The 72,089-nt window shown below is 48.1% G+C and overlaps 2 protein-coding genes across 2 annotated transcripts; both read right to left on the bottom strand.

Annotated features, from left to right (window-relative positions):
* Nucleotides 1-25,038: 25,038 nt before the first annotated feature.
* On the bottom strand, nt 25,039-26,031 carry LOC119105465 (uncharacterized; the record flags this gene model as incomplete). The annotated part of the gene is made up of 2 exons (XM_037228929.1): nt 26,015-26,031; nt 25,039-25,348 (listed from the first exon to the last, which is right to left on the bottom strand). Coding segments are annotated over exons 1-2 (327 nt in total), but the record flags the coding sequence as incomplete, so codon positions are not given.
* Nucleotides 26,032-45,699: 19,668 nt separating this feature from the next.
* On the bottom strand, nt 45,700-57,066 carry LOC119105464 (peroxidase-like). Its single transcript, XM_037228928.1, has 3 exons — nt 56,921-57,066; nt 45,946-48,247; nt 45,700-45,887 (listed from the first exon to the last, which is right to left on the bottom strand). Exons 1-3 carry the CDS (start codon nt 56,942-56,944, stop codon nt 45,700-45,702), a joined length of 2,514 nt encoding a protein of 837 aa, XP_037084823.1. The 5' UTR covers nt 56,945-57,066.
* Between the last annotated feature and the right edge of the window lie 15,023 nt (nt 57,067-72,089).

Genomic DNA, 72,089 nt, shown 5'->3' with positions numbered 1-72,089 from the left:
TTAATACAGAGCTTAGCCGCGAACAGCAGTGTATTGTTCTGAACACGGCCTCGGGATTGGTGTTAGTTTTTCGTTGTTGGCAGGTCTAAGGTCGAATTATTCACAAAACCGTACTTTGCAGCTTTACATTATGTCTACGAGACCATGCCCTGCGGCAATACCTAACTTAAACTGGCATGTGTCTTGCTCAATTCTGAGTCCATTCTGTAGTACCATCCTGTTGCCACCCGCCGCCCGAGCCAGCCGTAGATCGCCGTGGATTGTTCATCACAAACGGCCGCTGCTCCAAAGCCAGAAAATCCAGGACACGCTTTGGTGTCAAAGCACCTACCATAATTGCCGCCTATCATGACTAGGGTTAAACGTCACGTTATTGTTACGTCAGGTAGCGGCAACAATTTGTCGTGAAAAGATAATATTCAGTTTGTTAATGACTGAAGCCATAGCAGGCAATGCAGGCAACACAATGTTTGCAGCTTTCCATAGTTGCTTGCTTCTGTCTTGACTTCACGCTGAGCCCGTCCTCTAAGAGCAACCGGCTCACATGCTGTGACCTGTCCACAGGCTGGTGCTGAAAGGCTGCGATGCTTGAGAAACTTTCCCCGTCCGAACAACTAAAATATATTCATTGACGCGCCAGGCTGTTCGCATGCGCTTGGCGACAGGCAGGTTGGCGCGAATGGAAACGGCGCGAACGATAAGATTATCGACCAAGGCTACCGATCGCTGTTACCGCGCAAAGCAAACTGCAGTGAGCGCATAAGACTGGGGGAAATATGTACAATACGAGGGTATGTGATTGGATGTGATCAAAATAGTTTTGAATATGCTCAGCTCCTTTCATCGTTTCGCTAAGTCTTAACACGCGCTCGGGTGGGGGTCAAATTGACCCCCCGAAAGTTTTTCCAGAATGGTTTCCAAACGGCGCCGCATAACCGCGCCAAATTTTGTAAAGCTGTAGATAACTGAATAGCGGAAATAGCTCATTAAAACGTTCGCTAGCTTAGGTTCGTCAGATCACTCACTCACTCTTTTCAGCGCATTACATTAGTAAATCGAACTGCGTGTACGTTTTTTCAAACCTCAAAAACAATATGGAATGTCACACCTGTTTTACTTCATGTTCCCAAATGGTAGTCTTAGTGGCTTCTTATCTGTATGGCTGGAGAAATATAAATTCCAAGGACACATACTCTCCAGTAGTCTTAGTGACAGTAAATATACGCGTAGAGTGAAACGTTCCCTGTATTTCTGTGTACATATGCTATGAGCTCGAGTTAGTTTTGCAAAAAGTAACATTTTAATACAACTGTTCAAGCAAGTTGAGCTGACATGCATGGTTGTGAACTATGGGACACTCTGAGTGGAAAGAACGCTTTCTAAGAGCTTTGTATTGGTTCCCACACATGCATAACGAAGTTGGTAAGGGTGCCACGCTGCACAAGGAACCATGCCCGCTGTAAAGAGCTTGAGCTTCTTCCATGTCCCATGCTAGCAACTAGCCGGCAGCTGACGTTCAATCAAAGACTAATGCCCAGTGTAAGCAGCATTGTCAAGACATTGCATGCCAGCGAAGTAGGGGTTAGTGGCATCATTGCCAGGACATCTGTGCATATCCGACATGAGTGCGATCTCAACGCGTTTGGCCTTGCAATCAGCAAGTCAGATGTTTGGAACATATTCATCGCCCACCTGTGTCGGTTTGTCCGTGATTGCCACCAAACGCGTGAACTGGTTTGTCGCCCCGGATAACGTCCACTGACCTGTCAAGCAAGCACTGCGTTTGCTCTTTGCAGTTTGCAGCAAAAAGCACCTGCTGTTTTGCTCTTTGCTTGTGTGTGTTGTGTTCTTATTCCTGTATGTATCAAGATATCTACCAACCTAGTGGTAGGAAATGAAATGCATCCCCACGGCACCGGGTACGGTTTTTGAAAATCGACGTTTGGTTTCTGATTTAACACGCGCTCGGATGGTGGTCAAATTGACCCCCCCCCCCGAAGGTTTTTCCGCAACGGTTTCCGAACGGCGCGGGGTAGCCACGCCAAGTTTTGCATAGCTGTAGACAGTTGAATAGGGGACCGTTTTACACACACATTTAGATGCAACTTGTAAGGTTGCTGACCTATGACAGGTCAAAGTTATGCCATGGTTTCAACAAAGGCAATTTCTAGGGAATCGTTCAATCTGATAAAACGACAGAGTGTTTGACAAAGCCAAACATCTCTGAGATGCTTTCTTAGGCACCACAAATATTGAATGAGCAAATTAAGTTGACCTAAGGTTAGGTATGAAGGTCAGACCGAGGTCAAAACAAACCTGATTTATTACTCTTGGGCTTGCTGTATGGTATAGTTTCTGGTGCCCATTTCAAATTTATTGACACCAGAAATCATATCAAACATCTTCCATTGACTTCTTAGAGGTCACAGCAGGTCATTAACCTAAGATGACCTGGGTGGACATTTTGTTTTAGGAGCATACTACCTTGCATAATCTTTGTTGCTTATTCAAATGCAAAACTCAAAGCGACCTTGTATGATTTTGGTCACCTCAACCTTCAAAAGGGCAAACAAGGTCACAGACTTTAAATGAGAATGTGACCTTTTGCTTAGAAATGGTTAGCTACGTTTTGGGGGCACTTTGCAGACTAACCTGGAATTTTTCCTTGTTTGACTTTATTTGGCCTGAAGGTCTTCACCTAGGAAGCTCAAACTTTGGCCTAAGCGAGTTTACGTACATTTCAAGACACCCTGTAAATTTGGTGTTCCTAGCTTTCTTAGTTCCCGAGATCTCAGGTGGGTCAAATTGACCCCCACCCGAGCGAGGGGTATCTAGTCGGCTACCCGGGCGCGTGTTAAGCTCCAAATCGATGTCGCCCCACCGTAGAATCCCACATCGGCGTAACCCCTAGAAAATACGCCCCGGAAATGAATGCAACAAGGAGACCATTTTTTTTTCGCGTGATGTTACCTTGATTTCATCGCCAATCGCAAGCTGGGCCAGAATCTCTTTCGGTTTTATACAAAGAAACTGCGTTTCGCTGCTGGATACAGCGCCGTGTCTGCCCATTGCCAATATTGACATCGGGTGGTGCCGCGTCAGATACGTAAGCGCCATCTGCAGACCACAAATAACCAACAACATCGCGTCTGTGGGTAGTCACAAATCGGTCTGCGCGACTCCGAACAAGCGGAGGAATATCGTTGGCGCACAGCCTAATCAAGGCGTTCATAATCTCGATCTGGTCCGATCGCTCGCCAATCAGTATGTCATCTGAATCTGCTGACAGCTTTCTTTCGGTGCGAACACAAAGGCAGGGCAAAAACAAAGGAGGTATGCACAAAGGCTTCCTGAGCCGTATCTTAATCTGTCTCAGCACGTCAGAGCAATTCAACACAATGTGTTGACCTTTTAAAAGAATTCTATCCAGATTTACTGTCATGAGGTAGGTCTTAAACAACAGTGAAAAAATTGTCCACCGTCGTCGCTCGCAGCCATCCCAATGGGCAGACTGCACGTACCGAGAGCTTTCAGCGGATATCCCGAAAGAAAAATCAATGCAGTGCTCGGGTCAAGTTTTGTCTGGGGGACTATGATGGTGACATGGTGAGCACCCGGCCGTCTACGATACCTTTCTACCAGAATCTAGCAGGTTACCATTGACTGTGTAGGTCTGGCAACTGGCAAAGAGACCAGCCCTACTTTGTGCGCCTGATCGCGAACTCATTTGGGCATTGGCGTTTCACGTGACACACCCCTCCATCTGACCAGCAGCGGGTAAGACCTGATGGTCGTCGCTCAGTTCAGCCCTCCAGATAAGGCGAGGTGCCCCCGCGCCATGGCCCGTTCGCTGCTCATCCGGCCACGTGATCCGATGCGAGACCTCCCTGCTGTCAGATGAGTCTAACGAGTCGTCTCAGCCGCGGCCGCCAGGTGATGCGTCGCACCTGCTGGCCCCAGAGCGGTCGTCTCGGAGCGACGGTGCGCACCTGCGGCCACCGCTGGTCGACGGCACCTCCCGGCCACCCCGCGGCCAAACAGATCGGACCGGCCGCTCCACTGATCCCGCGGTCCCCCGCCTGGACTGGCCCTGCCAGCGACAGTCGCCGAGGACACTCTGCACTTTTCTAACCTGCTTAGGAGGACGCCGCAATCCACGCTGGCCAAGGCCCTGCTAAGGTCAATCGTCCTTATCGACATGAGACGACCGTTGGCCATTGGATAGCGTCGATCACGACGTCCTCGGTTGAGTGACATGGACGGTGTGGCATGTTGCGATGGCGTCAGTACATGGTTGTCAAGTAGGAAGTGAGCTGGGTGCAGACGTGTAAAGAGTGAGAAGTGAGCTGGGTGCGGACGACCAGGAGTGCAGCTCCGGGCCCATTAGAAGCATTATCCTCAACATGCTTGGATTGCATCTTAAGGACACAATCGACATCTTGCTTCTTGGACCTGCATCGTACAATAGGTTGTTGGTGCGTGACAAGTTACAGGCGTTCCACAATCGAACGTATAATTCAGACAACTTGGGAGACGAAATTTTACAGTAAAACATTCTGAAAGTCAACGCCACTGCCGCAAAAGAAGCAGACAATGGTGATCAGCCTTAGCATTTCATTCAGACTTAGGTCAGCACCGAAGAGATTGCTCCATATTTTCACCATTGCAGTGCTAGCTTTCCTTATATTGTGCTGTCATCCGTTTCCTGTTTCCTCCTCACCTGGTTGCAATTATCGATAACATAAGAATTGTCTTTTCACGAAACATCAGCGCCGATATTTAATGCAGCAATATCATGGTGGGTAAGACACGGCGATAGTAAACATTTACATGCGACAAGACATGCCCAAGGGTCATCAGCATCAACTACATATTTCTGCGCGTTACGGTATATAAGATTTCACATTCACGCTCTTATCCTGGGCTGCACATATCTCCTGTTGTATAACTCCGTTTACAACTCGGCTAAATCTGGGCTGCACATATCTCCTGTTATATAACTCTATTCACTACTCGGCAAGGCGTTGCGGAGCCTAGAAAAACATGAGAGGAAACACAATGCACAGCAAGCTGTTATCTTAACTGGGACATGCATCACAGAAAGCTTGCCACTGCGTAAAATGAAGGAAAAATTAAATAAAGTGCCAGAACCTCCTGCCATCTTGCTGCCTACCAGTCACATATCCATTAAATACCGACAATAAAGTGGTGCTCTGGCATTTGTCGCGGTGCCGCTATATGCAATCGGCTTCTAGTTGCTTAACGCCTACGCAATGGCATCTGCCGTTTCAGGAGCATTTGTAACTTGCTCCACACGCTGGGCATGTCGGAAGGGCATTGTGTGCTCCTGCATCCATTACTTAACACACGCCCGGGTGGCCGGCTAGGTACCCTTCGCTCGGGTGGGGGGGAGGGCGGAGGGGGGCAATTTGACCCCCTGAGATCTCGGTAACTAAGAAAGCTAGAGACACCACATTTACAGGGTGTGTTACCTGTACGTGAACTCACTTAGGTCAAAGTTTCAGGTTCCTAGGTCATGACCCTTGGGTTAAAAAGGTCAAACAAGGTCAAGTTCTAGGTTGGTTTCCAAAGTGCCCCCAGAACGTAGATAGCCGTTTCTAAGCAAAAGGTCACATTCTCATTTAAGGTCAGTGACCTTGTTTGACCTTTTGAACTTCAAGGTTACCAAAATCATACAAGATTGCTTTGAGTTTTGCATTTGACTAAGCGACAAAGATTACGCTAGGCAGTATGCTTCTAAAACAAAACGTTCGCCTAGGTTATTTTTGGACAGTGACGTATTCTGACCTCTAGGAAGTTAATGGAAGATGTAAAGTACGGTTCCTGCTATCAATAAACTCAAAATGAGCACCAGAAATTATCCCATACAGCAAACCCTAGAGTAATAAAACGGGTTGGTTTTGACCTTGGTGTGACCTTCATACCTGTCCTTTGGTCAATTTAATTTGCTCATTCAATATTTGTGTTGCCTAAGAAAGCATCTCAGATATGTATGACTTCGTCTAACACTCCGTTGTTGGATCAGGCTAAACGATTCCCTTGAAATTGCGTTCGCTGAGACTTGCCTTCCTGAGTTTGGCCTCCCATAGGTCAGTGACTTTACAAGGTACATCTAAATGTTTGATGCCAAACGCTCCGCTATTCAATTATCTACAGCTTTACAAAATTTGGCGCGGTTATGCGGCGCCGTTTGGAAACCATTCTGGAAAAACTTTCGGGGGGTCAATTTGACCCCCACCCGAGCGCGTGTTAAGACTTAGCGAAACGATGAAAGGAGCTGAGCATATTCAAAACTATTTTGATCACATCCAATCACATACCCTCGTATTGTACATATTTCCCCCAGTCTTATGCGCTCACTGCAGTTTGCTTTGCGCGGTAACAGCGATCGGTAGCCTTGGTCGATAATCTTATCGTTCGCGCCGTTTCCATTCGCGCCAACCTGCCTGTCGCCAAGCGCATGCGAACAGCCTGGCGCGTCAATGAATATATTTTAGTTGTTCGGACGGGGAAAGTTTCTCAAGCATCGCAGCCTTTCAGCACCAGCCTGTGGACAGGTCACAGCATGTGAGCCGGTTGCTCTTAGAGGACGGGCTCAGCGTGAAGTCAAGACAGAAGCAAGCAACTATGGAAAGCTGCAAACATTGTGTTGCCTGCATTGCCTGCTATGGCTTCAGTCATTAACAAACTGAATATTATCTTTTCACGACAAATTGTTGCCGCTACCTGACGTAACAATAACGTGACGTTTAACCCTAGTCATGATAGGCGGCAATTATGGTAGGTGCTTTGACACCAAAGCGTGTCCTGGATTTTCTGGCTTTGGAGCAGCGGCCGTTTGTGATGAACAATCCACGGCGATCTACGGCTGGCTCGGGCGGCGGGTGGCAACAGGATGGTACTACAGAATGGACTCAGAATTGAGCAAGACACATGCCAGTTTAAGTTAGGTATTGCCGCAGGGCATGGTCTCGTAGACATAATGTAAAGCTGCAAAGTACGGTTTTGTGAATAATTCGACCTTAGACCTGCCAACAACGAAAAACTAACACCAATCCCGAGGCCGTGTTCAGAACAATACACTGCTGTTCGCGGCTAAGCTCTGTATTAATTAGTTTGGAAACGCCAGAGCAGGATCGCATTACTGTCTCTCCCCCTATCAGTCTCAGTTGTGAAAAACGGCGAATCGGGGCGAGGGTTAAGGCACAATGAGCATAGGTGGTTAAAGGCACATACAACACACATGTAGAAGGGATATTTCTATCAACCACATATTTCCTGGGCATAACATTACATAAATCCACACTTTTGCACTCTGATCTGTGAGTGCCAAAGCTCTCCCCTTATATTGCCCCGGCCATGACATGACCAGATATTGCGGAAGCTAAAAAAAAAATTCACAAGAAACAGACAATTGCACGAAATGCTTCATCTTTACCAAAACATAATCTAAATAACTTCACCAACAATCACGAAAATATCTGTAATACCTGTAAGCATTGGGTGTAGCAGTGTTTTCGTTACACTATTATTTTTTAAGATGCATTCGTATCGCCCTGCCATGAGGCTGTTGTAGGTGACCGTGGTCACACACCGAACTTAGTTTTCTTTGCTGTAGCGAATCGGATCTACTTAAGCCACAATGCCCCTCTGCCATGTGGTGTCCGGACCATTGCTTGGCGCAAAATCTGATACACAACTTAGCCACATGCCAACTAATAACCAAATGCGCTTATATGTATATATATATATATATATATATATATATATTTAAGCGCATTTTGCTAATTAGTTGGCATGTGGCTAAGTTGTGCATCAGATTTTGCGCCGAGCAGTGGTCCGGACACCACATGGCAGAGGGGCATTGTGGCTAAGGTAGTATATATATATATATATATATATATATATATATATATATATATATATATATATATATATATTTAAACAATTGAAAAGCGTGTTATTCTTCACACGCGTTTTGTTAAAAATCACAGCAGACTCAGCATCGATAATGTTTTCGAGTGTTTTCTCAATAAATCTGATGACAGCTTTCGCATCTTCTTGCTCTTCGTTTTACATGATCTCACAGCTCATGATACAAAGGAGATATAGATCGCCTAATTGCATGGTCTGATATGAATTATATTTCTCAATGTTTCATCTCTCATTGGTTATGTTATGGGATGACGGTTTTAGACAAATTCGATATCATAATACGTAAACTTGAAACTCTGGTGCCTGGCCTCATTATGAACCTCATACCCACATACATCAGTTTTTGTAATACCGGTTAGCACAAACATGCTACACACATATTACAACGCAGACATAAGGATTTACGCATCACAGACACCCATCATGGACAAAAAGCTGCGTTCATCCGCGACACTCAAAACGCTCACTGTTCCGGTGTTCTCCGCCCTTGCCAATACACAGCCCACTGGTAAGTGCACTGGCCCCCTCCAACGAAATGCCTTTCATTGTTTCAGCATCCCGACCAATGTCACGTGCTCGGTCTTGTCCCTGCTTGGAAAAACGGCCAGCAGGCCCAAACCAACGCAGAGCCGACGGCTCGATTCTGGTGGTGCCTGATCGACGTAGAGGCCCTCATCGACTCCGGAGGTCCGTGATCGGCGCAAAGCGCCCTCTGACAGGCACTGAGGGCCCGGGCCGCAGGGCCAGGATCCATAATACGAACTCTGCCGAGCTCTTCAGGCCTTTCGAAGCCACAAATTGGGTATTTGATCGTTTGCCCCCCGAGCCCCAAGGCGGGGGGGGGGGGGGAGGGCGGAGCACGTGCCCCTGTACATCTCCTGTGTGCGTCATTGAAGGTATCTGAGCGGTGAATGCGACCCCCGAGCGACCAAACAGTAATTGAGTAGTTTCTCGGTTCCCTTAGTGCCCATAGTGGGAGGGATCACAGAGATCTAACAAGCTGTAACGGCCCTTATATACCAGTGTAACCCCGGCGGCCAGGAAGTCCCGACTGAGCGGCCAGAGGGGTCCACGAGTTTACCAGATGAGGCTTCTTAGGCTGGCAGACACTGCTACAGTGTTGTCTGAACTTCTATTCGACAACATTTTTTTTGCTCTTCTCATGTGGTATGGTCATTTTTCGGACTTCTTATAATATATGCTCAAATATATAGCTCCGGTAAGTAGCAATGTCAGCCCGCGCCCTCCGCGGCATCGTCAGTTGCCGCCCGCGCCGGCCGTAAATCGCTGTGCAGTGTTCCTAAAATATTGCCACTGCTCCGAAATCATAAGCGATAGGGGCACGTCTTTGCCGCCGAAACACGTGCAATGGATGCCGCATAGGCTAATGAAATCTATTATTTCATACAATAATTCGATTCGTGAAAAAGTCAGCTGCAGCCATTCTGGCTAAATGTGATGAGCGAGCTGCCACCAAACCGTCTTGCAAATTGCGATCAAAATGCACATCTAGGCAAACTTTTAAACTGCCACAATGTCCTGGCTGAAGCCATCAATCAAAGCGGTGGCTGTTGTATTGAACAAAATCGTTCTGATCGACTGAGGCCACCCAAGTGCGTTCCGAGCTGGAACCAGTGTGTCAAGCTGAAGCATGAGCTGGCTCGCAGGATATTTTTTTGGGGGGGGGGACAACATGTCCATTAATCACTCGATGCATTTCAGCCAGGTGATCTCGCCACCTGATGATGCTGATGATGATGATGATGTTTTCCTGTTCACATGCATGGTTAACCACTCGAGTTTGTAAGATGGACTGGCATATCCGCTGTTTGTCCACGGATGAAAGACGGAAGTGGTGTATCTGATGACAACTTAAACTATGAGGCGATCACTTAACACTCTGCTGAAAGTATTGAAACTCCTTCTCGTTGAGAGGCTTGAGCCTTTTCTGCAAAAAATACGATGCCCAGTTTGGCGGACACTCGGCCATTCACGCAGCTTGCGTGAATGCCCTCAAGGAAATACTCAACTCTTACGTTAAAGGGGGAAGTCGTGTCTATGCATGTTTTCTTAATGTGATAAAGTACATTTTTCCAAGCTCACCTATATCCTCTCAGGCCGTGGTGTTTTTCGGCATAATTTAAAGCTCCGTCTAAGGTGGTGTAGAAGCCAAAAGATGGGAGATAAGTGGTCAGTGAAGTCGATCGTTGCTTTGCACAGAATGGTGTGCGTCAAGGAGGGAACCTCTCAACATGGCTGTTCAATGTTTATGTACAGATAAACTTCTTTGCGATTAGCAAATGCTACCTATTGGCTGCCATGTGGGGAAATGTGCAGTGAATGTGCTAAAATGTGATGATGATATCGTGCTTCTATCCTGCACAGCGAGAGGCTTAAGGTGTTGGCTGGGAAGGGTGAAGCATCTGCCATGGCCGGGAATATTCAATTCAGTGTAAATCGAACCGCGTGTATGTTTTTTCAATCCTTAAAAGCCATATGCAGTGTCACACCTGTTTTACTTCATGTTCCCAAATGGTTCTTAGTGGCTTCTTATTTGTATGGCTGGAGGAGTATAAATTTCAAGGACATGTACTGGCCAGTAGTCTTAGTGGCAGTAAATATATGCGTAGGGTGAAACGTTCCCTGTATTTCCGTGTAAATATGCTATGAGCTAGGGTTAGTTTGGCAAAAAGTAACATTTCAATACAACTGTTCAATCAAAATGTGCTGACATGCATGGTAGTGAACTGTGGGACACTGTGAGTGGAAAGAAAGCATTCAAGGAGCTTTGTATGGGCTTCCACTCATGTATAAAGAAGTTGGTAAGGGTGCCACGCTGCACAAGGAACCATGCCCGCTGTAAAGAGCTTGAGCTTCTTCCATGTCCCATGCTAGCAACTAGCCGGCAGCTGACGTTCAATCAAAGACTAATGTCCAGTGTAAGCAGCATTGTTAAGACACTGCATGCCAGCGAAGTAGGGGTTAGTGGCATCATTGCCAGGACATCTGTGCATATCCGAAATAAGTATGATCTCATCGCGTTTGACCTGGCAGTCAGTAAGTCAGATGTTTGGAATATATTCATCGCCCACCTGGGTCGGTTTGTCCGTGATTGCCACCAAATTCGTGAACTGGTTTGTCGCCCCGGATAACGTCCACTGGCCTGTCAAGCAAGCACTGCGTGCTGCCTGCTGTTTTGCTCTTTGCTTGCGTGTGTTGTGTTCTTATTCCTGTATGTACCAATATATCTACCAACCTAGTGGTAGGAAATGAAATGCATCATTATTGTCATTATTATTATTTACATGAAATTCGTAACTGAAATTACAATGCTGAAAATTATTTGGTACAGTTCACAGCCAAGCCCTTCTTAAGACCTAAATCCCATAGTTTCTTAGCTACACGCCCGCAAAGATGTACAGACTACTTCGGAGAGACTATTTCGAGGTCGCCCAGGTATCCATGGCGCCATAATAACGCCCCTCAGCTCCCGTAATTCCATCAGCCATGCGGCGATCAAGGCCAAAAAATATCAGTGTCGAACTGTCTATATCTGGTGTTTGTGCACATGATTTCAAGATATAACGGCTGGCAACCAGCTACCAATCAATATTGTGCAAGGTACGATGACGCAATCAAATAATGACGTCGCTGGGAACATATTTGCTTAACAGAGAATTGTGCTGTGTAGAGGAGCCTTCTCCACTTAAAATTATACCAATAGTTATAAGTGAGCTCATCTCACCCATCTCATGTTTTTTTTCAACATCTTCAAAAATGCAACAGTCCCTTTAAGTTGAAATCCAGCAAGAACCAATGCTGTCCAACTACTCCAGCCTGCTAATTAACCAATCTGGTATTTTGCCAAAGTATGTAGCAAGAACCCGAATCTTACCTAAGAGTCTTGTCAGACTTGATTTTCTAGGTCTGGCAAGGTGTTTCTCTAGCGCGCATTTTTTTTTCTTTTGTTGCAAATAGTATCGGAGGCGGAGCAGGAAAATGGCTCGAGCTACTCTTACGTTTTCTTGGAGTTTGCTTGGCTGAAGCCACCCAACAGCATAAAACTACACTTCTGGTGTTCGTTAAACGTGATAGAAATGAACGGAAACAATGTACACTAAACATCTCAAAAAGCTGTCACGGACTTCGTCTGTTTTGAGCATCTCTTCCACAATGACATCTTGCAATCATCTGCCACACTTTACAGACTAGAATATTTGGAATGAGCTCTTGTGAATGGGCCATTTCATATTTCTGTACATATGCGATAATTTATTCATGGGTCCCACGTTCAACTTTGGAACTTTCAGATTAATCTTTCCTCTATTGCTGTTGGTGAAATGTCTGCAGACATGGACAATGCCACAATAACAATGCTTCACCACAATAACCTCGAATTCGCTGAAACCATAGTTTCTTTTCTTCACGACGGGCCTGCCAATAAGTCCATTCTTCCCGGTGACAGTCATGCAAGCTCATTTCCATCCCAATAAGCGGACAGCAACTCTAAACCAGCTGACCGCAGCTTTCATGACGTCATCTTAGCAAAAAGACTAGAAAGTACCTACCTTAAAGGGAAACTAACTGCGGCGCTTGGCTCAATATCGAACTAATTGATCTTTTCCTCATGCATTCGTCTCGGCCGAGATAATAGAAACTGGGCAGCGCCGAACCTTAACAGTAGTGCGGACCATACTGGATGACCGTGGCCACCTGGTGTTTTTCGGACAACTGTTTTGAAAACAACCAGTCTCGAGATAGTGATGTTAATGAAAAAGCACTTTTGCCAGTGTTCATGGGTATGATATAGTATCAAGTATGATGGCCTGCAAAGGAAATCAGCTTGCCATTTTTGACAGCTGCTCGGGGGCTGTAGCTTCGTGGACAGTAATGGATGGAGGAACAATGTTCAGCTGATCGATCCACGTCAGTGACACTACTCTGGCTCTGTCAGTATCTTATTTCTGGCCTATACTTTGTCCATCTCATCTGTGATACAGCCTTTATATCTGGCCCAGTTGGGAAGCTGTCTCGAAAATGTGGAATTGATATATCTTGTTAAAGATAGCAACAAAAAGTGCACCACTTGACAAGAACTTGCAGGTGTAACAAGCGCGAAGAACGTGGACACAGCATGGACAGATTATCATAGCAATTCTCTCCGTATTGACATTAGACGACAGAGACAGAGAACGTTCACTCATTTCGAGTCAATTTGAGTCCTATCGAAACGTCCAACATTGAGTTTTTCAGAATTCAGAGGTTTTAGCCCGTTCTGCCCCCCCCCCCCTCCCCCTTCTAGCTTTATCCCTGTCAGACGGAAAATAAAATTTTTAAAGAAAACAAATAAACTTGCGCCAAGAGGCTTGTCGACAGGACCAGTGTGACTCAGGATCGAGTTTTGTTTTGCCAAAGGTATCAGTGGTAACCAGGAGCCAAAATTGGGAACCAAGCGCATGTTTGCGCCCTGTGTACTACATGCTCTATTCGAGACGTGCACCTGGTATTCCCGACGTCCAAGTCGGGGCTTTTTCGAGCGGCGTCGGCTCGCTACACCTGCCGCGCTTTCGATTAACCCCCACTCAGCGGCAGTTTCTAAACACAAGCTCTGGTGGGGTCAGTTTGACACCGCAGGTTTTCTCAAAATAACCCCCGAGCAGTATTCAGCTCTTCGGGGCCACCAGCACGAAAACCTGGATCCGTCTTTTGCTGGGGCAGGGTGACCGGCGTAGCCGGAACAGGTTGCCCACATCACCGGGGAAACGGGGCGGCAGCGGTTCAGTGGTTTATATTTCAGTTCGACCGCCTTAGTCTCGAGAGGCGCAAAGTGGTCACTCAGTGCAGAGTTCAGCCCACTCACATGCACTCCCATTCTGTGCAGCGTCAGACACACCCCCAGCTACAGCGGGGAGCGCCGAGTTTTTGAACGACTCTCCTCATACATCAAGGTATAAAGCTGAAAAACTAACAAGCCTCGATACGGTTCGTGCATGACGGTACCAAGCGCTTTTACCGCATTCCGCTGTGTCCGATGCGCATGACAAATATCAGTGCACGACATAGTATTACATTTAAGGTTGCAGTCACCTCACCACGTCTCGTCAGCCATCAAGAACATGGCTGGTGTCCCAGTCGCACCCGCGCCATCGGCACGTGGGTACCCAGGGAGGACGATTAGGTTGCACGCGAGGTCGCCCACTGATAGCTACGTCGGCCGACATGTGCTCTGCCGTCAAGGCCGCAAAAGGGGGTCCGGACACAGAGCACCTGGTGCTGAAGGCCTTGTCGAACCGATGGTGACCTCCTTCGGGCGCTGTCGCTGGTGGCGCAGCGGTGCCTCGACGGTGGCGAGGTCGTGAACTCTGCAGACACAGACCAAGGCTTAAACCGTGTCGATGTTGTCGGTGATGCGATCACCATCGCCGTCGATTGATGGCGTAGTCCAGCAGGACGCCCGACTCGAAGTGAATCTGATTCGGCACTGTGTGCTTTCAGGCCGTGGTCGCCCAGGAGCTGCCGCTGATCCGCTACTGTCCGCCTTCAGGTTGAGGTCGCTCATGAGTTGCTGGTACGGCTGAACACCAGTTATGTCCGTGGACCGATATGTGCCTACACCGCCAAAGAAAAACAGTGGTCGTTAAAGTCCATCTGGTTCTGGTCCTCTCATTCTGGTCCCACCACCTGATCCCGCAGGTCATTCAAAGTCCGCGAGATGGCGCCACTGGGCAGCTGACACACCACTCCGACAATAAACGTGACGTCACCGTGCACGCTCACCACGATGTCTCCAGGACCGTGTCGCCAGATGGGGCGGCTCAAGGCTCCAGAATGATCGCCATTACACCGCCTCTGCGCTGGCATCGGTTAGTCACCGATTGGTCCCGCCTTCTACCATTGGTCCTCGGTGACTCCTACTGCATCACCTTCTATCTGGGCAAAACAGCGAATCTGTTGCGGACCGATTCTTGATAACGATGCATCACTCAAGCATAAAATCTCCGGGTTGTTTGTGTCAGCTGCCTCGATCACGTGATCCGGCGGTGGCATCGGTAACCAAACGTTTGGATGCCCGATGCGCAGTTGGCCGTCGTCCGTCGGTTGGCCGCTTTGTGCCCCCCCCCCCCCCCCCTTCACCTCCCCTCACCATGTTGGGGCTTCAGCTGTCTGGCCCCTGTGGCAGCAGCAGCAGTGTCAGCGAACAGGGCTGCAGTCTGCTGCGAGGCGAGACGCTGCGCTCGGTCGGGGTTCGCGCATCATGGCCTGGTCATGTCTCCACCTCTGGCGTTGCCGTGGCGTGTCTAGGCTGTTGAGCTGACCCAATACAATGGAGATTCTGGCGCGGCCCGTGCGGTGTCGCCCGTATTGCAGGTTACGTTCTCCTCCAAAGCCACGGCGTCGTGTCCGACGTTTATTGGCATCGATATTTTGGCATTCATAATGTCAATATCATGTCAATATCATGTCAATATCATGCAAAAATCGTGTTCGCCAAGAAAAGCAAGAATCACATGCGAACTGGTTTGCATCCTATGTCCAAGGTTACCTGTCATTTAAGGAAAAAAATGTTCCAGGTTGCTGGGTTCATTTACCCCGCTGCACACTCCCTGGCAACGCCAATACGAGAGGCCCAAAAAAGATAGGAGTTCTTTCAACACTAACTTTTATCTCCTATTTTGTAATATTCCAGCCAAACATGTTAGGGCCCCAAGCCAATTTTTGGAGTGAAGATACCTCGATGCCGTAGAGACGTTCGAGGAGTCCGTGAGCGGAGGGAGGAGGGTAACTCAATGACCGTGGGGACGTGTGCTGCCGGACAACTTCTGATAGCTAATTGATGATACTCAAGGGATGTAGTTTTACTTCGTCCGTACTTCGCTGGTCATAGTGTTCTATAACCCAACTGCAGGAAAAAGTTTATTAACTCTCGCCCTGTTTCGCCGTTTTTTTATAACGCGGACTGGCGGGGAGAGATTGATGCGGCCCTCACACGCTTCTAAACGAATAAAGATAGAGCTTAGCAAAAGACACCAATGGAATGGTCTCAAGAGGATCTCACGATTGGCTCCAGTTCGGTTGCTCTTAGGTCAATACATCACCCCATTATGAATGATCAAATTCGAGTTTTCCAGGAAATCGCACTTTTTCAGTTTTACATCATGCCTACGAGACCATACCTTGTCATGACACGGAGCTTAAAAAGGAGTTTTTCGTGTTCATTTCTAATTACAATGGTATATATTGTTATGTTATTTGAGTATAAGGGTATGATATGCACCAATATAACTCCGTTAATGTAACAATGTAGGCCCGACGCGCGCGTTCCGCGGCATTGTTGGTCGCCTCCACCCGCGCCGACCGCAGAACGCCATGCAGTGTTGCTTAAAAACGCTGCTGCTCGGAAACAAAACAAGGTAGAAATACGCTGTTGCTGTCGAAAACGTGCCATAGAGGTCCCACAGACTACTGAAAGTTTGGTCGCCACCGCATAACATGCCAAGAAAGTTTTATCAAAAATATCTTCGCGGGACTGCATCAATTCTCACTCTTTATCAGGGCGAGGATTAAAATTTAAACATTATATGATGGTATATGATGTATGCATATGATGATGTAGTATATGATACAGTACATGACGTTGACATAACCGCATCTGGAAAAAAATCTCACCTTTTTCCAACCATGTTCCCTTATCTACCCGCACCCTGATTTGGCCCAAAAGTTGTATCGGACCCGTACATTTATCCGTTCATTATCAGCCGGCTTATTGTCGTTCATTTCCTCGGCTATTTTACATTTACTCTCGCGGGCTTGCCGGGCCCATCAAGGCATCCAACGCCTCAAACGTGATTTGCACGCCCGCTGCATCCCGCGTTTGTCGCGTGCTCCTTACCGTCCAAAGAAGATTGCTTCGCATGGCGATTCGGCACTTGGCCTGATCTGACCGGAGAGAGGGCGGAGAGAGGGCTGTCTGGTCTCGCGCCAGGGCTCCACCGGCCCGTCCTCACCGCCGCTGGCGGGGCGCCGCGGCGCGGGCGGCAGTGGCTACGCGTTCACACTGCGTTGAAGTCCGACTCTGGGTCGGCCGCTTTATATCCCTCGCCATGGGCCGGGCCGCGTGTCCGCCGGCCGGGACTGGCCAATGGCCGAGCCCGCCGCGTCCGGGATTGGGGAAGGTTCAGCTCTGCTGAGGACACGGAAAGTGGTGTGACAGACCTTGGCATTCAGTTACTTGAGATGTTCGATTCAGTATCAGTAATAGCACGAGTAGCGGGAACCTCACGGTGTTCTCGCGGCAGACGGCTCGGGCTTGGCCCCGTGCGGTGCACGCCGTGGGACTCGGGCGAAATCGTCCGGCTGGTGACCCCTCCCGTGCACGCATCATTGCAATTGCACGTGGTTGGTCTGAATGTAAGAATGTTGACCATTCCAGCAAGGGATGCCCAACCAAGGTGCAATTACTGGTCCGTGTTATGCGAGGCATGTGGTGCGTTTAGGTGCCAGCGGCGATTCAGGAAAATAAATGATCAAGGTCTACAGAACCGGTACGGCAAATATGGCTCATTCAGAAGCATCGGTCGGCCGGCAGCTTGGGTTAACACGCACTGCGAATAACCGGACGCTGTCGGATGTGAAGGGGAGAAAGGGAGGGGGTGGTAGGGGTGGCTATGTGACTTACCCTGGGGTTAAAAACAAAACTAAATGAGTTATGAACATCGTATTCACAGGCCAAGCAGCTCTCTTTGTGAAATCATTGGTGTTCATTTTGAGGTTGTTAAATCTCTATCTTTGGGTAAGATAAGATCAGAAGTCCAAATCGAGTTCGGTGTTCGTAGTTCCCTAAGGCCTACTCGCAACCAGCTTTAACCAAGATGCCTGCCTTTTCTTAGCAAACAGTGACTCCTGTACAAATTGATTCATTGACCTTATTTGACTTTCAGATGGTCAAAATGACCAAAGGACCATCTTATCAGTTTAATCTTAATTTGATGTGCTAATTTACAATCATCGTCAATAGCTAACACGGAGGCATCACCCACAAACAAAAACGAAAAGACAAATACAAAGACTGGAATAAGTGGTTGAGGTCATTTTAGGCCAGAGACCTCTCCTGACCTTCATAAAGTCAGAAAATGGCGTCCTTGTGATAAAAAATCAATTATTTGCTCAACCCACCTGCTTTGACTAATGAGAACTTCTTGCATTGGAATCTGCTTTGCATTAGAGTCCTCTTCGTGAACTTGCTAATAGTGCTAATAGATCGGATGGTAGCTCAGGCGTGAAAAAGTTACCGATTTGTAAGATATGATTGGTGACAATATGAACACTTTCACGACCCTTTTTGGTGGCAGGAATGCGAATATGAAACACATTTCAACCGACCATCCCATTAGGCAATCCGACGCAGCTTAAAACTTAGTATTGGTGTGTTCTCGTGAAAGCTTGCAGCATGAGCTCGTGTAGAGCACATGTCGAAACATTGACGTTTCGCTGTATGCGTAAGTCGAGCCACAAAATGCCTCTAAACATAGTAGCTCTAGTCACGATAGTTTGTAGCAGGGTGACAGAAATACGTCACAAACTATACTGTATTCGTGTTGACGCCACAGATCCGAGGTGACAAGGTGCTTTTCCAATAACCCTCATATTGGTGTCCGTCATAGTTTTTAGCCAAGGTTCACATCACATATTAAACAGCATAAAGTACCAAACAACTAGCCCACGCTGATACCAGCCAATAAACTAACCCGGTTTCTCACCAGTCGTAAGAGACTTGGCTGGCCTTAGCACCTTGCGACGAACGTGATTAGTCTGCTACGCGGCTATCAAGTTGCCGTGCCATTTGATACCGATGGCTTTGAATGCCCGCCACGCGGCTGCGATTTGGGTTCAGTGCAAGGCTGGCTGCCTGTATGCTTCCAGCCGCACCGTAGATTTAGCAAACTGACCGGTTGACAGGTGTGAACTAAAACGCTTTTTTATTGTCATTATATTGAGTATAGAGCCCAATGAAGGTAATACAGGCTTTCAAAAATGTATTTCATGTCTTCTGATCCCAAAATTAGAATGAATTGCTCACTAGATTGCGTTGATTGAAACCTGTCAACCAGTCAGTTCTGCTAGATCCGCAGATTCAGTTAGAAGCTGCGGTGCGGCAGGCGGCCGTGATTGAAGTAACGACTTATTGGAGCGATTTGTAAGGAGAGTGTCTACGATGTCTTACGATCTGTACACCCTTGCTTCGACATACCATGCCTTATTTTTCAAAACTTTTGCATGATAATTAGGCGGCTGAACGACATTAGAAACACGCCATACATCTTCTCACTGGGCATCGCCGTGGCCGCACCATGCACCACTATGCGAAATGACAGTGTAGGAGTTGTTTTATTGAATACCCCAACAGCAAACGAAGTCACTGACCAATTAAGGCCGACAGTTTTCCTTGACTTTACCTTACCTTAACACGCGCTTGGGTGGGGGTCAAATTGACCGCCCTCCCCCCCGAAGGTTTTTCCAAAATGGTTTCCGAACGGAGCGGTGTAGCTGCGCCCAATTTTGCACAACTGTAGACAATTGAATTGCAGATTGTTTGACATAACAAATTTAGATTTACCTTGTAAGGTCGCTGACCTACAGCTGGTTAAAGTCAGGCCATGGTTTCAGCGAAGGCACTTACTAGGGGATCGTCTAATCTCGTACAATAATGGAGTTTTTGACGAAGCCCTACATATCTGAGATACTTACTTAGGCACCACAAACATTGAATGAGCGAATTACGTTGATCTAAGGTCAGGTGTGAAGGTTAGACCAAGGTCACAACCAACCTGATTTATTACTCTAGGGCACGCTGTATGGAATCGTTTGTAGTGCTCATTTCGAATTTATTGACAGCAGGAACCGCATTATGCATCTTTCATTGACTTCGTAGAGGTCAGAAAAGATCATTGACCTAAGATGATCCCCGTTCGACATTGTGTTTAGGAACATACCGCCTGGCGTAAACTTGGTTGCTTACTCAAAAAGGCAAAACTCAAAGCAGTCTTGTATGATTTTGGTCACCATGACCTTCAAAAGGTTAAACAATGTCACTGACCTCAACTGGGCCTTTGAACTTTTGCTTAGAAACAGTTACCTAGGTTCTGGGGGCACTTTGGAGACCAACCTGAAATTTAAGCTTGTTTGACCTAACTGACCTGAAGGTCATGACCCAGGAAGCTCAAACGTTGACCTAGTGAGTTCGCTTGCAGGATAAGATATCCTGAAAATTTGGTGTGTCTACCTTTTTTATTTCGCGAGATCTCAGGGGGGTTAAATTGACACCCTCCCCCACCCGATCGCAGGGCCTCTAGCCGGCCACCCGGGTGCGTGTTAACTAACGTAACACAACGTAATGTAACCTAACTTAGCTTAAATTAACGTAACGTAACGGAACCTACCGTAATTTAACGTAACCTAGGCTAACCTAACCTAACCTGACCTAACCTAACCTATCCTAACCTAACCTAACTTAACCTAACCTAACCTAACCTAACCTAACCTAACCTAACCTAACCTAACCTAACCTAACCTAACCTAACCTAACCTAACCTAACCTAACCTAACCTAACCTAACCTAACCTAACCTAACCTAACCTAACCTAACCTAACCTAACCCGACCTAACCTCACCCAACCTAACCTAACCTAATCTAATCTAACCTAACCTAACCTAACCTAACCTTACTAAACCTAGCTCACCTAATCTTCCTTACATTTTTATCTTGCTACCGCAACGGGAGGCCTTGCTCCATGCCCAGCTGATTCGTCTGCCAATCATCGGTCAGCGTTACGTTTTGACACTGTGGCATACTGTGATCGCTGTCATCAGTATGAAATCATGGTTATTCTATTTGTCAAGGGTACGATGATGCAACTTTGCTGTTCTTCGATACCGCTGTTTTTCGATGATATATTGTGGTCTAAAGAAGTCATATATGGATAGATATGTTCTGAAAGAACGGTGCGCGTCTCATTTCATGCCCGTGTGTGCGAGGCTTATGCCTACTATGAGCTGAAATACCTGATCTTACTTTAGTTCGAATGACTGTTACTCTAAGGTGCTTGCCGGAATCTGTTAATTGATAGAGTTGCAGCTACAGGGATGCAGTTTTGCAAAATGCGGTGGAGTAGAGAGAGAGAGAAGTGATGACTCAGGAAGAAAGAAATTGGTGAGCCGGCCTCAAAATACATTTTAAACCATTTTCTCCTCAGGTCTGTCCCACTGTCTTTTCAGAGATGGGAACAGCGGCGCATTTTTACCAAACAAGCTGGGTGGGGGTGGGGGGGGGGGGGGTAGTCCTTAAAGATGATGTCATTGGGCATGCACGAGTAAAAATCTTAACTGCATGATGAGCATGCTAATCATGATCTTTGGTCATGGCTCATACATTAGCTCCTCTCCCTGATTTCGTCGTTTTTCATAACGCAAAGTGATCGGGGGATCGATGTGACCCTTCCCCATGGCGTTTCGAAGCTAAGGAAGATAAAGTCTCGCAAGAAAAAGGAAAAGTATATTAGTCTCAACTAGATCTTACGGTTGGTAACAAGGCTTATTTGCTGAAATAAAAAGGTCAAGAGTCATATTTTCCTGGCGATATAGTTATTTCAGATTTACATACTGATATATACGAGACTTTACCCAGCAGCGACACAAATCTATAAAAACGTGCTCCTTGTTTCATTTTAAATGCAATGGTGAATAGTTTTATATGTTTTGATTATAGATTTATCATGTTAGGCTCCGTAAAAGGGAGTATTCCACCTTTATGTGGGTCTTGAACTGAAAATAGGCGTCTTGACGATTCACATGTTCACAACCCTGCCCTTCTTATGGCCTAGCCCGTCTAGTTTGTGAGCTGCACGCCCGCGAAAATGGGAAAGGTATATCGAGAAAGAGTATTTAAAATTACATTGGCACGCATGACGTCATAAACCGTCATTCAAATCCTCCACTCTATTAAAGCCATTCAGCGATCAAGGCCAAGAAAAATATAGTAGTATGCGTCGTTCATATCAGGCGCTCATATCATAAGTGTCATTTCCAGAGATAATGGCAGTCAATTGGTTCCCAACCAATGCTTGTGTAAGATACCATGACGTAATCAAACCGTGACGCATTGATGAGCCTATGCACTAACCGGAGAACGGCGCTGTCTAGATTATTATTTTCCACTAAAAAGCATGCCAATAGTGTGGTGTGATTGTGCGGGGTGCACGCTCTCGCCCTCGCTGCCTTCCGAGCTCTGTATCTGACTGGGTGCCTGGGGGCGTCACGTGAACGCGGGTCCTCCGATTCGCCGGGGTCAAGGGTCGGCCACTGAGGCGGCGGCAGGGACCCGACGCTCGCAGGTGCCAGTCGCTTTTTGGGCGAGTCCAGGCGGATGCACGCTGCGTGCTTTTACAAATAGTTATAAGTGAGCTTGTTTCATCATATCTGATGTTTGCTTCAGTATTTTCAAGTGTGAAACATTCCCGTTCGTTGGAACGGTGTCGGCCTGCCAGCCGCGCTGTCCGCTGATCACTGTGCAGTGTCCCTAACAAACATTGCTTCTCAGAAACCAGGAAAAGTAGGGGCAGGATTTTGGTGCCAAAACCCGCACAATGGCTGATTCAGCGGCTACCAAAAATTGGGCGTGATGGCACGGCATGCGGGAAAGGTATACCCAGAAAATCTTAGGAGAGGCGTATGATTCTATCAGGGCGAGGGTTAAGCTGGTATTTTATAGGGTGAGTGCCGCTCCAGTAAAATACTATATGAGAGGTTAAAATAGTTTCTCTTTTGTACCTGATTCTTTGCTGCATTGGTTCCAGCGTAACGTAGTGGGTGAGTGGTACAAACATAAATGGCTGTGCATATCTGGGTTAAAGAGTTTTTGTTAAGTGTGCTGCCGCTACCCTTCCGTGGTCAGAACAAGTCGTCGCAATTCCATATCTAGGTTTCTGAGATAATTTTTCGGCCAGTTGCATGAGATGGTCTATGTCCAGACAAAGGATCGGACTCAATATGCCAACATTTTCAAATTTAAGCCATCCACTGCCGAGAAACAATGCGGAACCCCAGAGCCCCATTTTAGCAGAATGGATAGGTATTTGGCGGGAAGGCGCGTCTGCACCAGCTGCTGACCTGATTTTAGGTCATCATTGAGGCGGGTCTGGAGAATACGCCTGAGATTCGAGCCGGTAGACTGTACAACCTCCAGCGTTTTCAAATTAAGATCAGCTTGGCCCGCAACCCTCGCGAGGTTTTCGGAGGACATCTCTTCAGCATGGCGTGCAATCGCGCCCGAACTTTCAGGCACCTTCTGATGCGTGCATTCGACTTGTCTTGACATAAACACGTTACCCTAGCAGTTCTGATTTCTGAAAAGCTACCATCTTATTTATATATTTACATACCATCAACTATTTATAATGACTTCGTAATATGTGGTCGTTGCGTCGTAGGTCCATGGCTGGAGCATATGTGTTGTACGTAAAATGTCCATAACAGGCTAGCGGACAAATGCTTTGAGAGGCTACGATGCGTAGGCTACTCAAATACCACCCAAAAGTGTCGCGATTTAGGTTCGTGAGTAGCGCTGAAATCTGAAGTGCGCTAAACAGCAAAACAAGTTCGTCACATAACGGAATAGCTGAAACCCCCGAAATTCGAAATATACAACCAATCTCGCTCAGCACAGCTTGTTACGCGGACATGAGCCCACCATTCACGCCATGATATGGGTTATCCAGTGTTGTATTTCTGGTTGTTGATTCTGGACTGAAGAGAACAGCTCTCCCATGCATGTGATGTAAATGCTATAAATCTGAATTTGGGGGATTGTTGAGAACTATGAAATTTAATTTTAGACACTGTCGTTAGAGACGCAGTCCCATACCTGTGATTCTGAGACAGCATGGCAATTTCCAAGTTAAACAAATACAGATTGTAACATCAAAAAGAGTGTCCAACTGATAGCAGTGATAGAGTGAATCGTTACGGATGGATTAAACCAGGCAAAAGCTTTCTTTAACACCAGCATTGCTCCAGTATGTAGTGAGATAGTGCATGGGTTTTGTTTCGTGCCCTTTGTGATTACATACACCGGCTGACCAAACACATGTCCGCCTTTCTCCGTGTCTGCAACGTGTTCGGTTTGTGCCGGACCGATGTGCTCACCAGCCTTGAGTGGCCCGCTGCGTCGGCCACTCATGTACTCGACATGCACATGCGCATGCACATGCACTGGCCTACGCACTACCTGACATGACTTTTGGCATGGCCAGCAAATGACACTTACGTGCAAATTAAACTTCCGAAACATTAATCCCTGAATGTAGCTAACCTTGCTAGCGGATGACAACAACTCCGTTGTTCTCCACGTAGCATGGGCGGATGCGAAGCACCCACCCTATTGATCGTTGGACTGACCATCTGGCTCTACTCTTACGGCTCTTGGCACTCTCCCGGACCCACTATTCGCTCCATCTGGCTGGAGCTGCACACATGGACGCGGACATGTGACGCCGAGAGGATCTTGACACTGCTAGGATTCGACACGGCACTGCTGCACCTTCCTTGGGATTAACGCTTCTTGGTAGCATGAGTCCTGCACTTTACCGCTGAGCTTATCGGAAAAGACCCGGAAGATCTTCTAAGGATTTGATGACACCTGAAAACGGCATGACGATGAAGTGACCCAAGCATTGCGTACAAATTACCGTACCAAAGGAGGAAAGCGTGAGCAATCAGTACATCCGTGATACTAACACCTCGTCTCAACCAACCTTATGTCCGGCCTGAACACCTCCCTGCGGATCGAGACGACCCGAATGACCGGAGCCTGACACCGCAGCAGTTCTGGGTCCTCTTCAGGCATCATCCGAGTGGCCATTCTTGCCCACGACCGAGCAGCCATCCGAACGGCGCTGATACGGTTTCAAGCGGCCTCTGGCGTCGGCGTGAGTGAGCGGCACTGCTGATGGTGATGGCCGTTGGGTGAGCGACGCTGCTGGTGGTGATGGCCGCCGGGTGACCGGCGCTGCTGGTGGTGATGGCCGCCGGGTGACCGGCGCTGCTGGTGGTGATGGCCGCCGGGTGACCGGCGCTGCTGGTGGTGATGGCCGCCGGGTGAGCGACGCTGCTGGTGGTGGTGGCCGCCGGGTGACCGGCGCTGCTGGTGGTGATGGCCGCCGGGTGACCGGCGCTGCTGGTGGTGATGGCCGCCGGGTGACCGGCGCTGCTGGTGGTGATGGCCGCCGGGTGACCGGCGCTGCTGGTGGTGATGGCCGCTGGGTGAGCGACGCTGCTGGTAGTGATGGCCGCCGGGTGACCGGCGCTGCTGGTGGTGATGGCCGCTGGGTGACCGGCGCTGCTGATGGTGATGGCCACTGGTCCACCGCTTGCGGCTCGTTCGTGGCGGCGTGTGTGTGTGTGAGGGTCCTTGCTCGGGTGCGTGCGCTGCGCAGCGGCCCGGCTGCCGCTCTCGTTGTGCGTCGCCGCCTGCCGCCGTCACGCCTCCTCAAAAGAGCAAATTTATCTTGAGGAGCCCATTGGTCAGCATACGAGCCACATGACGCGCACGATTCGGCACGTTATGACTCGGGTACATCCAACGGCAACACACACGCCGAGCCGCAGGGCTAGGAGGAAGTGGATAATCGGTGTATTGGCGGGATGGTAGGTCCGATCAGGCGCCATGAATGGCTGCCTACCCGTACATGGATGTGCACCCTCAAGCACAACATCCCACCTCTACCGTTTGGCAGGTGATAAAATTTAGACGGGGCAACAGCGGAACCAGATGCATCGAGTAAATTGCCCATTCTGAAACCTATGCTGGGTCAGCTTGCTCAGGAGCTCTTTATATTCGTATCGGGCTCTTTCCACTTGCTTGGAGACCCTGTGCTGTTGCTGAGACCCTTAGGAGGTAACGCACTGAGCCGCTCGATGCTCAGGGGCCCTCTTGATTGATTTATGACTTTTCCCTTTGAGCTGTTTTGCTAAGGACGTTTCACTTATCGGAGTCCTCGGTGCTTACCTGCCCGGTAGCTCCATCACGCATGGGCATTAATTAATGTACACTGGTCTCGGGTTATTGCCCTTTGCTCAGCGGATCCTGTGCTCTGGCTGGACCCTGCATGTTAGGCTGCCGGGTACTCCCGATCAATCAGAGGTCCCAACATATTGGTGTTAGGTTTTTCTCTCTTGTTATGAGGACCCTACACTGTTGACGGTAACCTCTTGGTTAACCTGCCGCCGCAGCTTCGATCGTTCAGGTGCCGTCGCTATTGGTCTCGGGTTTTTTCCCACATTATGGGAGGGCCTGGGCCGTTTACGGGAATCTAAATCTTAATAATTACGATTGGGGATTTGCGTTCTACCGACTGGGGAGTTAATTTGCGCCTGTGCCGATTCTGCCGATGAATTTGTATTTGTATCTGTCGAACATACTTTTACGCACTGTCAATGTCGTGCATATTCCCGTTGGTTATTGAGTTTGTGACAGTTATTATGCTTGTACATTCCGTTTTTAATACATTTGAGGGTCAGGATACTTTTTTATTCTTTTCAACAGAGAAGGCAAAAGCTCCGATGTCCCGAAATGAAGGATGCTGGTTAGAAGGTTAGGGTGATGATAATGTAGTTGTTAAAACGCGTCTGCGTTCACTACCGCGCTTCTGGGAAACTGGAGACACGGGGTTCGATTCTCCTTGGTGCCCGCCCTTCTTGCAAGGGTGAGAGACAGGCGACGCCATAGAAGCTCAGCAGCTAAATGCGTCTTAAAGCCTCAATGACAACAAAGGCTGTTGGTGCCTGTTTCCCTGAACAGGGTGCTCCTTCCCTGAACGGTCTGTTCCAGATTTTTTCAGAATGAAAGGCACACTGATTGTAATGTCCCTGGATTTTGGTACCCTTTTTAAGTTATAGTTTTGGGGTTCGTAAATATCCCGCCTTGGTCCATTGCCTCTTGAAAATAAGGATGATGCCACCCTGCACAGAAGGTTTTGTGGCTCCTCGCCCAGGGGTCCGATCTAGGATTTTATCAGGGCGGAAAGCTCAAGTAGTTATGCCCCTGGAGTTCATGGCTTTTTTCAGAATGAAGGGTCGTGCCTTTTCTGGTACTCTCTAGGATTGAATGCTTCTTGAAAATAAAGGTTGTAATGCTCCGACATCAAGGCTTTGGTGCTGCATCACCGAATGCACCGATGCAGGATTTCGTCAAGGGGCACGACACGAAGGTCATCGTGCTCCTGAAATTTGGTGTCTCATAAAAGTACAGATTGTGTAATTCCCAAACGAACTGATTGTTGTCCCTTCACGATGAGATTTGGTCTCGCTTCGGGGCATCAAAACCTCATGGGCTTCAAGTGGGAAGGGCATGACCCTATGGCCACTCCCCCTCTGGACCAGCCCCTGCTTTTTGGTGCCCCAGGAAACGTGTGACTTTGGAAAATAAAAGCTGTGATGCCTGGCAATAAAGTTTTTGGTGCTTCCTCGTGAAACAGGCCGATCCAGAGTTTTGTCATGGTGAAAGCCATAAATACTGCGGTGTCCGTGGATATTGGTCCCTCTCCAAAATCAAAGTTGCGGGACATTGGAACGACCCTCTTAGATGAAAGGTGTTTTTTTCAATACAGGTCATGGTGCCCTGAAGTGAAAGTTATGGTGCTCCAAACTGACTGGCCTAGTGCCCCATAGCCCAAGGGTCCAATCTAGGATCTGCTCAGGGTGGGAGACACAACATTGCTGCACCCCTGAAATTCAGTGCCCTTGGAGAATGAAGGTTTGGGGCCGGTTATGGTGTCCCAGGATGTTGGTGTATATCGAAAATAAATATTAGTGGTGATTTGTTTTGCCCCTTAAATTTAGGTGCCTTTGAAATTAAAGGTTATGCGGATCCGAGATGAAGATTTCGGTGCCCCTTCACCATGTCATTTTGTTGCCCTCTTGCCCCAAGGAACGCGGAGCATAGCCCCATTTCCCTCCTCCTCTCACCCCCTGCCACTCTGGATCCGCCATTAGTCAAGGTCGGTTGACAAGGAACGCCTCGTCGCCTCAATGTTCAGCTCGTTATGTTCTAGCTCCTAATTTGTCATCCGATCAATGCGTAAGCCCCATTTATGCCTTTTTGGCGTGGGTCGGAGTATTACACCGTGTTGTGCTTATGGCTGCTGAGCCCCATTCTGTGTATGCAACAAAATCCACTTTTCACCTTCAAGCATCCTTGTCTAAAGCCCTCTGCCGGCCGTCGTCTGCTGTCAGATGACATGATATCGCATCGGCCGTGGGGCGTCTTTGTTCAAGCTCAGTCACGTGCACTGGCCGCATTCCGATCGTTTTATCGGAGCCTGCGGTCTACCTGACTTCCGAAATGCTATCCGATACTTTCTTTAAAAGTCGCCTCCAGCGTCTCACCAGCTGCCAGTTATTTTACTGCGTACTGACAAACACGACTGCACCCACACATACACCCACAGATTATTGTACAAACCATTCAGGAAATGCACAATATGCTGTTATCTTCACCGGGGCATGCATCAGAGAAATCTTGCCACCATGTGAAATGGCGGAAAAATTAAATTAGTGTCAGAAGCTGACGCCACCCTGCTGCGTACTAGCCACGTATGCGCCAAATATTGATAATAGCATGATGCTCTAGCACTTGTCGCGTTGTCGCTATATGCCATTGGCCTCTAGTCGCCTAACGCCTGCACTATTGCATCTGCCGTTTCAAGAGCATTTGTAGCATACCCACGCCGTGCTTGCCGTAACAGCACTGTGTGCTCCTTTATCCATTACTAAAGACTTAGCAAAACGATGGAAGGAGCTGAGCATATTTAAAACTATTATAATCATATCTTAATTGCATACCCGCACCTTTTTCATAATTCCCTCGGCCTCGGGCCCAAAGTCTAGTATAAAATATGGCAGCAACGGCGCGCATTCCATAGCCATAGTGTTCCCATGTTAACATGTTTTACTTCAGGCCCACGGCTTTGTAAACCTTGAGCGCATATATGTGCAAAAAAATGTATCGAAATGAAGCTTGAACAATTATCTTTTATTTTCCGGGATCAAAAGTGTACGCCGCGGCGCTCCTTTTCAAGCTATCAGGCAAGGCGTTGACCCATGCACGCGCCGCGGTGTCCGGGCGCGGGATCGAATCCCGTTGCCGCCAACTCTTTTCAGCAGAGTTGGGATGGAACACGGAGTGAATACGTGGTAGAACTATTGAAAACTACGGTGATATAACTATTGAGTGCAACGATTTTCTGATTATATATATATTTATATATATATATATATATATATATATATATATATATAGTATGATCTGAAGATGCAGCTGTTGCGCTGTAAAACGTGCTGTGAGTTATCGCAAGAAATACACATGTGATTTTTTTATATCCATAATATCTACTTGACAAGTGTTATGTAGCCGCCCGGCTACAGGCAACAGCCTATGGCTGTGGTGCATACCATCATCGTGCCTGACGCATGGAATCTGTCGCGACGGTAGCAGTCCAAAGGTGGCCGTCCCAAACGCGGCCAGAGGTAGGACCAAGCGCTGTGTCATGTGCTTAAGTTGTGATGCTGCCGGCCATTGCTGTGCAGGGCCGGCATTGCCGCTTCAGGACTAGCACAGCAACGATAGCACAGTAACATTGCAAGCACCTCTGATTTGGAAGAAGTTGTGCTTGAAAGCAAGATGGTAAATATTTTAACGAGAAGTGCAACAACGGCAGGGCTGGTACAGCAAAGTGGCCCTGATATGTAAAAAGTTCAAAACTTCTCTGATTGATTTTGAGGGGCTTAAAGAACTCACAGACCTATGGCCTAATCGACCATGCTCACCAAAACTGTCTGCAGGAAGGTTTTTTTTGGTACAAGGAGAATACAAACATTCTATCACTGGTTATACCGAATAACTGAACCCAAAAAGCTAGCTTTTGCATCACAAAACGCGCACGATAAACATCTGGAGCTTTAATACAATGACACAATTTTATCTTTTCCTCACCAGGTCCTGTAATTTATAACTTAAACTTATATCCATTAATCCCAGCATAGGAGAGGTACACCAAGGCAGCTGGTGTGGAATGGGCAGCTTAGACAGATTTAGAAGATGCATCATTATCAGAAACATATGCAGCATTGGCTCAAGACAATAAGAGCACTGAATGGGCCTTAGATTGCCCCAAACCATGCCCGGGCTATGCACATTCTCATTGAAATGCAACATTTAGTGTTGATATAAGATTGCTGTACCACCTTGGACTCAATAGCTGAGCATTCAGAATATTGCAATATTTGACATAAAACTTAAATTTCTACAACTACCACCATTCTAAAATCGTCCTTGAACAAGCAGCCATTCTATAATGCCGTAGTAAGGTTATTAGCTCTATATCCCAAATTATCTTGTTATTTCAGCACAAAATTTAGTATAAGTCAAAAATATTTTTTGTTCTGCTGACCAACTGTAAATTTAAGGTACAAAACAAACCATTGCACCCATTAACTACAACATTTGCTGCCTGGATTGGATACGTTTACCAAGCACAGGTTTTTTTATTTACTAAGTTCAATACCAGGTTTTCGGTTGCATGCGGTTGCATGGAATAACTGCATGTTGTGATGGTAGCCTCCCCCAATAATGTTGAAAAACACTAGCAAATGTTGGGTCCGCTTGTCATGCTTTTGCTAGAATATTACAAAAAATAACTATGGTAAAGGGACTATTTTACAACAATTCACCCACTTCGGGCATCATTTAATGACACCGGCTGGGCTATCGGATGAAAGACACAAAACTACAAGATGAGAATAGCATCTTGTCAAAATGAAGTGTCAAGGCCCAACAAGAAGCACACATTAGGTGGAGGTGAGGTAGGACGACCCTCAGCACAACCCACTAATATTTAACACAAACTGATTCTTCTAATCTGGAAAACATAACCTTAAAATTTCACATACACTGAATTATACAGAAAATCATCTAATTTTTTTACAACAGCTGACCTAATCTAAATACTGCAGGCTTTGATTAAAAGTCATAATAGGTGTGTGCACAACATTGCATCATACCAAACATCTCCATCATCTTATAGCGCCATTTATTTCTTAATTAGTGCGTCTAATGCAATCACACAGCTGTGCTGAATTGACATAATTGCTAGTTGGCCCACCGCATGGGTGGTAACACCTCTGTGGATAATGTTTTCATTACATATTCTGTGTACTCAAGCGCCGAAAAGACAACAATCCCAGTATCCATACATTGAAAACAAACAAGATCCTTAGCTTCACCTTAGATATACCTGAGAACACATTGACCAGTCACTTCGCATGCAGCACTCCACAGCCGGCAGCCTATGTTACAACATTCATAACTGTTTCACTGTGCAGCAAATGGATCATTACATGATCAGTTTGATGCAGAATGTTTAAGATGATTTACGATATGTAAAAAGGGAATTGATGTGACTTGGAAAAGAACAACACCCATCATATTAACCAACAGGCATCTGAAATCACTTGAACACAACGTGATCATCCAACCACCATCTACATTACCCCATCGCACTTCAACCGTTGAGAGGCGTTAAAGCGTTGAAACGACTGAGAAACGTGATTACACTTAACCGCCACAAACCAAAGATGCCGCTAGCACAGCACTGGCAACTTTTGATATAACATACTAAATCTGGTATTAATCCCGATCCTGGATACTTAAAGCATGTGTCGATACCTACTAGTCAAAACTGTGGAGCACCCAGTGTTCTATTGCCCTGCCTCAGTCTTATGCTCTCACTGCAGTTTACTTTCCGAGGTAATAGCGATCGGCCGTTTTGTTCTATAATCTAATCGTTCGTTCGCGCCACCTTCATTCGCGCCAACCCGCCTGTCGCCAAGCGCGTGCAAGGTCTGTTGTAGCAATGGAGATGGTCTAGTTGTCGGAAGGGGAAAGTTTCTCGAGCATCGGAGCCTTTCGGCACCAGCCCACGGACAGATCACAAATTGTTGAGAGGGAGTTGGTCTCTGAGGACAGAGTCTGCGTGAGGTCAAGCCAGGGGCAATCCAATATGAAAGGAAGCGAACTTGTTTTGCCCGTATTGCCTGCCATGGCTTCAGTTATTACAAAACGAGGATTATCGTTTCACGAAATACCGTCACCTGTACTCGACGCATCAATAACATGATGTTTAACCCTCGCCACGATAGGCGGCGGTTATGGCGCGTGTTTTGGCACAAAACGTGTTCCTAAATTTTCTGGTTTCGGAGCAGCAGAAGTTCGTGATGAACACTCCACGATAATATACGGCTGGCTCGGGTGGTGGGCGGCACTAGAATACTGTTACAGAATGTACTCGGAATTGAACAAGACACGCCAGCTTAAGTTTCGTGTCGCCCCAAGGCGTGGTCTCGTAGCCGTAGCGTGAAGCTATAAAGTGCGGTTTTTAGGAAAATTCGACCTTTGACCTGTCGACAACACAAAAACTGGTACCGATCATGAGATCGTGTTCAGAACATTAAACTGGTGTTCTCGGCTAAGCTGTATCTTTTTCAATTTGAAAACGCCAGGTAGAGTGTTGCATGAGCCCCTCTCCCCCTATCAGCCCGAGTTACGTAAAACGCCAAATGAGGGCGATGGTTAAGACATACAGCGAGGATGGGCACATCAGCATGCGTGCAACACAACGAAATAACAATAGACACACACACACACACACACACACACACACACATATATATATATTATATATATATATATATATATATGTGTGTGTGTGTGTGTGTGTGTGTGTGTATCATGCATATAAGCATCGGGTGTGGGGTTCTTTTCGACACATATTTCTTTTCAAAGTGTAAGCGCATTGCCCCGTCACGAGGCTGTCGTTCGTGGACGCAGACGCGCAATAATGCCAGTTTTGTTAACAAATGGGATCGGCTTCAGCCACGATGGCCGTTTACCTTATGTCGAGTCTGGACCACCGACTGGTGCAAAATCTGATGCATGACTTAGCCGCATGACACACACACACACACACACACACACACGCACACATATATATATATATATATATATATATATATATATATGTATATATATATATATATATATATATGCATATATATATATATATACTCTCCTCTCTCTCTCTCTCTCTCTCTCTCTCTCTCTCTCTCTCTCTCTCTCTCTCTCCTCTCTCTCCTCTCTCTCTCTCTCTCCTCTCTCTCTCTCTCCTCTCTCTCTCTCTCTCTCTCTCTCTCTCTCTCTCTCTCTCTCTCTCTCTCTCTCTCTCTCTCTCTCTCTCTCTCTCTCTCTCTCTGCGTGCGTGCGCGCGTGCGTGTGTGCATCAGCGTATTATACATTTTTACCTCCTATTACTGGAAAAGAAGCCAGATGCTACAACGGAATAAATTCTGCGTGAAGTTCAACTGAAAGATCATGCGTTACATGGCCGCATGAAATAAATGGCTGGCGCTGTTCATTTGAAAATGGTCCAGTGGACTCTTCTTAAACTGATAGAACTCAGAAACACTGTCATAATTTTGTATTGGGTTTACAGAGGCGTGAAGGAACCTGGTAATGTAGACTTGAAGATCAAAATGGGTCAACAGTTTGCATTCACACGGCCAAGTCCTGCTTTTCTAGATGTGTTCAACATTCAGACAGAATCGATTAGTGATACAAGTTTTGTGATGCCGTTTCAAGTATGCGCGCTCGCAAATCTTCGTAACAAAACCACGACGTTAGGCGTGGCAGGATCTGTAGGCCGCGCACCATCGGCCCCGCGGATAACACTTGGCCATGGCCAGCAGGTACACGAAAATGATGGCGCATTTGAAAGAAGAATCCTCGAACACTTAAGGTCATAAGATCGTTTAAGGAGCTTTCGAGCGTATACTTAACTTGCGCGATTTTTGTATTGATAATAATAACAGACTGGTCTTTACAGCACCGTGAAGTAGTGGTGGAATGGGGTGGTGGAACTGGGATAGCAAAAGTAGAGACACTATCTTTCGCGTTGATGTAATTGTTAATGTGTCCAGAGGACAACCTAAAAGTGGTAAGATAATATTCGCTCAGTCTCACCTTTGAACGGTGCACATTACCTTTGACAGACACCAGGAGCATTATTTTGCCATGACCGTTGTTGCCATGACCGTTGACCATGATCGTTGTTGCCCGCCGCTTGGCGTCACTTACGTGGCCAACTTTTGGTCTTGCGGAGACTGTAGCCCAGGTTATGGTTGTCCTGGCTACTCGGGATTGCCGGCGTGTCATTGGAGCTTCATGACGCATTCAGCTGTTGAGGCTATATGGAGCCACCTGCCTCTTACCCTGGCAGGAAGAGCGGGACATGCGGGAATCGAACCCCGTACCTGTGGTTTCTCGGACGAGCAGTGGTTAACGCAGGCACGTTAACCACCGCACTTTCGGCACGCAGCTCCAACCTTTCGATGCTATTGTTTCACTAGTCGGTTCCGAAAAAGTACGAACGTTCTAAGGCAAACATCGGATGGCCTCGTGCGTTTTTTAACTCAATTCGACCCTCTCCATTCAACTCTAATGAGGCCCCTTATGTCTTTCCGGGAAACGGACCCTCTTCAGTAGGTCACTGCGGGGCACATTGTCGTCCCCGGCCCAGGGCTGACAGGCCATTCTGTCCCACCGCGGTGTGTCTTCCGGCCGTCATTCTGGCGACACGTGGCGGAATCCCCTTGCCGATCCGAAGGCCCTGGGAGGGAAACATCATATCACCTTGGTCTGTTCCCTGACGCAGAGGCCTTCTGACCCACGCGGGCTGCGGCTGACCTCGGATCAACGCAGGAACCCTCACTGACGCAACAACGCTCCTGATCGGTGCAGGTGGTACAATAATTGGCACAAAGACTCTAGTTCGGCTTAACTGGCCCATGGTGCAATTTGGTTGGGGGCTCACCATTCGGTACTGGGGGCCCTGACCGACACAGGACTTTGTCATTGCCGCAATATGAGCACTCATCATAAGTGCCCATATTTCCGTTCATTGCCAGGGGGCCCCGATCAACGCAAGAGATCATCTGTCATTAAGCCTCTCGTCCCCGTTCCTGTTAAGCAAATCTTTCCACAACCGATGGAAGGCCTTGTTGACACAGATGTATCATACCCTGTTAGGTACTGTGTGCCCCTGAACGATACACGAGCCCCAATCAATGTAAATCGCGGCTCGGCCTTTTCCCTGCTTGGGAAATTGGTCCCCAGAGCTCAGGCCAACACGGAACCGGCTGTTCGTTGTTGGTGATCTCTAGGCGACATAGAGGAACGCTATGTCTCAAGGGTTCTTATCAGTGCGAGAGGTCCTCTTACTGACATTTCGAGATCGCGGCCCGAAGAGCAGCGTCCTTGTGACCTACACCTGGCCGTTTGGATCCTTCAGCCTTCCATTCAGGTCCTTGATCTTTGGTCTCAAGAGACCCTTCGCCCCCCCCCCCTTCGACCCCCTCAAACACCTCTCCGCCTCAGGGCCACTTGCCGCCACACAACCCAGTTGGCATTGTGGCCCCTGACCGATACAGGGGACCCCCATTGCGTCAGCGACTCCAAGCATCGCAAATTGCGGGCCCCGCCCTGGTTCCTGCTTCGGAAATTGGTCTCAAGGGCTCAGACGGACATGGAACCGACTGCTCGGTGTTCGTGCTCTCTTACCCACTTGGACGCCCGCATTGGCTTAGGCGTTCCTCAAGCAGTGCAAGAGGACCTCCGCCGATATTTCACGTGTGGCTTACAGCCAGCCCTTCGGGTCCTCATGCCCAGACTGATTAATGGCTCCGGCTGTATAGCTGATTGGGAAGTGAGCTCTCAGGCCCGTACCGCCACGGAGCCGACTGCGTGGTACTGATGGTGTCTGACCAGCACATAGGCCATATCGAATCTGGCGTCCCAAATCGGCGCGAAGGGCACTCTGACCTTATTTAAGAGCCGCCTCCGCAAGCCAGGCCATTAAATAACACTCCGACTAACCCTTCGTGCCCTTCGACCCTCCAATCGGCGGGCCCTTCACCGTCGGACCTGGTGGGGGCTCTGAGCTCTTCGGACGTCCTCAGACACGATCCCTGTCTGACTCGAGGCCCCTTGTCAACACAGGGCCCCGTTAGTGGCTGTGGGGCCCTGACAGACGCTGGGGCCCCGACCAATGTAAATCGCTTGCTCCGGCGTTGTTCATGCCTGATAAATGGACCCTCAGTCCCATGCTGCCACGGAGGCGACTTTGCGTTACTGGTGGTGTCTGGCCGACATATAAGCCCTCATGGACTCGGGGAGGGGGGGGGGGTGGATCAGGGCACAGAGCACAGGGCTGGTGCCCGGCCCTTCGGGCTGGGGTTCCTCAATGCGACCCCCGGCCGGCCCTTCGGGCCCACAGGGCGGACCCTTGATCGTAGGTTCCGAGGGGCCTCTGAACCCAAGTAGGGAAGCGCGGGGGGGGGGGCATACAGACGGACTTTTGTGTACTTATGTTATGCATGTGGCTTTTACCATGCCAGCTTTTGTTTTAAGACCCGTGCGCGTCCTCTCGTGTATGGGGTCCTACGACCTCTCCCGTATAACCCGTGCGTGTATGGGTGGTTCTCTTGGTTGGTCTTCAAAATAACAGCCATTTTTTCTGGTCTGAACGTAAATAAAAGCATTGGTGTCTAGCACAGGTACACAAATGGTTATCGTTCTGGGCATGCCCTTTTTATCCTTTTTTGGCCCGGTCTTTTTGATGCTTTCCTTGTAACAATCTAGGCTGGCGTAGCATCTTCTAAAAAGACGCAAAATAAAGCTGTAAACGACGATGACATTTAAGCTAAGTTAATTAAGCTCAAGATGACCAGAAAAGACGGAATTTGTGTTGCCTTACTGAAATCAGCGACCGCATCACCACATTGTCTTTTAACATTAACCTTGGAATAGGTCACAGATCGATGAAGTAATAGTTGCTCTCTAGACTTGCGCGGTCCAATGCTGCTGAACTATATGGTTGCGTTTTAAATAAGATATTACTCTCTTCAGGAGCCCAACGATGTTTTGGGGCTTGTCTCACGCACATAATACAGCTGTCAAGATCGTGCACGCTGCATGTGTGAACAGCAATTTTGTGAACCTTAGAAGAAGAATTTGTGATTACGTCTTTGAAAACAATTCCTATCAACGCTGCGAACAACGTCAAGGGTGGACCGTTATGATGCCAGCACGCGGTGTATATGTTCTGTTGATTACTCGGTCGAATTGCCCTGAAAAGCTCCTTCAACAGACATGCGGCGGTTACGTACCGCGCAGTGTGGTCTCCCACAGATGGCGATTGGATTCGAAGCAGGAATCGTCGTGGCGATGGCCCTCACCAGACATGCGACGGTTACATAACGCGCAGTGTGGTCTTCCACAGGTGGCGATGGGATTCGAAACAGGAACCGGCGCCACTGTAGCTTTCATCGCTTTTACGGTAGTGCGAGTTAAATTGCATGTCTCGGAGCTTCGAATGTAGGATTCTAAAAGTGCAAGTTAAATTATCCTGTTGGTTTTTTTTCCTGTTGACGCTTGCCTGTATTTGTGTCGAGAAGGCCATTTATGAAAGGGGCAATGTCTAAGTAATTCAAATACAATATCGGACGATTCATGTGCATAGATGCTGATGGAACAGCCAGGCTGCTCCCTGCTAAGGAGATAGTTAAAATCATGATATGTAATGGAGGTTAACTCGATTAATGAAAATATCCATAGGACCAACGCACATGTTGGCCCGGTGATCTTTCATCGACATAGGTGGTTGATCTTCCTCTACCAGTGTGTCTGTTGTGGCTACCTGTTGCGCTCTGGTGCATGGAAGGACCTAAACTGTTTTTGGTGGTGCCGCACTGTGTCGTGAAAATACATTTCGATGAAGAGATCTTTTTGGGATTTCAAAGCGAGTTCCTGGCATTGATGGGCATCTTTAAAACCTTATAGTAGTGGTGGCTATCTCTCCCCCACACCCGGATACGCCATAGGCTTCAATTGCCTTTTTTCAGACGCTGGCGGAGCTGACGCCGCAAGTAGACCTCCTGAAGTGCTACATGCGGAGGTGGCGACGAGCAGAGGCGGGACAGCTGTCAGTCTACGGACAACCCCGCCGCGCGAACAGCGAAGCCGAGAGCTTCATGGGGGTGGTCAGTAGAACATTTCCATCTGCACACCCAAACTTCTGGCACTGTGTGAACAAAGCCAACAGCGTAAGGCTATTCTGTTATCGCTGTGTATTTTGGGCACCTTGCGACCTCTATTTGGTGACACATTCAATTGCCCAGATATGCGTAATATGTTCCATAATGCGTACAAAGTGAATGCCTAACGGTGCCGAGGCCCCACACACACAAGATAAGAAATATGTGTTCTGTTTTGAGAGGTGAATGCAAAGCAACACATTTGGGTGTGATGTCATCGAATCTCTCTATTAGTGGATTGATGATATTTTTACTAAACTAGTTCTATTTAGCGGGCTGCAATTGTTCAGATTTTGCGTTTGCTAAGTAAAGGTGTGAAACAAAAACGCTACCTTTCGTCCACTCCTGTCTCTAGAGTTGTATCATGGTGTAATCCATAGTGTAATCCATAGACGTAGGCTCATTTGAAAAAGTTGGGGGGGGGGGGGCAGGCTCATACTACGCTTAAGGAACTACTTGGGAGGTCAGCCCGGCGGATCCACCCCATGCATCCCGGGGGGGTGGGGGGTGGGAGACTGCTTCAGACTGTTATCCCGTAGTACAGGACGACCATCTCATTCTCAGCAGCTTGTAGAGTATTCCGTACTTCTGATAAGATCCAGTAGGAAACAGACCGTGAACCCCCCTTTAATTCCGACGCAAGTTTCGTGCTGCGTATACACACATCCTTCATGTACACAAACATAATCTTCGCACACTTCAACCCGGCCACCGCGTTACGGACAGTCTTATGCTTGGAGTTGTGGTTCACAGTGTGAACGGTGTGAACGGTGTTTGCGGTGTGCGGATTTACGTAACCACACAATCCAAAATAGATGTTAGCTGTTCTTTTATGTAAAAGCGCTTGTTTTTTTCATTTGCGTGCATGCGCGCGCGCGCGCGCGCGTGTGTGTGTGTGTGTGTGTGTGTTTGTAAACTTACGAAACGGGCTATTCTTTATGCCTGTTTTGTTCAAGATCGCAGCGGACTCGGCATTGATGATCTTTTCGGATGTTTTCTCAATAAATCTGCTGACAGCCTGCGCTTCATCCCGCTGTTGGTTTTGGATGGCACCACAACTTATGACACAAAGAAAATAAAGATTGCCATGTTGCGTGGCCTGGTGTTGCTTATACTTTCCCACTGTTCATCCTTCATTGAACGCGTTCTGGAATGACGGTTTCAGACAAAGTCGATATCATTGTACGTTTGTAAACTTGACATTATATTGTGCCTGTTCATTCCTGGATCTTGTGCATACACACGGCAGTGTTTGCAATACGGGTTTAACGCAAACATACTACATACGTGAGGATTTACGCATTACAGATACTCACCATGGACAAGCAACTGCGTCCATCCGCGACACTCAAGACACTCAATGTTCCGGTGTTCTCCGCCCTTCCTAACATACAGCGCACTGTTAAGTGCACTGGCCCCCTCCAACGAAGTGCCTTTCATTGTTTCAGCATCCCCGACCAATGTAACTCACGTGCTCGGTCTTGTCCCTGCTTGGAAAAACGGTCATCAGGCCCAAACCGAGAGGAAACCGACTGTTCGGTTCTGGTGGTGCCTGATTGACGTAGAGGCCCTCATCGACTCTGGAGGTCTGCAATCGGTGCAAAGGGCCCTCTGACAGACATTGAGGGCCCGGGCCGCAGGGCCGGGATCCCTAATACGATCTCTGCCGAGCTCTTCGGGCCCTTTGGAGCCATAAATCGAGTCCTTGATCGTGTGACCCCAGAGCAATAAGGCGGGTGTAGGGGAACGTGCCCCCATGGATCTCCTGCGTGCGCCGCTGGAGGCATCTGAGCGGTGAATGCGATCCCTGAGCGAGCAAAGGGTGTCTGAGTAGTTTCCACGTTCCCTTAGTGCCTATAGTTGAATGGTCACAGACGTCTAAGAAGCGGTAAGGGCTTTCAAATATCAGTGTACTTATCGCGGCCAGCAAGTCACAACTGAGCGGCAAGAGCGGGTCCAATGGTTTACCTGATAGGGCTTCCTGGGCTGCTAGACGTTGCTACGGTATTGTCTGAATTTCCACTCAGCTTTTTGGCTCTTCTCGTTCAGTATGGTCGTTTTTAGGCTACGCGATTTTGAAAAGACCTCCCCCAGTGGGCTCCTGGACCTCTCACCTTCCCCCCCCCCCCCGCCCCCTTCAACAGCTAGACCACAATAGAGTCTTCAGCCAAAACTTGGGACCGAATGCATTTCCCAGTTGGGATTTAAGGGCCTTCCCGTCCTCTTTCTGATTGCCTATCGGCTACTATTGATGCACATGATGTATTGGTCCCGTCTCCGATGTCAAAAGCCATCTAACCGCCACGCTTGACCTTTGATCGACGCAGGGCCACTCATCGACGCAAAAACGTCCCAGGCGTAGCGGGGTTTAATAAATGGTACAGGCACCCCAGTTCGACGTATTTTCGCCCCAGATAAAGCGGGCGGAGGGACCCTCTCTGATACTAGCCCCCTGACTGACACGAGGCCGCCTTCCATTAAGGCGCCCGTCAAGAAGGAAGAGGGGGAAGGGGGGGAGGACCGGAGGACAGATGCCTAGATGTCTGATATGTCCGGATGTCCGGTCCGCCGGGATGTGCATCGCGGCGAACCGAGCGGAACCGAGTCAGGGGCGTCAGGCTCCGACGCGAACACGGTGGCGTGCCCGACTAAGTTGACTGTGTTTCGAGTCAGGGGCCTCGGGCTCCGACGCGAACACGGTGGCGTGCCCGACTAAGTTGACGGTGTTTCGAGTCAGGGGCCTCGGGCTCCGACGCGAACACGGTGGCGTGCCCGACTAAGTTGGCGGTGTTTCGGCCGCAGACCGGCCGCCCCACGGACAGGCCCCGCGCGCGTGTGGCAGGGCCCCGTTCTCGGGTGGGAGAATGCGCGCGCGCGCGTGGCTGCGTCCATCTTGCGGCCGGGCTGCCTCGTCCGCCGGTCCGCCGCGGTTGCAGCTGCCGGTCGGATCGTCTGGCTGGACAGCCTCTGGGCTCACCCGTGTGTCCAAACTCCGTGTCCAACCGATTGCAGATTATCTTTCCCACATATTTACACTGAGTGAGCGGGAGCGTTGCCTGCGAATTTGGCGGGTGGCGGTTTGTGTGTCGGACGAGCTGTAATGCTGTTTGGGGCTTTACTTTCCACCGGCTGCCAGGGCCATATCGAGGCGGAACGCCTCTGTTACGTAATTCGTCAGGCATCAGGTATGTTGGGTGCGATTGTGGTGCGGCCGGAGCCCCATCCCAGGATCGAAAAGTCCAGAGATGAGCACTCTAACCACTAACCTCTATGCCACCAGCGTCCCTCTGCGGCGCGTCCCGCGCTCGTCCCGATTAACTCCAGGCTGGTGTTGCTGACCTCCAAGTTCCATACGAGGGAGATTCTGAAGCGTAAAAGGAAGGAAGCATGCCAAGATCTGTGAAGTGGATGGCGAGTGCAAGCTCACGATTCTCCCACTCATCCAGCTTACATATTGCGAACCAGCTCAGTGACATACGCTCGGCTCCGCTGTTGAGATGATGAATCAACTGTACCTCTAGGCGTGGAACGTGCGCAGTGTTTTGCACGACGCTTAGCAAGCAGCTAAACACATTTGCAGTTAACATTGGCTTTTTTACTTCCTGCTTACATGCAGCTAGGAGTGCACTTTTCCATTCAGTTGCAGAGAATCCATCCCGCCGTAACTTGTGCTCCAACCTGCATATTTGACAGAGAAAATGAGCCAAATTCGAAGAGAAACCTTGTTGGCATAAAATTAGGATACTTTTCGTTGTTTTCTTATCGGCTCAGTCAAAAAGCCTGTTTAGCGAAACTACGCTCACGTTTTAAACGTATTTGGTTGAAGAAACATATTGTTCGCAGAATGGGCCATTGAGCGCATCTAACCAGGAGAGTAGTTTTTGGATTCAACTGATGTGACAGAACTCCTCCAGAGTAAAGATCGAAATTCGAAAAAGTCCTGTTTGCAGCAGCGTGTGAAAGAATTTTTAATGCGGGCGGGAGGACAAACAGCCAAATAAAATCGCTGAAAGTACATCTGCCAGGAGCTGGAGATCGGCACGTGCGCCTACCTGAAGCAGTCATCAAATAAGTCAGTCGCACACATCAGTCTTCAGTTCCTTTAGAAAATGAGAAACATAACCAACACATACAGTAAATAACGGAGCCAAATACCGCGGAGAATCTTATCCGTAGCCCGCAATACCAAACAGCAGGTATCTCAACAGGTGCCTTCCACGACCACCTTGCAGCTACTGGCGAGTAACCAGATTTCTTCGGTGCCACGAACAAGGGATTAAAGCTTCGAATTATTTAATACATCTGATGTCGAGGGCGTGCTGATGCGGTTAAGTTTGCGCGCATAAACAACACTTTGTCAATGTGCATGCACGGTGGTTTAGTCTGGCAGCGCTGTGCCGCACGACGCCATTCGTTGGCATGGAGGGCCGGAGTGGACTACGCTAGCCCTCTATCGGACAATATCCGAATCATTGGGTTGGGAGTTGCAAGAACGTGGTTCATCATCCCAGCCCCTGGATCTCACGGTGAGAACCGGGGAAATTCACGTCTGGCTGCGCGCCGTAAGTCGCAGATGCGCCGTGAACATGCTTTACGTTGAAAAACACTTGTGTGAATGACCGGGACCCTATCATTTCTACCAATAAATATTATTATGTTCGTTTCATGGTTTTGGACAAGCAGCTGAAACGTGAAGGGCATCGTCTTGATCAGTTTCCTGCGAAGTAAGAGCGCTGAATACCTGTCGGACAATGGCATGCAGTTGACCCTGGGCTTTCACGCTACTTGTACCAACCTGTGCCGTTTTACCGTTCTGTTATTTCTCATAAAATCAGGTCAAAACCGAAGTATGCCTAACGAAGCAGGCAGTGTTTGTAATACATTTGTATTGACTTACCTTTATTCCACGCCGTTCATGGTTGCATTCCAAACTAGTGTCCGTTCTTGAAATGGCCGGCAAAAAAGACTGCTTCCAGTAGCTCATCAAACCTTTTTGGAAGCACACAGTGCGTACCATAGAAGGTTTTCGGATCCTCCCATTCCCTCGCCACGAACGCAAACGCTCTCTCCATCCCGCGTCTTAACAATGACTGTCGTACTCACGTTCTTCTATGCTTCCCTTCCGTTTCCACATAGCCAGGAGGAACAAATCGCCCTCGTCCATAGCTCCCACAACAAACCACATAGATACTGTTTTTCTTCCCACGTCCAAAGCCACAACCCCGCCCGTATTCGGTCAATAGTTGGGAATTCCCAACTTACTCCGTAACTTTGCGGAGTCGTTACGGAAGAGGCCAGATGGTTCGGAGGGTACCATACTTTAACTTCATCTGGAGAAATTTGCGCAGAGATATTTGCAAATATATTTTGGTGTTGTGGTGGTCCGTAATCATAACTGAGCCGGCGTGAACAGGGCTTTACACACGAGGACGAGGTTGCCGTGGCCCGCGCCCGCCCGGTGAGCAGGGACATCTTTGGAGCGTACAGCTGTCCATAGTCCGTTTTGGATAGGAAAAGACAGCCTGTAACTCACAACGTGCGTGTTGTCGCCGGCGTTGGATTGCTCGTGCAGCTGGATATCGTCGCTAGGTGATCAGCGTCAGGGCCGCCCTGTTTTTGATGCACGGCTGTCGGCTCCTGACGCCTGACACTCTTCACTTTTTTCCTGGGGGACTCTTTCCAGAGACTTCCCGGGACTCCCCTCCGAGACTCCTCTCTCCAGCTCCCCTTCAGAGCTCCTCGCCATGTTTTACCTCTTCACAATTTCTCGAAACTGTGTCGGCCCGTCCTCGTTACCGCCTGGTCCAGTTTCTTGGCCGGAATATTCCCTTCGTCTAATGCCTTAGTGGATCGGTCTGCCCTGGCTAGAGGGCTCGGCCCCAGACGTGCCCCGCGGCCAAGAATTGGGCATTACGGTCGCCCGCGGTGCTGCAATGCCCGCCCGCTCTCTTCCCGCCTTGCCATGCGTGGGTCCTGCGCGTCCCCTCTTACGCAGGTCCCGTTGGGTGCCGACGCGGCGGGGATCTGGAGGAGTGAGGCAGCCGTGTTGTTTTTGTCTCGCATCGCAGATCGGGTGCCGCATGTCCATCAGTTTTGTTTGGCTGGCCGGTGGCCTTTGGAAGTGGCGGTCCGAAACAGGAAGATACACCGCTGCCTTGTGGTTATGCGGGATCGCCGCTTGCCACGCCGGGTCAGCTCTCACGCGCCGCTTACATCCCGCAGATCGGTCCACCACCCGGCGCCTTCCTGCTGTTATCCCGCAGATCGGTCCGCCACCCGGCGCCTTCCTGCTGTTATCCCGCAGATCGGTTCACCACTCGGCGCCTTCCTGCTGCTACGGGCGAGCATGCGCAGGCTTTCGCGTATCTGCATTGACTGCACAGGCTCCGCTCGTCCCAAATGGCCTTGTTTGTTCGGTGGACGAGTGGCTGGCCACGGCCGGCGTTCTTTCTGCCCCGCGCCGTGCCGGGAAGCTCCGCCGACCCTGGACGGGCGATGTGGAAAATACAAATGTCCGAGATGTATGCCTACAGTGCTCGGTGGGGTGAAGGCCGCTATTGTCGCGCAGCCTGGTGCTGCAGAGGACGGGACTGGCGGCCGCCACGGCCGGCGCCCGTACCTGTGTCTCTGCCGCCGACCCGGTGGAGTGCGAGGGCTGCTCTGGAGCCGGCTCTCCCTACATACGGAGCTCCCTGGCCCATTGAGTGTGCATCTCCTGGTAATAAGGTATACTATACAGAACTGTATACTGCAGAACTGTGTACTGTATGGGACTGTACGGAAACCGTTTGCCAAACTGTTGCGAAAGACGCAGCAGGAAGCGCTTATGGCTGATTGCGTGGCGTTCTTTTCAAAGCCGATTACCTTATTCATACCAGTGCTCAAAACACGCGTGAACGGCCAGATAATTAATTGGCCAAAAACATTACGCACGTAATAACACGCCAAACGAAGACAAAAGTCCAAACGATAATTATTGCACCGGAGAACGGGTCTCGTTTCCTTTGATCAGCAAAATGACCCGATTCGTATCATATTAAGTTCCAAATGAATGTGGGTCACAAGTCTGAAATAAGTTCTGAGTCTGGATGGGTGCGAACACCTCCTCCGTGTGTTAACCGCTGTTAGGTCTCAGGGCACGGCGTTTCATTCATTTAAGGTTTTGAGCAAACTTGAGCTGAACACGATTCGTGAGTTAGCTGTGGTACGCATCTAAAAACACATTTATTTTCGTGTCTAGGCACACATCAAAGGCTTAATATCACCACTTAGGTTGCGGTCATGCTGTTAAAAAGACTATAAAAATGCACATTTTGCTTCTGATGAATCATGCTGTGAAGGCCACCGATGACCTCATCAGTCGCCTGCTTGCGTCACGGATTCTGGTGGACGGCCTTGCGCGAACGATTGAAGCTGGTGTATGCGCGATCGTGCGGAAAAGTTTCGGGACCGAAGAGAAGGTGGATCAAGGCCCCTCCAGCCGGCTTTCCCCTAGAACACTGCTAGGTTCATACTGGGAATGGCCTGCGAGTTGCAGGAGCCCACGCCGTTCGCGCCCACAGTGGACTCCACAAACGCCAGCGGCTGCACTTGCGTGAAGTCGTTTCCGAACTCGGGACCAAGCGTGTCGCACATCATGCGCGCCCAGCTGCTCTTCCTGATCTCCGCCAGCTGCGCGGCTGTAAAACTGTGCGGAAAGCCGCCGTTGTCGTAGAAGAAGCGGTCTCCGAAACGCACGTCGAAGAAACTGCTGCCCGATCAAGCACTGGAAGGTGGGCCCCACTTGAGCACCAGCGGCTCGCCGTTCAGCCAGACCGCCGATGAAGAGGTCCACATCTTGTGGGTCATCGTAGAGGGAGCGCAGCTGGTCGATGGCCCTGGAGTCCATAAGGCGGTTGAGGTCGCCCCAGCTGGAAACGGTGTCGCCCCTGCAGGCCTTCAGCACGGTCACGTACGTGGGGATTGCGTGATCACGTCCACGCTGGATGTTGAGCGCGATCAAGTCCAACCCAAACCGAAAGTTGGTCGTGAACAGCTGTTCATGGACACTGCTAATGATGTTGGCGTCGAATGTCTCGGGTCGCGTGGCCACCAGAGTCCGCGCGTGCTCGACGAATCTCTGTCCCACCACAGTCGGATTGAAGAACGTCCTGGTGAGGTTAATCGATTGGACGATATCGCCGTTGGCGTTGATCAGATGATACATGTCGCGCAGCATTGAGTGACCGAAGCGGAAGGCGGCGGTGGCAAACTCGTTGGAGGCGCTGGGGTCCACGTTTATGTCGTAGGAGGTGGAGAAGCCGGACGTTAACGGTAGCAGGTTGTGATTCCGGGCATAGTCGAACCCGACAATGATCGGCAGCCACTCGTTGTAGATGATGTGCTGCCACTCGGCGATCACGATCCGCCGCGCCTCCTGGAACAGCTTCTCGTCGTCCCAGTCGCGGTGGTTCTGCTTCAGTGCGCCTGCCACGCGGTTGTGCTCGCGTGTGAAGATGGTGTGCATGACGGTTAGTGCGCTCTGCTCGTTGACGCGCGACTCACCGCCACGGAAGCAAACGCTGGCGCCGTTCACGCACGGATCCTCCTCCGCGGCCTGTCGACGTTGGCGCGCTGAACGCTTCCCGCGTTGGAAGTACAGAGGGCCGGTGCCGGGGCCGACGGTGGGTCGCGGCGTGGTGCGCTGGCGGGTCGGCGTGCTGGACAGTGGCAACAGGTTGTTGTTGGAGGTGATCAACAGGCCGTTACTGAAGGTACGCAGTCCGTCCTGTTCCTCCTGCTCGCTGCCGTACAGGTTGGAAGCGTCCAGGTGTGAGGTGAGCTCATTGATGGGCGTAGAAGGGCGTGCGATGCAGTCCAGGGACGGTGCCGGCAGCGAGCGCACCAGACTCATGCAGCGCTGGCCGAACTGGCTGTAGAACGGGTCGTCGGCCGGGATGGAGATGGGGATGCACTGCGGGTGCAAGGGCGTCCCCGGCAGCGTGCGGCCGCCATCCTCGCAGCACTCGATGCTGCCAGCGGCGCCTAGGTTGAAGACAAGCGCGTGGTTGAAGTCATGGTCGATGAACTGGCCCCACTGCATCACGGACAGGGTGAAGCCATTGAGTTCGCTAGAAATGGTCTCCACCACGCGCTCGCTGATGAGTCGTGGACTCGGCAGCGGCCGGCCTGTCACGCTCCGCGAGCGGAGGGATGCGAAGCCATCATCGAACGTGCTCTCGAGCAGCCGCTTAAAGCCAGTCAGCGCACTGCCTTCGCGCGGACGCAGGAGGTTGTTACATTCTCCGTTCACTGTGCGGTAGATACGGCTCTGGCAGAACATGGGCTCTGCTACAGTGCAGTTGGGAAGGAGTGTGGGCTGCGCCGGAAACGCGCTGGCAGCGGCCTGTCCTTCCCCGAACCTGGAGACGAGTTCCACCGTGTCTCCGCCACTCTGCCTGTTGAGAGCTTGAAGCGCCAGCTGGTTTTGTAGGCCCCGCAGGCCGAGTTCCTGCACTGCCTGACTGGAACGGAAGTTGAGGTTGAAGACTCCCACTGCGGAGTCCCTGGACGCCGACTGGCCGCCCTGCTGTAGCTGGTTCTGGACGTCGCGCGTGGCTTCCCTGGCCGCCTCTTGCACGTCGCCGCCGCTGACAACCCTGAGTGCCTGGGTGACCGTCTGTCCACTGGAAAGAGGCCTTGCAGCAGCCCCCTCAGCACCAAACCGGTTCCCGAGCGAGAACTGTTGTAAGTTGATGCCGATATTCTTGCACGTGACGCCGGTCGAGCCGTCGCCCAGCTGGCACCTCTGGCCGCTGGTGCTAGCTGTGTCGGCCAGCGCCGCTGGGCACAGCACGAGTGGCCGGCAGTTGCCCCTCAGACCGCCGCTCGTGCCCGTGCCAGTGCCTCCAGTCCGCGGGCAGCAGTAGCCGCGTATGATGCCGAACACCCGGCAAGAGTCCGCGCCGGCGGCCCGCGCCTGCGGGCACTGTGAGGTCGGCAGACAGTTGCAGCCGGCGGCCCGAACTCCGTCCGAGCACAGCGCCGAGAGCAGCAGGACCTGCAACGGGGTCAGTTCGGGTCAGGTCAGACTGGCGCCCGGCGGTTTGCACATGGCGCAAAGCGGAGTCTCGGGGGCTGTGTTACTGTGGGAAAGGGAGGTATTTCGAAGAGGTGTGGTGGAACCAAAGTTGAAGCATTTAGATTAGGTGAATAGCATCGGTGGTTAGCACAGGTCTGGGACCAGGAATAGCAAGTGAACCGCGTGAATCATGCCATGGTTCGTAACTGTGAGCTTTTCTTTTTCCACATAGGCTCGAGGTCTGCAGGCGATGCACGTTGATGCCATGACGACAAAGACGTCATTCTGACAAGCTTGGAACACTAGCTGACATCCACGCCAAGGGGTGGAGAAGAAGCTCCGAGCAGTTAAGGCCGTTAGAAATTTTGGAAGAACGTGGGTACAATGTCAACGCTGAAGTAGGAGTGGCGAAAACAAATTAGTGCGGCCTATGTTTACAAGCGGCTAGTGGGCCGTTAAGGCCTTAATTACAAATAATTCCTGTGGAGTGTGGGTCTGGAGGTCAAGCGGCTGTCTAAACCACCCTCACTCAAACAAAACCCCATTTTCACCGATAGCAATCGGCTTACAGCTGTCACGGAGACTACCTAGTTTACGAGGGAGAGGGGGGATGTAGGACAGAGTCTGTTCCTAATGTTCTCCGCAATAAGTTCGAAACTGCTTTGAGCGTGGTGCAGGTATTTTCAACAGCGGAGTTTACGTCACTTTTAGATATGTTTTGAGGATGGACATTGCCTGATACGTTTGGTTTCTAGTCTTTTACCATGTTAGGGGCAATGCCGGAGATGGTTTGCTCAAAAGTAAACACTAAAGCTCATTTCTGAAAGGAAATACACTCCAAAGAGGCGTTATTGAACTGTTTAGTTCCTATGTAGCTGAGACGTAGCAGAGCGAGAAAGGGAAGCCGCACTGGTCAATGCAATAATCTAACCTTGAGGCTTTCGACCGGACTCAAAATATTTGCCACTGTTCAAACTGGCTAAAGTAAAAGAATATGACAGATCCCACAGCTTGTATTTTTAGATTCTTCGCAACAGACGAGGTCACCGATCTAGAGTCAAGTCAATTCCTAATACTTTTCGTAATTTATGCGAATTTGAACACATTTTTGTGCGGGTTTGGTGTTGGTACATGAGGAAAAGAGCACTATCTTAAATGCAAACCATTATATGGCCACATAATGCATGACCTTGACCTTGGCCATGATCTTTCTATTTGGGTGTCTTCTGCAAAACACATGCTGAACTCCAATTCTGTAGCTATATGTTGTAATTTTGGACGCAGCGTTCGACAACTTCATCAAAAACATGTTGTGGTATCATTTTAATGCCTAATGGGGTAACAATAGGTCATTTGACGACAAGAGATGACATAGAAAGCCGGCATTGGTGCGGTCTAATAGGATGTTTGACCGGTAGCCGTCCAGCTACGTAGCAGTCAATCCCCACACATTAACTCATCCGGTAATTTATAGAAAACATCCAACCAGAGAGTTTAAAAATCAACCGCTCAATTCATTTCCACAGATACACTTACCGTTTATAATTAAAAATAAATCTATAACTGGTGTAGTTCATTTATCAGAACAGTTGAAATGCATCTCTTGTTGAAGTTTAATATCAACTGGAAGGTAAAGTATTGGGTTTTGAGCTGAAATAGCCATTTTTAATGCTTTTTTCCTGACGTTTACAGTCATGCCCCTTTCAAAGGGGCTGATCTACATTGGCATGGGGTTTTCAACTGAGGTAGGGACGTTGAATATAGTTCAATGCAACTCAGAGTCATGCCCTCATTTAACTTTAAACTCCTTCATTTCTTATTTTGACGCACGCGAATTTGTGCAGACATTTCGCGGAGCTTACTTGAAGGTCATCCATACATTCATCATGCCATAGAAACGGCACGCAAGCTCCGCTACGCAAGTGGCCATGATTTTTGACTGGCGTACGTCAGCACGATCCGCGACATCAACGTACGACAGTTGGTCTTCAACAAGATCAAGTTGGTCTTCAACAAGACGCGTTGCGTGCAAATTTCGAACACAAATCACATTTTTTGAACATAACATGACAATTTGGAAGCCTCTACTAGTTATGCCAGAAATGCGACTGAGGATCAAATAACTGAAGAATAGCGCCGGAATGGAGCATATGAATGCGAGTGAAAAAGCATAAAAGCACAGAAAATATGCAAGAACACCACAAAACGGGCCAAAACACACGCATACAACCAAATTGGGGTTCGGCAAACACGCACCAGTTAACAAGCCACTGCTTAACAAGTTGAAGTACTACCAGAAGTTTAAGCAAGAAGTCCGTCCGTCCTCCACAACGGCAGTTCTGACACAGCCAGTCTGGAAGCGACTCTGAACGCGCAAAAACATCCAATGACGTAAAAGCACACCAATAGTTACGAGCGAGTTATTTCATACATATGACGCTTGCCCCTAACACCGTCAAATGTAGAACATTATGTTAAAATCTAGGAGGATGTTCCATATTTGAAGATATTAAAGCAAGCACAACATATGATGAAATAACCTCACTTGTATCTTTTGGTATACATTTTAGTGGACAAGACTACCGCAGACCAGAGCATTTATCTTTGTAGTAAATATGTTCCTCAATACGTAACTGCTTTATTATCATTAAACGTTGGCATGAACTTAGGATGATGTCAAACTGGCCATGCTAAATTGCCGCCCTAGCACTCACATGTAGTACTTCAACTCGACGAATTATGTCTATGGCGGTTTTGGATGTGGCTGCTGAGCGAGCTGTTCATTATGTGCTCGCGCTTTTGCCCTTTCTCGTGGTATTCTTGTCTATCCAAACGTGATTTGAAGAAATTTGCTTAAATCCCATGCTCGGTTATGGCGATGTTCTTAAAGGGAGTGTCCGTTCTTAAAGAGAGTGTCCACAGACCTGCCATTTTTAATACCTAAACCCTTCAAGTTTCTGAGCTACACGCCCTCGAAAATGTGCAGACTATTTCAGGGAGACTACTTTAAGGGCACTCAGACATCCATGACACCACCATAACGTCACTTAAACACGGTCATCTCACTAGCCATGCGGTGGCCCTGCAAACAAAACTGTCAACGGGTTCATATATGGCGTTCGTGAGCACAATCTCTACATATAACTGCCGTCAATTGACCCTCGATCAATGTTGTGCAAGGCACGATGATATAGTCCAACCATTTGAAAAAGAAACTGTGCTATTTAATCAATTTTTCAACAAGTAAATTAAGACATTGTGCTGTCCAGAGCATTTTTCTACTTAAAGGTGTACTAATAGTTATAAGTGAGCATGTTGCATGCTACCTGATGCTTGCTTCAAGATCTTCAAATGCTGAACATTCCCTTTAACATGATGAATACGAGGTAGATGTTTGCATTTCAACGCTCAATACACAGATGTATGCAAAGTTTTGCGTACGGACTATGTCAAACAAATTTGATCTCTGGCGAACAATTTCACATACAATTTTGGGCCGACATCAGACATCGAACTATCAACATTTTCTTACGTTCTCTCATGAAACGCACATTATCCTCGATTAGATTCGTGCCCGAACATTTGAGTACCAGCACTTACAATATACAAGCTTACGACAGTCTCCATGCGAGTTTTTAAGCGTACGGACATTTTCGTTACGAACTTTTTCCTGATGGGCATTACACCATACAATTTTTACACGTACGTCCTTTTGTCACTACCAACTTCTCCCTAATACCTTGCGCTCTTTATCCTGACGAACATCACGCGCAGGTACTTAAGCTTACGAACAAATGTCATCCGCACTTTTATACGGATTTTTATCCGCAACCCATTCCTCCGGTCCGTCAAGGTGAGAACAGGCACCACGTTCGCCTGGCGGGCCTCTAAAATGTCGCCAGTCAGCTGTGAGCCTGCAGCGTGGCGCGGTGCCGGGCCAGGGTCACACCGAGGCGCCCGTAATGTATGCGCTAGCCAAACGGGTTTTCCAGCAGCAGCCGAGAGGCGCACTTCACCGTCTGCTACGTGTTGTTTACAGCTGTGACTTGAAGGATTGCTGAGTTCGGCTCCGCAGCACCACACGAGGACGTCGGCCAGTGCATCTTCGCGGCGTAGAGCAAAGATGATGAAGAAGGTGAGAGAAGATGAAGATTTTTTTACACATGAAAACCTCGCATTTGGTACACAGCTATATATTGTGATGATAGTTTGTAAACAAACCAAATTGATGCATGCAAGCGGCTTGAGTCGATGACGTTCTCTGGCTTGAAGCAGGGCAATAGAACACTGGCCACTCCAAAGTTTTGACTAGTAGGTGTCAACGCATGCTATAAGTATGCCAGAATCGGGATAAACACCATATTTAGTATGCTGTACCAAAAGTTGGCAGTGCTGTGCTAAAGGCATCTTTGGTTTGCTTGCGACGATTAGTTGCAATCATGTTTCTCAGTCGCAAAACGCTTAAAGTGCAGTGCGGTAGTGGGAATAGTGGTTGAAGGATCAGATTGTGTTCAAGTAATTTCAGATGCCTCTAAGCTGATCGCATGTATATCGTTGTTTGCCAAGTCACATTGTGTCTCAGTTTGCATGAAATGACTCATTTAAACATTCTGCATAAAAACTGATCTTGTAGTGATCCAGTTACTGCGCAACGAGCCGGTTATGAATATTGTGACCTGAGCTACCGGCTGTTGAGTGTTCGTGGAGTGCTGCATGCAAAGTGATTGGTCATGGTGTGCTCAGGTATATTTATGTTGGACCTAAGGATTTTGTTTGTTTTGAATATATGAATACTGAGATTGTTGTCTGATTGGCATTTGAACATTCTACATATGCAATGATAGCCTTTATCCACAGATGTGTGACGACCATGAAATGGGCCATCCAACAATTATGCCAGTTCAGCACAGCTGTGTGGTTGCATTAGATTCATTTATTGAGAAATGAATGACACTTGGCAATGGCAACGGATGTTCTTCGCAACTTTTAGGTAGAATGTTGGAAGAAGTAAAAAGTCTACAGCGCGGGGAGGGGCACGGGTGGCAGGAGGCGGGAATACTTCCTATCGGAAGACGGATTCTTAACGCTACCAAACCTAAATGAGCGTTTGCTTCGGAAAATCAAATACATTGTTGAAAAATCAAGACTGCGCGTACGCTTAGCTTGGAAAAAACAATGAGCTTAAAAAGTCTCTGGTGAAATCTTTCATCTCGAAGTTTAAGTGTCCGGGTGGCAACAGATGTCATCTATGCAGTTCCGGGTTTCAAGGGGTTTGCACGCCAAAAACGTGGTTTACGAAATCAAGTGTAAGCTGTGTGAAAAACATGGAAGGGACATAGTCTATGTCGGGGAGTCCATGCGCCTTATTCGTTTGATATCTAATGAACACCTGCGAGACCCTAAAAACAAAACAGGGATACTCCTCTTGGTGACCATTTTTTGGCAAAACACGCTGAGGCTGAAATCGAGGGAAGTAGGGGCCCTATGCCCCTTTAAGAGCTCAAAGTTGTCTACAGAGCACAGGACCACCCAAACAGGAAAATAAGTGAATGTTTTCTTATAGAAAGTCGGCAACCAAATCTTTTGTCGTTTATTTGTGTTTTTGGGCGCGTCGACTGCAATGGTCATTTTGCTCCCAAGCCACCAAATATTAACATACAGGGCTCATCATGGCCAATTATGCGAACGTGATATGTGCCCCTATGTGTGATGTGTGCTAGCTTAAAATCGTTAGCATGTGTAATAGCCTGACGCGTGATGTGCGATGTCTGTTCAATTGAAATCGTTTGCATGTATAAGTGGTGAGCGATGTGTGATGCCTGTTTATCTCAACTCGCTTGCATGTTCGAATGAACCGCGGTGAGTGAAGCCCATTTTTTAAAATTCGTTTGGATGTACACGTATGTTCGGGCACTCTTATTCTTAGATAGGCACTGTATCTTGGCAATAAATGGCAACCGCTCTTTGTCTAACCCCCTGAATGTTGGTATCCTGTAAAAACTGTGGCTTTTTTTGAACCTGAGAAATCGAGTAGGATCATAGGCAGGCAATTTTGAATCCACTTCTGCTATTTTTTCGAGAAAGGCACGTTGCTGAAATATCAACCTAACGATATATCCTTTCTCCTGTCTTTTTCCAGGAATGGGGCTAATACCACTGTCTTATCTTAGCATCAGATATGCTGAAATGAGCTCATTTATAACTACTAGCATACTTTTAAGTTGAAAAGACTGCTCTAGACAAAGCCATTGTTATCCCCTCGTCTGATGGCGTCATTGTACCTTGCACGACATGGATTGAGAGTCAGTTGATGACTGTTATCTCTGGAAATCGTGCTCACAGACGCTAGATATGAATGACTCGACAATTATCTTTGCAGTAGCCTCGATCGCCGCATGACCGACGGAATGACAGAGTTTGAATGACGTTATAATGGCGTCGTGGATACCCGCGCGACCTTGATATGGTCTGCACGAAACAGTCCGCACATTTTCGCGGGCGTGTGGCTCAGAAACTGGAAGGGTTTAGGTCTGAGGAGGGCGGGGCTGTGAGCTGTACCGAATGATCCTCAAAATGGTCATTCCATTTCAAAACTCCATAGCAATGTGTAACAGTCCCCTTAATCTTCACTGTCCGGCTGACGGCGGGCGTTTCGTTTCGACGCGGCGGCCGTTTCGGAGCTGAGCTTTCTTGAAGAAACTGCAGCGCAAATATTAGATTATTTATCACGATTTGTGCAGAACTGGAGACGGAGACGGCGAACGCTTTGGACAACACTGAGGGTTAGTTCTTGGGACTGCATGCGCGTTGATTTTAGAGGTGCTGCAATATAGGAATCGCTTCAACTTCAACTTCAGCATGATTGCGTTTGCCTTCGGAAACCTTTGTTTGAGGAACTTGGACTAGTTTAGATGTTTCGCGATGAGCGGTTCGCCTTATCCCTGACATGCCTGCGAAGTGTTTTGTGCGGATAAAGTGATAGACACTGCAACTATCCTTGAACGACGTGGCAGGTTTCAAGCTTTTTGCATCGACTTTCTCGCAGGGCAGATGCAGATGGTTTGCGTAGGTTTTGTTTTCTTTATTCTTGCATGCGGAAGTCCCGCCGTGCGTAAATTAGAATTGCTGTAAAAATTGCGAGAAAACTAAGTCTGAGTGGGGGCTAAACAATGGTGAAGGTAATCTTAAAGGATTGAAATCAGGCTATCGTAATCAAATTAGCACTTTATAGACCCCTCTGGTTGTCTTAAGAAGTAAACGTTGTAACGACAGTGCAGAAGACAGAATTTACTAGCTGACAAACTCGGTCAGACAGGCATTAGTGGGCATTAACGCATGTTGCCTGTGGTGTGTCATGGCAGGTCAAAGGAATGAAGGTGATTTCTGGATTCACCCGTACGCTTCCATGGCTACCTGATACGTGCCATTGATGTTTAGGTCGTATTGCCTTCAAGTGGTCAAAGCTGGTAGCAAAGGTTACGTACTTGTTTCACGTGTTTGGCCAAATTCAGGAAAAACGCTTTCAGAGGTTAGAATGACCTAGCTTTTTAACTGCAAACTTGCTTGAGTTGTTAACTGTGACGCCATATTCCAGTTCCTCGATAACAAAGACGTCGACGTGCTTCTTATTTTCACTTCGTGAGGATCACAAGGGGTCATTGACCCAAGCTGACCTCGATCAACCATTGCTTTGAGGACCCCCGTTATCTAGGATAGTTTTGTGCACCGATTTTAACAGCAATTTTCCCAATGACCGCGAACGTTTTTAATATGATGGTCATATCTCACCATCACATTACGCCATTGACTATAATTGAGCCCAAATGGCCTTTGCTTAGAAAAGATATGACGGATAAAGCCCGTTGCGTGAGTAAGTCTATCGCCATTTCGCCACTTTGCACGGCAATCGCGAGTTTAAAAGAGTTTGAACTTGATTGATATTATTTGTCCCGAAGGTCACGGTCCTTTTCAGCCAAGTACCCGGGTGGGTGTTCAAAGATCAAACATCAGGTGGCGACGATTGGGAGCTAAATACATGCAAGATAACCTGTATAGATGTATGTCTGCATATAACATACGAGTATGGTGATATATATAGATATAGATATATAGATATATAGATATAGATACATATATATATAGATATATAGATATATAGATATATATATATATATATATATATATCTATATCTATATCTGTATCTATATCTATATCTATATCTATATCTATATCTATATCTATACCTATATCTACATATAATATATATATATATGTGTGTGTGTGTGTGTGTGTGTGTGTGTGTGTGTGTGTGTGTGTGTGTGTGTGTGTGTGTGTGTGTGTGTGTGTGTGTGTGTGTGTGTGTGTGTGTGTGTCGCTGATATCACCGCTTTGGGTGTTAATTGGATCAAATTAGCACCTTATAGCATCGTGCTTGAGCACTTCAACAAAAATTCACATTTGCATTGCTTAAATAGCGGCATGCTAAGCGGACGCCAGCCATTGTGAGCTTAGCTAGAGGAGCTTCGCATGATGTGCAACCACGGGCTCAGAAAAAGGCATCTTGATAAGCAAAGCAGCGCGCCACTGTAGGAGCGCTACCGCGACGTTAGTCGCGCAGCCGCTGCATCTCGCCTTTGTCTCGCGTTGCTTACCGTGCAAAGGAGGGTGATTCTCATGGTGAGCCGACAGTGGTCCTGATGTGACCCGAGTGCCGTCTAACACGTCCCGGTCCCGCAGGGTCCCACCGTCCCGACCTGACGCGCGCTCGTGTGGCGCCGCGCTGGCGGCTGCAGGTACGCGTTCGCTGTGTTGGCGCACTGGCGACGGTTGGTGGCTTTATAGGGGACCAGCCAGCTGAGCCGCGTGCCCGCGGGCGTGGATTGCCCCGGCGCCCCAGAGCCGCGCTGATCCGACGGGGTTTCCGCTGCAGAGACGGCTGGGGCTCGGGCTCCGGCCAGGCGCTGCGGGTGGGGAGTCACGGATCTGGCGACCCGGCTGATGACGACTTGGGCTCGGGCTCCGGCCCGGCGCTGCGAGTGGCGGGTCACGGATCGGGTGACCCGGCTGATGACGGCTTGGGCTCGGGTGCACGGTCGGGTGCGCTGCGGGTGGAGAGTCACGGATCGAGTGACCCGGGTGATGACGGCTTGGGCTCGGGCTCCGGCCCGGCGCTGCGGGTGGGGGGTCACGAGTCGGGCGACCCGGCTGATGACGGCTTGGGCTCGGGTGCACGGGCCGGTGCGCTGCGGGTGGGGAGTCACGGATCGAGTGACTCGGCTGATGACGGCTTGGGCTCGGGCTCCGGCCCGACGCTGCGGGTGGGGGGTCACGGATTGGGCGACCCGGCTGATGACGGCTTGGGCTCGGGCTCCGGCCCGGCGCTGCGGGTGGAGAGTCACGGATCGGGCGACCCGGCTGATGATCCGTCTTGCAGGCTGGGATCAGTACAATGCTATTCTTGACCGGTCTGCACGTAAGATGCTGATGTTTTTAGCCATGGATGCCCGTTTGAGTCTACGAAGCGTGCACGCCGCGCACAAACGTGGACCATTCGCTTTAAAAGTCAGCTTACTCGTATTCTGAGGCTACGCAACTGGTAGGGCAGGCATGACCATACAGAAGCATGGGTCAGCTGGCGACTTGGGGATAAGCTTTTGAAGATAAAGCTTACTAATTCTTGTGAACCCAGTGGAAAATATGTGATATCTGTTCTCGCAGTTAAATATAAACAAGAAAGGCCTTAACATGGCTTTTTGCCATGATGAGTGCAGAATGCATACGCTGACGGTGTTTGACCTCCGGCGCACCAGTATATACTGGTTAGACGACGTTGTCAAACAAATATCGACGTTCACCTGTGGTTATGACCACTAGCGTTAGCGATCCATTCGTGATCATAAGTACAGTTTGATAACTCTACTATTGACAATATAACCAATGTTTGCTTGATAAATTCGTTAAATACGCGCTGGGTGTGTAAGCGGGTCGGGGTGGGATAGACATATGCTTTGTTCCCAGTTTGTTTTCCACAGGTTCAGTTGACGAAACAAAATCCTGGATCATGGCTCTCACTGGTTCTTTCAACAAAATAAAGACCTGGACCCTGGTTCCTGCCCGTTCCTTAAAAAAATCAAGATTCTGGATCTTGGTTTTCATCGGTTCTTTCGGCAAAACAGACGCCAGATCCTAATTCTCACTAATTCTTTCGACAAAATACAAACCTGAATCCTGGTTCGTGCTGTTTTTCCATGAACCAGAATCCTGGGTCCTGGTTCTCCCTGTTTTTTTCAACAAATTTAAATCCTGGCTCTCGGTTCCCAATGGTTCCTTCAACAAAGCCAAACTCTGGATCCTGGTTTCCGTTGGTTCTTTAGCCGCCAATGGGCCTGGCTCCTGGTTCAGGTTGGTTCGTGCCGATCTCGGGATCTCGTTTATCAAAAATCAATGTTGTTTTACGCTAAGCTTTGTACCCACTAGTTGGGAAACGTCTGAGGGGTCACATCGCCCCCCTCCCCCCCCCCCCGCCCGCCTATTACTCCGGGTTATGAAAAGCGGTGAACAAGGGCGGGCGTTAAGGGTGCGGCTCAGCTTCCCCCGACCAGAAAGTCTGCAAAAGGGACACTCGTACTGCAAACGTAGGAAGCTCTGTTTTAATGGTATTGCGCATAGCGTTTGGTTTTTTTCTGATACGCCCTTCTGTTGAACCGACCGCACACGTTCGTTATAAACTGGCAAGCCTTGGGCACTTACGTTGGGTCAAATGTTGCCGATATTTTGAAAGCGATTTGCTTACTTCATTTTTGTATTGCCGCTTTATGTCCATGATTGTTGGTGCCGTAATCAGTCAAAAGGTTTTGGTGCATCACAGCTTTCCAACGTGATCAAGGTATGAAAAATGTGTATAAAATGCTCCGCTATATTCCCCTGCAACAATTTAACTTGGATGGCAACTTAGTTTTTTAGTGTGATTTGAAGAGGGTGAAAATTGAAAACATTTCGCAAGTGAGCAGTTGGGCAAAGGTCAAAGGCCGGGCTGAATAAAGGCCAGGGGTGGGGCTCTGGGAAGTCGGTGCAGATGACTCAGCGCGTGCTCTGAGAAACCGGTACGGATAAACCAGCGCGTGCTTAAGGCCAAATCTGTAAACACATAAAAAGAAACTTGGAACGGCGCGTACAGCACGGCAATGCTGAGGTTTCCGGGTTTCCGGGTAATAGAAGGTCGAGTTAGCGATCTGCGAAAAAATGCTGCGAGAAGTCTGGTGGTTGTAAAGTTCGGACATTTGCGCAATGACCCGATGCAGTTGATGCGTTTGTTTTCAAAAGTCAAGGTGATTAATGGCATGGCCTCGATCAAGTTAATGATTGTGATAAATTGGATGTGCGTTCTTCATCAATGAACGCAGGTTTTGAAAAATCCTACTAACTGTCTGGCTTTGGCGCGCTGACGATGCCAGCAGCGCAGAATTTATTTTTTGAAGGTTTGAATGGTGGCCTGACGTCATAAGCTTAAGTACAGATACAAAAATCTGCATGCTTGGCACACCGACTCATGATGATTTGGAAAAGGCGGTTTGGCAAGTGCTGAGCTTTTAGAAGTGGCGGCGAAGTGGCGTTGCTCAGTTACAGCGTCATGCCTGGGTATGCTCTCTTCAGACAATAGCTGCCAGACGTCTTTGGGAACACCCATTCTGACGCACCTCTGCACTGCAGTGACGTAGCTTCGTGCCCCGTGTGAGCCGCCCTGCCGTCCGGTGGTTTCCAGCGAGACAACTGCGGCGTTGCCGCCGGAAAGCCGGCATTTTGCATGCTGCCTGCGCCAGCCTCAGTTTCTACAGCAGTCACCTGCCCGAGCATACCAGTGCTAGGGAACCGGTTAAACCCTCAAGCTCATTCTCGGGTGGAACACCACGTCACTGCAACGGCGACGAGGTGGCACCCCTTTCTTGCGTGCTTTTTACATAGCGCGGTGTTTTATGATCGTTTCAGATAGTTCCCCCCGTCATTGCACCGCAGAAATCCGGTTCTGCCACGCCAAAGAAATAATCAAAATATGGGAATTTCAGACAGACACGAATCCACAAGCGTAGGTTGTGGATTGTAGTGTAGCTGGAGTGTAGCCTCCCTGTAGCCACGACGTGTAGCCTCCCCCCCCCCCCCCCTGTGCCGCGCGTTGACCACAAGTAATCCAAAATTAGATGCAAACAGATGCATCGTTAAGATAATGACTGAAGACTGAGGCGCTCGGATTTTGCTTCCAGTGTTGACGAGCTCCCTAATCGGAAGGGCATTCGCTGCCGCCCACAATATGTTTGCAAGATGAACAGTGCAATGGTGATGAGAAATGTTTTGGGTTCACCTGATAAGTTTCATCCCCCAGCAAAATGTGTGGGCACTTGGAATAGCACGTTTACAGCAGTGAATTGTCAAAAAGACTGAGACCATCCAATAGAACCCAAAATTTTCCAAAAAGCCACGCACACAGCGAAAACTCACGACTGGACAGCACCCTCCCCTCAGTCCATGGCAGGCAGCTGGGGACGCTTACGATGCATGTTGCGGTGCAACAGGGGCATCCCCACAATCACGCGACGCTCCTGCAACCTGGTGGCCTCGGCTCAGAATAAATGTTCGCGAATTACTGTGACGTTGCCTGAGACCAAGGCCAACAGGTTCCAGGGAGGCAGAGCCCCGAGCTGTGGGCAGCGTGCCGCGCCGCGATCCGACTAGCGACATGCTGCACGCTCATGAAGTGAAGCCAGAGTTCGCTCTCCTGATGTGGTAGGGGCGGGGGTCGCTCCTGTGATGGGACGGGGGCGGACGCTCCGCTGGTGGGATGGGACGGGCACTCCTGTGGAGGGATGGGGAACGCTCCTGTGGTGGGATGGACGACGAGCTGGTTTTCGAATTCGGGCTTAGATAGACTTTAACGACGAGCATAAACATGTGCGTGGTAATCTTAAGCGGCAGGCCATTACCGTGCAATTCGATTTGTATGGCCTCCCACCCAGTGCCCGTGCCGTCGCTGGCGATGCGCGTGATTGGCGGGCGTGGGGACCCTATTGTCTGTTGCAGTACAACCCGCCTTGCTCGGTCTGTATTTGTTTGCGGGCCAGCCGTGCTCGTTCCGTTCCTGTCCACGTAGCTCGCATGCTCATGACGGGCATTATATCGACATACCGCAGTGTTCGGCTCGTGCCCGTATGCAAAGCCGCTGTGCTGGGGCCGTGACTATCTATATTATCTACCATTGTGCCGATCTCGGTGCGTACTTGTGTGCAGGGTCGGCCGTGTTCGGTCCGTACCTGTGCGCGGGGCCGGAATGTTCGTTCCCTATCTGTCTGCATAGTCATCACGAATGTCTGGTCAAGTATGTTCTTTATTGAGATGTTTGGTTGCGTTGCTATGTTTAACGTCAAAGTGGCAAGTGTGTTGAGCTGCAGATAGCCAACCGGGGTGCGGAGCACGATATGTATCCGTGATAACATTGTTTTTAGCCGAAACAACGCTAAGTGGACAGCTGATGAACCTTTGTTCCCTGCATACGAGTGACAGTGCGCTCCAATAAGTACACTTACTCCGCCCCTGAACATCGTTTGATGTTATGGCTGGCTCTGGTTGGCGTCGGTCGCTACTTGTCCAGTTATTTTTAAACTTTAGGCATTGACTTGCAACGGGCACATAACCCTACTCCAAATTAAATTCATTCGGCTCGACGGTGTATGCACCTACCAGAGATGGCGTTTTCTGGAAGCTGTTGTTCACAGTCCAGTCTGAAACCCCAAAACGGATCAGCTAGCCGTCTAATACGTGTCCAAAAAGAGGGTTCGTCCAAAAATTTCCACATTTGTTTTGTATCAACTCACTTCTACCAACAACCAACAACCTCAGACATTACTTGCGTCGCTATATTCACTAACTGAAATTGAATGACAAGGAAGCAACTGATCGTGAGTGGATAGTTTACAGGCATTCATGAAAACATCCTCACTTTACAATTCACACCGATGTCAGCAAAGCTTGGCTGTCCCTGAGCTCGACAGCGGAAGCTTAGTCAGTAACGAATTGTAACTGCGTAAATAGTGAGTATCACATGCCGTCCTAAAGGCATCAATATCGATGTGCTTTTTAACGATGCTATTGATTACATACATTTTCTATCTCATGTTTCAAAAGGTATTACTTTCTAGTGTGCCCTATCAACAAGTTGTTTATGTCCCAGAATCAGATCATTTTGAGCACAAGCATCATTAAATCAGTCGAGATGCACACCAGTTCGCTGCACAAAGTGTCCCCCAAAATCTGAATTTTTTAACCCCTTTCCCTGCAATCTACAAATCATGTTTTGCAAATTTTCGTATTCCAATCATTTGTCATCAAATCGGCACCTCTACCCCTTAACACGCGCTCGGGTGGGGAGGGAGGTCAAACTGACCTTCCCCGAAAGGTTCTTCCAGAATCATTCCCGAACGGCGCGGCGTATCCGCACCAAATTTTGCATATCAGTAGAAAATTGAATAGCGGATCGTTTGACATAACAATTCAGACATACCTTGTAAGCCCGCTGAACTATGGCAGGTCAAAGTCAGACCATGGTTTCAGCGAAGGCAATTTCTAGGGAATCGTTCAATCTGATACAGCAATGGAGTGTTTGGCGAAGCCACACATCTCTGAGATGCTTTATTTGGCACCAAAAATATTGAATGAGCAAATTACGTTGACCTCAGGTCAGGTATGAAGATCAGACCACGGTCAAAACCAACCTGATTTATTACTCTAGGGCTTGCTGTATGGGGCAGTTTCTGGTGCTCATTTCGAATTTATTCATAGCAGGACCAGCATTATACATCTTCCATTGACTTTTAAGAGGTCAGAACAGGTCATTGACAAGAAGACCCAGGTCGACATTTTGTTTTAGGAACATACTGTCTAGCGTAATCATTGTCGCTTATTCAGATGCAAAACTCAGAGCAGTCTTGTATGACTTTGGTCACCATTACCTTCAAAACGTCAAACAAGGTCACTGACCTCAAATGGTCCTGTGACCTTTTGCTTAGAGACAGTTGCCTAGGTCCTGGGGGCACTTTAGAGACCAGCCTGGAATTTGACCTTGTTTGACCTTATTTGACCTGAAGGTCGCGACTTAGGAAGCTCAAACTTTGACCTAATTGAGTTCACGTACAGATCAAGACACCCTGTGAATTTGGTGTATCTAGCTTTCTTAGTTCCCGAGATCCCAGCGGGTGGTCAAACTGCCCTCCCCCACCCGAGCGAAGGGTATCTAGCCGGCCACCCGGGCGCGTGTCAAAGCTGGGGGACGTTTGACCGTTAGCCCGTGGAAACTTCACTCAGCGCAGGGATGACGAGAGGAGAGGATGTGTCGCAAGGGGGCGAAAGGGAGCTTGTCCTTTTGAATGATGTCTTCAGGAGACCGTTGTGTTATTCATGTCTTCAGTCACGCAGCACTCTTCTCAGCATCGGATTTTTTCCCAACGGTTTACTCTCTTAGGATGGATGTTGCCTCGTCGAAGTCTCCACAATTGGCACGTTTTTGCGCACAATGAAGTCCCCCAACCAATCAGCGGCCGGCTTTTGGTCACGTGACATGACGGAGCTCTCCTGGAAACGGGCGGTCTCCATGGGTCCCAAGCCGCGAGGTGAAGATCGCGGAGCGTGATAGGTAGATCTTGGAATAATGCTTTGTGCCCACAAAGCCTGCCTCAACATTCATTTTCAGAGAGCGCAGTTCTGCTGTCGCTTGACGCTGTGCCTACCGTGCCGCTTGGGTGGCGCTCAGGGTACAATGGTACCCGACGGCGCCGGTCATAGCCTTTGTTTTCTGTATTTAATTAGTTGCATTGAATCAACTGCTGTTTCTGCCGCCTGGGTGCGGGTGTTATCCCCACCTTTGTTGTGATCAGGGGTTGTAATTGTTGAGTGCACACGTTGTGACTTAGCTGGGGGCGATCGTCCCCGAGTACATATGTTTATCTGCTGTTGCTGGACCGCCCTGCTATTCGTTGCGAGGAATAATTTAATAACGCTCTTTCTTAAGTTCCTTGCATCCCTAGATAAGTGAGTAGATACCTCGGCGAGGAGAGACCAAGGCACATAGCTGGCAAGAATCAGCAAGAGTTATAAGCAGGGGTGTGATTTCCTTCGTTTTGATGGACCTGCTCTCTGGGATGTTGAGTTGCTTTTCTCATTTTGTTTCTTGTTCCTGACATATAACAAAAAATTAAGGGTGTGCGAGGTGAAAGTTTCTATGTGTCATCACAAAGTTACCGTCATTAGATATCAATTTGGGGTGACAACTGCTACACACCTAAACCAATCTTTCATGAATTATGCAAGGATAAAAAATTGTTCATCAAGAGGAAGTGGGTGTACACCTTCTTTTCTGCGTACTGACATGACTAGAGACTGACCAGGACGAAGTCTCATGACATATGAACTCATGACATGGCAGGTGAGAGCATTACCTCAGTGCGTTACAGGCATTTATAATGTATTGGTAGGACGGTGAGCTTCTTGTTGGGAAGGCAAACGCATAATGGTCTTTGCTACAGCATGAAAGCAAATTAGTGACGAAATATGTGTATGCCGTCGTAATGACGGCTAGTGGGTGATGCTTTCTACTCGATTTGGGGGTTTCCAGCTGCACTTTTTGCTGCACTCCCTTGCTTCGAGATAGTTGACCGAAGCTATGTAGAAACCCATTTATCGGTGTATTTATCTGAAAAAGTTTTGTTATTTTTCACCACTCAGCCCAACACAGCTTATGTTGCAAACTATGCTGCTACCCACGCTGCACCCTTCATTGGAACAATCCATAAGCGGGCAAAACCTACCAGGTACGCCAATTGATATTGCCGAACACTTTTTGAAAATAATTCGTACGTGTGAGAGGAAATACTTTGCTGTATGTTTCACCTCTGCGGCGCCTGCTGGATTCTCGGGGCGGATTAGCGCGCCGTCCACCACAAATTCGACACAACTGCATAATTGGTATGGAAAAAATTAACTGTAGCCTAGTAATCCGTTCAGAAAATCAACTTCAAAAGTGCCCACTTGAAATTTTCCTGGTCATGACCTAAAGGACCCTTCCGTCCCATCCCGGGATCCCTCGTGGCCGCCAATCTGGCGATGCGTAAGCCGGGCCTCCCTGGTCGATCTGAAGGACCACAGAGGGATAAATGGTACACTGGTCCCCTGCCCTGATGCAGCAGGCCCTCTGACCAGGGCATTTAACCTCCGGATCAGCGGTGGCGCAACAGATCCCTTACCGGCGCAGGTTGCCAATAACTGGTTGCAGGAACGCTAGTTCGGCTTATCGGGCCCGTGGTCGAACGGGGGCGTAGGGCATCCCGTGCGGCACTGGTGCCCTGGACCGTTTGTTAAGCATTATGGACCTCTCAGCAGCACAGAGACCTCATTGTTCCGAGGCCCCGTACGATTGCAACACGCCTTCCGAGTGAGCTTCGCAGGTTCCGGTCTTGGCTCTGCTTGTGAAATGGGTCCCGGGTCCAGATCAACACGGAACTGACTTTTCGGTATTGGTGGTCTCTGACTGCCATTCCGGACCTCATTGTAACAGGGGCTTGTGATCAGCTCAAGGGGCCTTCTGACTGGAATTTGAGGGCCCAGCCCTGCGCTTGGGATCTCTTAATATTGTCTCCAAGCTTCGTTTCGTGCGGTTCAATAGGGCACTTGGTCACAGTCCAGAAGGGTCTTTGTTTAGCTGTTCTGAACCTCAAGGTGGTCACGTGCTCCTGTCGCCCACGTGCGTGCATCCCTGATCGTAGGGTTCTCAGATTTTGCGTTGTTAAAAAAGATGGGACCATTCGTGGTGTCGCATGCAAGTTTATGTCTCTTAAAATATAAATTGTCTATCACGAAACAATGGCAGAAGTGCTTCTTTGGGGACGGGCCGATCAAGGATTTCGTAAAGAAAAACACATAGACATTGCAGTGTCCCCGCAGTGTAGTGCTCCGCAAAAATGTATGTCTTTGTACACCGGTTTATGGAACATTGTTGAGTGCAGGCATCATCAATCTTAATATTGCGTTCAAGAGTGTCGCACCTTTGAAACATATCTCAAAAAACATGATCTGGGACCAATGCTACAAAAAGAACGCCACTGTTTGCAAGGAAAAAGTACAGCACCAAAAAAGGACGGCACGCTCCCGAATATTATAAAAAAAAGAAGACGCGACGGCAAAGCTGTCTTTTTTGTCATGCTGGCGTTTCCTCTTCTTGTACCGACGTATTTTATAACGGCTCAGTTAGCACTTGTGCACCGGAGTAAAGAAACTTACACGGGTTATGGTCTAGCAAATAAGTGCAAAATTAGGAGAATATTGCAGTAGCTTAAGATATATATTTTACTAAATATCTAGCGCATATTGCATGACAAAATTTGAATATCAAACAACAAATTATGTATTACAAGCAAAACCTTTTGAGTAGCATTGCCATGAACCCTCGTTGAGACTGCTGTGGAGGGAACTCACGGTAAAATGCGGTGTTATAACCAAAACCTGTGCGGAAATTGAGAGAAAACCTGCAGTTTATAGTCCCGTGGGCTGTGCAGGCGTGGGAACGCATTTATTTAATATCTGTGTGCGAATCAGGCGCCTTGAATGGGTGTGATCACTGGGGGTTGCTGCTGCAGGGTTGTACAAAGGCAATTTGCCACTTCATTATGATCTTACCAACATGTTTAACCTATTGAGGTATTACAACATGGCAATTTATCGGATTAAATGCCATTATATTAGAAATTCATTTTGGCAGGGGCAGGTCCGTGCGGCTCGTTAATACGCATGTTTGGGTAAAAGCTTGCATGAAATGGTTTTTGCAACATTGTCTTTGCCTAAACATTTCTGAAAATGTGGTTGCAACATTGGTATGGATACATACATGTCTCAAAAATGTTGCGTGCAAGCAAGCATTGCTTGTTGGTCATCAATGTAATGCCTTGAGGGAAATTGCATGAGAAATTATCAAGTAATGTTTTGTGTGGCATTGAAAGATTAGCAAAAACTTCGGCCAACTGTTTGGTCATCTGGTTTTCCACATTGTTCATTTTGTTCAAAGCCCTTTTCGTCACTGCAACTTGTGAGATACTGGGCACTGGGAAAAGTGGAAACGTATCACTGTTAGTTTCTTGGATGGAATTTAACAATATTTTATCATGAGCTTTGCACGCACTGGCAGCTTTGTCACTTCCTTACTTTCGCACTTCTCACCACAACCACAGCACTTGTCATGTCTCCAACCTTGGTAATGTCAGCAGGTTTGCAGTGGCATTTCACCGCATGGAATACTTTTTTGTTATCCATGTGTTATTACTTGTGGGAACAATACTTTTGAGTGAAGCAGCCTAGTGGTTGCAGCATTTTGCATGCTGTAAAAGCATGACAGTCAATAGGCAATCTATTATTGTTTTTTAGCACACTGTTAATTGTAAATGTTCTGAACAGTGCAATCACTTTGGACTATGCAAAACGCTCACAGTTTTATTTTTCCATTACACCGCTAAAATGGAATTAGTTGACATTGCATGGCGGTACTACGGAACCATTTTTTAAGTCTGCTTCCTGCTGTGAAGTGTGGATATCTGCATGTTGTAAGTTTCACGTTGTTCATATTAAGTATGCTGTTCTAAGAATTGACCTGCGTTTCGTTTTCACTGCTTCTTTCCGTATGTGGTCGCATGCCCTAGCAATGTGCTCGGTAAGGTGTCTTACCAATGCTCTCCCCGCAACGAAACACAAGAAAGGCTTAAAGTACTGCAGGAAAATATGGCTGGGACAGTAATGTGAAAGCATTTTGATAGCATTTTCCCATCTAAGATGCCTGCAATATCACTTCCAAATGCACGAATGTCATGTCGCAGTCCACAAAAACGGCGGGGTAGAGTGGCGTTTTTATCTGACGTAAAATTTGTCGTCTCTTAAACCTATGGGCGCAGTAACCGCGCCAGAGATTGTCCTCTCAAAGAAAGTCTTGTGGAATACTCAAACAGCCCATTGTCCGGCTAACTTCGTGAACGGATTTTGTGTGGCCGTACTTTTTTACTGGACGGCTTATAAACATTCGGTGACGTGAAATTGAAGAAAAAAAGAACGTCGGTGGCCTTCTTTTTCATAACATTGGCTAATGGTGAACTCTCAGGTCCCGCACGAATGCACAAAGTGCACAAATGCACAATTTTTAAAGCGCTTTCGAGTCCAAATAACGTGGGCAATATTTGGAACCAGTCTGGACTTGCTTTTTATTTTAGTATCCCCATATGTCATGCCCTGCATGGATGTTACGTATTTCCAGAGACTTGGACGATTCTAGCGCACGTAAGGATAAATTCGCCATGGTGAAGTTCACAGTCCACGTGGACCATTGTTGGATTCCACACCGTTTTTAAATTGCAAATGAGGACTTCCAAGATAAACAATCCTGTTCAACATGCCATGGCTAGTTCCCCAAAATATCGCATAATAGTTGCGGCAGAGCGACCTTGTTGCTCGCGTCAGATTATGTGCTCAAAATAATAATCAGAATTTGACTGTTTATGCGCATCATGGCATATGGCAATTGGCACGGTGGCAATTAAACAGTAAAGAAGCGCATGTCTTGTTTCGTACCGATTATGTTTCAATACACATTTCATGGCTTCTCCTACGCAGCGTTTTTTGTAAACTCTGAAAGTGAAAAAGTGGTGAGGCGTAGCTAAGTTGGTGAACAGCTAAGACGGTAAAAATCATGAGTAAAGAAATTCAACAAGCATTATCGTGTGTTCTTGCTATCACAGCAAACTAAAACATGTCCTGCTGGATTGAGTTATGTGCACTTGTGTTGCTATTTCATTCATTTTTTTCCTAGCACGGGTGAATACGGCTAGATGCAACAAAAATCGTGCTGGTTGCTTACCAATACACTTGAGCAAAAGGTGGAGACTGGAAATTGTGTAGGAGGCTTACGATGTCCGCAGTGTTCCATTCAACATGCGATGGGTGGTTTCCCGAAACATCTGATGGAGATTACAGAAAAAACTCAGAACACTACGTTGAAACAGCTGGTAATAGACAGCAGTCGGGGGTTATCGTTCAACATCAAAATAAACCATTTATGCCTTCCAAGCAGGAAATGAACGCAATGTTTTGCTTCATATGCATTATGTGTTATCAAAGATATCTAAATGTTTGACCATGTTTCTTCTTCCGAGTTTTTGTAAAACTCGCGTGTGAAAAACTGGAAAGGATCAGCCGACTTCATTACGAACAATAAATATCATGTACGTGAGTGAAGAAATTCAAAGGATCATTGTGCTGTGCCTTTGCCACCATCGCACACCTAAAAAAGTACCACAGTTGGCTTTCCCCAAATATCGCATACTTATTAGAAAACAGCATCCGCACTCCACGGTCAAAACAGCTGATAAAAACAACAATCATAGGTTGCCATTTTATTTTAAGCGTTCCGCATCACAAATATAAGCGTTCAAAACACCAGTATGCTGCGCTCTTGCCAGCATGACAAATCTAAAAATCGTTGGCTGAAACGCTTTACTGCTTGTATGCTGTGGTTGAATGATATTGGTGTTAACTGTTATCCTCTGATATGAATGTTGTCATAATGGTGACATATCATTGCTGTTTTTAGCAAGCTGTCTCAACGAGGGGTGCTGTTGTTCAATGCTGTTGTTCTGCAATTAATATGCAGCATTTCGGCAAAACAGGTCATTGCGTGTTGAATAGATCATTGTTCACTCCTTGGTAAGCACATAGGTTCCAGTATCTACACATGTGGCGCGATTGCGGATAATCATCCAGAACAATCGTTTCTGCAGTGAGCCATGCTGGCATTGTGCAGTGGCAAATCAAAATGTACAGAGGTCAGTTTTATAAAAAATATCGCTGCTCCTGGCCACAAAATAACTCAACAAAACATTCCTCCGCATACCGAGTTTTGTAAACGGTCCTGACACCCGACGTAAATTTCACTGGCGACGACTTTTACGTAAGTTCTTCAGTGCATTAGCGAGGAGCATTAGTCACGTAGATCAGACAGGAGCATTGCCCTTATTCTTCGGAAAAACCAGGGGAATAGAGGCATAGTTAGGTTGATATTTCGGCAACATGCCTTTCTCAAAACCATAGCAGAATTGAATTCCAAATTGCCTGCCGATGATCCTGCTCGATTTTTCAGGTTTTCTTGAAAGATTAATCCACAGGATTTTTCTGGGATTAAGGATACTAATTCCAACATTCAGGGAATTAAGGAACGAGCGATTGCCAGCCATTACTAAGCTACAGTGCCTATCTAAGAATTAAAATGCCCGTACATACCGTGTGCATGCAAACAACTCACACAGATAGGCATCGCGTATCACGCTTCATTCGAACATGCAAGCGAGGTGAAGTAAACAGGTATCACACATCGCGCACCAATTATGGATGCAAACGATTTCAATTGAACAGACATAGCTCATCACGCGACAGGCATCACTCACACACGTAAACGATTTCAAGCTGGCACACATCGCACAGAGAGGCACATATCACGTTCGGATAATTGGCCAGGATGAGCCCTGTATGTTAAGATTTGATCGCAGAATTTTTATAAGAATAGATTGACTTATTCTCCCGTCTGGGTAGTCCTGTGCCCTGTAGATGACTTTGAACTCTAAAAGGGGCATAGGGTCCATACTTCCCTCGATTTCAGCATGAGCGTGTTTTGTCAAAAAATAGTCACCGAAAAGGATATTCCCTGTGTTGTTATTAGCGTCTCGTAGGTGTTCATTATATCTCAAACGAATAGGGCGCGTGGACTCCTCGACATAGACTGTATCCCTCCCCTGTGTGCACAGTTTACACTTGATTTCGTAAACCACGTTTTTGCGTGCAAACCCCTTGAAACCCAGAACTGCATAGATGACATCTGTTGCCACCCGGGCACTTAGGCTTTGAGATGGAAGATTTTACGAGATACTTTTTCAGCTTTTTGTCGTATTTCAAAGCCGCGCTTACACGCAGTTTTGATTGTTTGACTATGTGCGAGATTTTCCAAAGGAAGTGGTCATTTGTGTAAGGTAGTGTTAAGAATCCGTCTTCCGATAGGACGTGTTCGCGCCTCCTACCACCCATCCCCTCGAGCGCTATATGCTTGTTTTACTTTTTCCAGCATTTTACCTAAAAGTTGCGGAGAATATCCGTTACCCAACAACAAAGCCGTTTTGCATATGCATATCCATCGTATTTTGCATATGCTCTTTCTTTCACTTTCACTACTCGATGAGTTGTTCAGAGCCCCATGGAACATGCTACGAGTTATGTTTGTACTGCGCGATGCGTGATGTCTGTTTACTTCAGCTTGCTTGCATGTTCGAATGAAACGTGATGCGTGATGCCTACTCACTTGAATTCGTGTACACTTTATTTACTTGAATGCATGCACACGTATGTCCGGGATTCTAACTCTTAGAAAGGCACTGTATCTTGGTAATGGATGGCGATCGCTCTTTGTTTAATACCCGGAATGTTGGTGTCAAGAAAAAAACTGTGACTTGCTCTCTAAAAAAACCTGAAAAAATCAAGTAGGATCATCGGCAGGCAATTTTGAATTCACTTCAGCTATTGTTTCGAGAAAAGCATATTGCCGAATTATCAACCTAACTATATATCTATTCTCCTCGTTTTTCGGAGGAATAAGGGTAATACTTCTCTCTTATCTAGGCAACGGCTTTTCTAAACTCAAAATTAGCCGCTGCTTTTCAGGAGTGCCAGATGCTATCATCCTGCACACAAACATTTTTTATGTTT

This window comes from Pollicipes pollicipes, unplaced genomic scaffold, assembly GCF_011947565.3.
Source record: "Pollicipes pollicipes isolate AB1234 unplaced genomic scaffold, Ppol_2.1 Scaffold_6138;HRSCAF=7277_pilon_pilon_pilon, whole genome shotgun sequence".
NCBI lineage: Eukaryota > Metazoa > Arthropoda > Thecostraca > Pollicipedomorpha > Pollicipedidae > Pollicipes > Pollicipes pollicipes.
The sequence above is the reverse complement of the archived record's forward strand: the minus strand, read 5'-3'. Positions and strand labels throughout refer to the sequence as shown.

Excerpts from the sequence above, each read along its gene's own strand:
- LOC119105464 (XM_037228928.1), bottom strand. The coding sequence starts at position 56,944 with ATGAGAATCACCCTCCTTTGCACG. Across the intron at positions 48,248-56,920 it reads GAATCACCCTCCTTTGCACG|GTCCTGCTGCTCTCGGCGCT; the intron begins GTAAGCAACGCG and ends ACCCCGTTGCAG. Across the intron at positions 45,888-45,945 it reads CGGGCAGCAGTTTCTTCGAC|CCGCGCAGCTGGCGGAGATC; the intron begins GTGCGTTTCGGA and ends ACAGTTTTACAG.